The 70,174-nt window shown below is 51.1% G+C and overlaps 1 protein-coding gene and 1 pseudogene across 5 annotated transcripts; both read left to right on the forward strand.

The window, feature by feature from the left end:
- Positions 1 to 4,966: 4,966 nt before the first annotated feature.
- RPS6KA1 (ribosomal protein S6 kinase A1) lies at positions 4,967 to 49,027 on the forward strand (the record flags this gene model as incomplete). 4 transcript variants are annotated; one of them, XM_080691926.1, is made up of 22 exons in its annotated part: positions 4,967 to 5,029; positions 16,587 to 16,631; positions 24,940 to 25,056; positions 25,504 to 25,585; positions 27,745 to 27,825; positions 28,006 to 28,085; positions 29,324 to 29,430; positions 30,422 to 30,459; positions 30,773 to 30,915; positions 31,536 to 31,606; positions 31,896 to 31,984; positions 33,580 to 33,644; positions 33,844 to 33,946; positions 35,240 to 35,370; positions 37,133 to 37,258; positions 37,440 to 37,529; positions 37,808 to 37,966; positions 45,583 to 45,744; positions 45,874 to 45,950; positions 46,092 to 46,209; positions 48,387 to 48,524; positions 48,905 to 49,027. In XM_080691926.1, 22 exons carry the CDS (start codon positions 4,967 to 4,969, stop codon positions 49,025 to 49,027), a joined length of 2,208 nt encoding a protein of 735 aa, XP_080548052.1. The 4 variants fall into 4 exon arrangements, with proteins under 4 accessions (XP_080548052.1, XP_080548054.1, XP_080548053.1 ...); XM_080691928.1 differs by having other exon boundaries at positions 31,569 to 31,606; XM_080691927.1 differs by lacking the exons at positions 4,967 to 5,029; positions 16,587 to 16,631 and adding an exon at positions 22,395 to 22,454.
- On the forward strand, positions 44,606 to 45,004 carry LOC308261186 (ATP synthase F(0) complex subunit C1, mitochondrial-like; annotated as a pseudogene). Its single transcript has one exon. The product of its transcript is annotated as an ATP synthase F(0) complex subunit C1, mitochondrial-like (transcript).
- Positions 49,028 to 70,174: the final 21,147 nt, after the last annotated feature.

Below are 70,174 nucleotides of genomic sequence, written 5' to 3' on the forward strand. Positions count from 1 at the left end.
GAACCTGAAATCATCCTGTCTCAGCCTCCCAAGTACTGGGATTACAAGTATGTGCCACCAAGCCTGGTTCTCTCTCTCTTTGATGGTACAGGAGTCAGATCCCAGGCACAGTCTACCTCTGAGGTATACCACAGCCCTATTTTTTTTTTTTTTTTGAAACAGGTCTTACTAAGTTGCTGAGGGTCTCACTTAAATTGCTGTGGCTGGCCTTGAACCTATGATCTTCCTATCTTAGCCTCCCAAGTACTGGGATTACTAGCATGCGCCACCATACCCAGCTTGTTCAATCTCTCCTTTTTTTTCTGTGTATGTGATACTGGGAATTAAACCCATCCACATTCTACCTCCACGCTATACCCCCTAGCCCTATTTTACTTTTATTTGGAAACAGGGTCTCACTAGGTTGATGAGAGTCTTACTACTTGCTGAGACTGTCCTCAAACTTGTGATCTCCTGTCTCAGCCTCCCAAATACTGGAATACAGCCATGTAGCCATCATGCCTGGCTTGTGCAGTTTCTCTGAAGCCCTGAGTATGATTACTACAATTAGCAAATCAAAATATAGGAAACCTGGGTAATTTAGCAAGACCGTCTCAAAGTAAAATAAAAAGGGCTGGGAGCCGGGCGTGGTGGCTTATGCTTGTAATCCCAGCATTTGGAAGGCAGAGATCAGAGGATCACGGTTCGTGGACAGCCTCAGCTACTTAGCAAAGCCCTTTGCAACTCAGTGAGACCCTGCTTCAAAAATAAAAAGACTAAAAACTAGGACTGGGGGTGTAGCTCAGAGGTACAGTGCCCCTGGGTTCCGTCCCCCGTACTGCAAAATAAATAAATAAATAAATAAATGGCTGGGGGCGTAGTTCAGTAGTAGAGGGCTTACCTAGCTTGTGCAAGGCCCTGGTTTGAGCCCCAGAATAGCAACAGACAAACAGGATATCCAGTTAAATTGGGGTATGCAAGCTGGGTGCAGTGGCTACCTATAATCCCAGGACTTGAGAGGCTGAGACATGAGGATCACAGGTTTGAGGCCAGCCTCAGCAATTCAGTAAGGCTCTCGGCAACTTAAAGAGACACTATTTACAAATAAAAAAATAGGACTGAGGCAGAATGCCCCTGGGTTCAACCCTCAGCAACACACACACACACACACACACACACACACACACACACAAATTCTTTTCAGATGAACAGCAGATAATTATGCAGTCAAAGCATGTCTATGTATTACAACTCCCGCCTCCCCCACCCCAGCGGCAGGGTTGGGGCACTGCGAACACTCCCAGGCAATAGCTGCCATCTCAGGTCCAGGCTGCTTTGGGCTGAGACCTCAGAGCTGAGGGTGGGGTCAGTACCCTCTCAGCCCCATGAGCTGGAGGGATCCAGGGACCAAGAGACTTAACCTCTCTGGCCTCAGGGTCCTCATCTGTCATCTGTACACTGGGGACAAAGAACAGCTGCCTCATAAGATGGATATGAGGGCTGAATCAGGAGAGTGCCTGGTCTATGGGAAGGGCTAGGTTATGTTAGCTGTAATAACTTAATCACCCAGAAGGAACGCACACGCCATGCAAGCTAGACTTTGACTTATTCTTCGCTATATCCCCAGGATCTAGAAGGCCTGGCACATAGTATGTGCTCAGGAAGACAGCCTGATGTGTAATTTATCATCACAAATAATTTATTAAATAAAAATGAATTGAGTTCTCACTATACACTTGAAAGATTGAGATCATAATGACTATTCAAAGCCGGGCGGTGGTGCACACTCATAACTTGGGAGGCTGAGACAGGAGGATCTCAAAGGTCTTAGGAAAGCCTCAGCAAATAGTGAAACTCTCATTAAACCTGGAGAGACCGTGTTTCAAAATATTACCCGGCGTGGTGGGCGCTTGTAATCCCAGCGCTTGGGAGGCTGAGGCAGGAGGATCGCACCGGTTCAAAACCAGCCTCAGCTACTTAGTGAGACCATTTTTAAATAAAGTATAAAAGAGGTCGGGGAGTATAACCTGGAGATAGAAAAGCCCCTGGGAGTGTAGCTTGGCAGTAGAATGTCCCTGGGTTAAATCCCATCACACACACACACACACACACACACACACACACACACACACACACACGTCCTGTTTCACAGATGAGGAAACTGAGTTTACAGACATGAGTTTCCCATGTTAAAAAGGACAGAGCTGGGATTCAGATCCAGATTTTTCCAGAATTCCCAGGACTCAGCTGAGGTTGACAGGAGGTTGGGAGTAGGAGGGAGAGATAGAAAAAGGGAATGTGAGGAGCCGGGCGCCCGCTTGTAATTCCCGCGCTTGGGAGGCTGAGACAGGAGGATCACATGGGTTTGAAGCCAGCTTCAGTTACTTAGTGAAGCTCTCAGCAACTTAGTGAGACCCTGTTTCCAAATAAAATATAAAAAAAAAGGTCTGGGAGTATAGCCCAGAGGTAGAAAGCCTCTTGGTTCCAGCCCCAGTACCACCAAAAAAAAAAAAAAAAAAAAAAAAAGAAAAGAAAAAGAAAAAAGAATAAGGAAATGTGAGAATTTGGGAGAAATCATTTACTCTGTGTGTATGTGTGGTGCTGGGGACGGAATGCAGGGCCTCACGCATGCTCGGCAAGCACTCAACCACTAAGCTACAAGCCCAATACCACTCTGAATTTTTTTTTTTTTTTTTTTTTTTTTTTTTTTTTTTTTTTTTTTTTTTGTGGTACTGGGGTTTCTGGAAGCCCTTCTACCTCCAGGCTAGACTCCCAGACCTATTTTTACATTTTTATTTGGAAACAGGGTCTCCTAAGCCAGCACGCGTGGCTGCAAGCGTGCGCCACCATGCCCGGCAACTCTCTGAATTTTAAGTCCTAGTGCACTCTGCACCTGCTTTGTGACCTTGGGAAAGTCACTTCATTCTCTGAGCCTGTTTCACGGTTTATAAAGGCCATGGGGAAATTCAAGGGTTCACAAGTGGCTGGGGGTGGAGCTCAGTGGTGAGCTTGCCTTAGCATGCCCAAGGCCTGGCTTCCTTACCTAGCACCAAACAAAAAAAAAAAAAAAGGAAATCACATGTTGGTGGAGCCTGGCGCCCAGGAGGCATGTGTGTGCATGAGTGTTGGTGTGCAGGGGATGGAACTCTGGGCCTCAGGCATGCTCGCCAAGTGCTATTCCATTGAGCTATACTCCTAACCCCAAAGGGCTCTTGGTGTGTGGGTGAGGGGGTACTGAGGGTTAAACCCAAAGCCATTCTACCTCTGAGCTACATCCCCAGTCCTCTTTTGTTTTTTATTTTGAAACAGGGTCTAGCTAAGTTGCAGAGGGCCTCTCTAAGTTGTTGAGGCTGGCTATGAACCTGAGATCCTCTTGTCTCAGACTTCCAATTACTGAGATTACAGGCACACACCACCACGCTGGGCTTTTTTCTTTTCTTTTTTTTTTTTTTTTGGTGATACTGGGGATTGAAGTTGAGGGCACTCTACCCCCCAACTCCTTTTTAATATTTTGTTTTGAAACAAGGTCTTGCTAGATTACAGAGAGTCCTATTACACTGCTGAGGCTGTTCTTGAATCTGTGATCTACAGTCTCAGCCTCCCCACGCCTGGCTCAAAGCAGTCTTCTGGACAAGTAGTATGACTCTCATCAATCTAGTAAGACCATTTCTTTTATTTCTTTCTCTCTTTTTTTTTTTTTTTTTTTTTTGGTGGTACTGGGGATGGAACTCCAGGGCATTCTACCTCTGAGCTACACCCCCAGCCCGATTTTTTGTTCTTTATTTTGAAACAGGGTCTCACTGAGTTGCAAAAGGCCTCACTCAATAGCTGGGGCTATCGGCGAACCGTTATCCTCCTGTCTCAGCCTCCCGAATGCTGGGATTGCATACGTGCTCCACCACTCAATGGTGTTTCAAAAAAATTTATTTTTAAAAAGGCGAGGGATGTAGTCTGGAGGCAGAATGCCCCTAGGTTCAATCCCTAGTAGCATAATAAAATAAAAGCAAAGCAGTCTTTTGATAAACATTCCTTCCCATCCCCCCCCACCTTAAAGCAGCTCTGAAATAACTGGCCAGTCCTCCACTTGTGAAACCAGCTAGCCCATCCCCCACCCCTTGGCTCCCTCACCTGAGGGGTCTCGCCACACCTGGCCCCCAGACCTCGGTAGGCAGAGGATGACTCTCTCGGGGGGGAACCCCCCTCCCCGCCGTTTACTCTGAGCTCCACACAGCATTTGTGGAACCTGGAAGTCTGGACCCACCCTCCTCCCAGGGGCGCAAGCCCAAACCAGCCCAGAGCCGAGCCTGCTGCTGAAGACGCCACACCTGGCCGGAGAGGAGCGCCCTCAAGTGATAGGGCACACCACGTTGCAAAAAGAAAATGCGCGTGAAGAAATCGCCAGGGCACTGAGGGTCCTGACGGTGGTGACGGGTGAAGAGTGGGATCCAACCTGCAGCTTGGCATGGAGCTCACCTGGAGATGCCCGAGAAGGGATCCCTAGGGCTGGGTGGAGCCCGAGAACAGCTGGGCCCAGGCTCCTCGAGCCTCTGCCGGGATCAGCCCCAGGACACGCGGTGTGCGAGTAGGGAGTGGGCAGCAGGGGGGGGACAAGGGCTCTCCCCGCAGGAGGGAGGAGGACGTCAGCGAGGGGATTCCCAGCAGCGGCGCGAGCGCGGGGCCGGGGCGGGCGCGGGGACCGGAGGAGGGAGGGAGGGAGGCGCCGCAGCGCCCCGGGGCGGAGCGAGCGGCGGGCGCGGGCCGGCGGGCGGGGGTCCGCGCCGGGAATGCCGCGCCGCGGGGGCTGGGGCGGAGCTTGGCGGGCCCGCCCCCCGCGCAGGTAGCCAATGGGCGCGGCGGCGCCGGGTGACGGAGCGGCCCAAGTGCGAGTGCCGCGGCGGCGGCGGCCCAGCGGAGCGCGGGGCGCGGGGCGCGGGGCGCAGCCAGGGACCCCGGCGCCGGGAGGAGCGCGGCGGCCCGCGGCGGCGCGATGCCGCTCGCCCAGCTCAAGGAGCCCTGGCCGCTCATGGAGCTGGTGCCGCTGGACCCGGAGGTGAGCGAGCGGGGCGGGGACGGGCGCCCGCGGCCCGAGAGGCCGGATCCGCACAGGGGCGGGGCGGCCCGCGGCGCCGCGGCAGCCGGCCGGCCGCGAGGGCTCCGGCGCCCTCCGGTCTCCTGCCCCCTGTCCGGCTCCACCCCCGCGTGCTCCCGGTGTGCGAGCGCAGGGGGCAGTTCCTCCCGACGCTGAGCACCTTCTCGCCCTCGCCGGGAGAGGGGACCCACGAGGCGCTGAGATCTGCTCCCTTCATCCCGCACCCCTAGGACCGGTCCCGGCATCTTTCGGGAGCTGTCGGAGCTGCCTCCATTGGTGCAGATGGGCAGGGCTTGGGTCAGATGGCTTGGATTCCACGGGAGACAAGGATCATGGGACTCCCACTTCTCCCAGTGCCCTGTTCCAAGGGTCCCCTCCTCTCTCTCGACCCCTGGCAGTGGTGGAATGTGGGATGACACCGTCCTTTGGGACTGGAACTCCTGGTTTCCTTTGCCCTGAGGCCACAGCCAGAGGATATCAGTGTCCCCCACCCCAGGCCATGGAGAAGAGAGTGGGGAAAGCCCTAGACCTGGTGGAGATTACTCCTGGAGGGGAAGACCTTGCCTTTGCCTTCCCTGTGCCTCCTCCTATAGGAAGAGTTGGGCCCTTAGGGAGTGTGCCCTGTGCCCCTCAGGTCAAGGTCAAGCCCTGAACTAGCAGGTTGAAAACTTTCCCTTGATCTCATGCTAGGAAGGAGGCAAGTAATACTTCCCCTTTAGGGGAGCCCTCTCCAAGAGAGTACGCAGAGAGGGGTGGAGACTTCTGTTGACCAAGGAGCCAAGGTGATCTTTCTCCCCTAGGCCCCTGCCTTGCCGCCTCCTCTGTCCTCTCATTAGGGGAAGCCATCCTGTGCTGTGCCTCTCAGGACCACAGGTGGAGATCAGGGTGAGGACCCCAGCACCCAGAGTGTGCTGCCCCTTTAAAGGGATGGCCACCACTAGCTACTGGAGGGTGGGCGCGGCAGGATTAGGTAACCAACCTGAAGGCACAATTTGGAGTAAATTGCTCTGGGATCCTTGCCATGGGGTTTTTACAGGCCCTACAAGGCTGCTTGGAGGTTCTCTCGCTGACTCACCCTCCGAGATGAGGAACACTGCCCTCTGTGGCCCCTGTTACCCCCCACACACACACACACTAGGACTGGGGTGCAAGGGCTGGGGGTCCTCCACCTGATTCCTTTGCCCAGGTATGCCCCTGGGACCTAGGCCTCTGGAGAGCAGGTAGAGCTGAGCTGGGAGTGGCAGGGAGGGACTTCACCCAGGTGCGGCCCTCGCCCTCGGGTGCTGCTAGCAGGGAGGGTAGACCCAGGACTCCCGCTCCAGGACACCACTTCCTGCTTCCCTTTGGGAAATTTTGAGGCAAGGACTAGCTTCACCAGGGGGCCTGGGTATAAACTGCAAAGCAGTTTTGTACTTGAATTCTGTAAGAGGAGAAGACTGGAGAATTTGCCAGGGTGGGGAGAATGATTTCTCCAGGAGCTTCACCCCGGAAATGCTATGTGACCCGTGCTCAGTCCTCAGCCTGTCTGGGCCTCTGTTTCTCCAGTGTCAAGGGCTGAGTTTTAGCCTGGGCCTGAGAGGGTGCAGAGCCCTGGGTACTGCTGCCTGCCCCCCTCTCTGGTCTGTGGAGGTGCCAGGCAACTGGGTGTTATTGTTTGGGTAACAGGAGCCACAGGGCAGCCCGGGTGCAGGTTGGGCCCTTTTCACTGGAGAACAGAGCCTCGCTGTTCTTAGCCCAGGTGACATGTAAGCAATACAGCAGCCTGACCTGCAGATACAGGCGCCGTCGCTGGCAGCTCCTGGCCAGGAGGGAGGCAGGCAAGGGGCTGGCAGGGGCATTTGGCAGAGGCCTAGGATCTGGACTGCCCTGCCCTCCCCATGATGCTACCAAAAATGGGCTGCTGGGAGGCAGGGCCTGGCCCAGGGGTGCGGTCCAGGTGAAGTAAACCCACAGGAAGTGCAGGTGAGGATTCTGCCCGTGCCTTCCTGGCCCTGCTGAAAGCGATAGTCTTGTCCCCGAGCCTGGTCCTGCCACACACAGCTTTACTACCTGCCACCATCCTGCTTTTCCTCTGTCACTTTATTTTGATTCTCATGACTTCTCAGGTTAAGGACGATTATGCCCATTTTCAGTCGGGACAGCTCAACTCCGAGGGGAACTGGCATGGGCCGCAGTGGCAGAGTAGAATGGGGACCCAGATTTCCTGTTGTCTTCCGCCAAGTGGGGAGGCTCAAGGATGGGGGTGGGCGGGTTCAAACCGGCCCATGTGGAAGGTCTTCCAAGCGCAGCTCCGGATGTTGGCAAACTCTCCACAGCCCGCAGGGCCCCTGTCCAGCCTTTGCTGAGGGCCGGTGGTGCCCTGGCACCTGGCCCCCAGCCTCCAGCCGCACACAGGGCTGCCGGTGCTGGGCTCGGAACGCAGCTCCTGGGGCTGCCTCCTGCCCGCAGGCACCTGCTGTTGGTCTCCATCTGCTGCCCAGCCACTCTGACCCCGCCCTGGGGTCCTTCCAAGCCAGAGCTGTTTGGGTGGGAAAGAAGGGCACCTAATGAAACCCATCTCTGACCTCTGGAAAGGGGTGCGGTGGCCTGGGGGTGCTGGGGGGCTGTCCTCATGCGTACCACTCTCTGGGGAGGAGGGAGGAGAAAGGATCTCCGTCTTTGAAGAGGCCCACTCAGTACTTAAGTGACAAGTGCTATTCCAAGCAATAGATTGCAACTGTCAATAAGACAGATCAGCTCTCATGGTACAGAGGGGGAAACTGAGGACCTGAAACGTTATGTGACAGGCCCAGGGTCAGAGGATGTGGCTGGCAGAGCCAAGAGTAGCTTTCGTGGCCGTGCGGTTGTGTTCTTTCTCCAGGCCTGCACGCCTCCTCGAGAGACCTCGTACATCAGCTCTTAGAGGCAGGGATTCCAGAGACTCAGCTAAACAGGCCTCGGGGGTCCCCTGCATCACCTCGGGCTGTGCTTAAGAAACCGCCCCCTCCCTCATGTCCTCTCCCTTGTAGACAGCTAGGCTGGCTGACACAGGACTTTGGGTTATGGTTCCAAGGCTGCCACCTGCGAGCTGAGGGACCTCAGATAAGTCCCATAATTCTGAGCCTCAGCTGAAAAATGGGAGCCGGCCTTGGTGGTGCTGGGAGGCTGAGACAGGAGGATCACAGGTTCGAGACCATCCTCAGCTACTTAGGCCTTCAGCAATTTAGTGAGACCCTGTTCCAAAATAAAAGTTACAGTAGGGCTGGAGGTGTTGCTAAGAGGTAAGTGCCCCTGGGATTGGTCCTCACTACCAAAAGGGGGGAAAAAAGAAAGAAAAGAAAGAAAAACAGGAGTACCAGAGCCTGTTCTGGCCTCTGAGCTCGTGGCTGGGTTGACCTTTCACTTGACAATCTACCTGCTGGACTCTGGCTGGGTGCCGAGGAACAGGCGGACGAGCCACGGCCCTCCTGAGTTAGCCTGCCCTGTGCTTGGCGCGCTGACAGCCCGGAGAGTTTTCTTGGTAGTCAGCCACCCTGCAAATGCTTGGGGGTATGAAATATACCAGGGGCTGTCGGGGTCTCAGTTTATTCAGTGCAGCTCAAATATAGAGTACAACAATAATAATAGCTGATGTTTATAGACCAATTACATGCCAGGTATATATATTTATAGGCATTTTTTCATTTGATTTTAACACCCACCCAATGAAGTACATCACTTTTTGTTTTTACTGTGGTATTGGGGATTAAACCCAGGTATGTTCTACCTATGAGCTATACCCCCAGTTCTATTTCTATTTTTATCTTTGTAAAATTTTTATTTATTGAGCTGGGCATGGTGGTGCACAATTGTAATCCCAGTACTTGAGAGGCTGAGACAGGAGGATCGCAGGTTCAGGGACAGCCTCAGCTACTTAGTAAGGCCTGCTGCAACTTAGTGAGACACTTTTAAGTAAAGAAGAAAGCCAGGCATGGTGGCACATGCTTATAATCCCAGCGTTTGGGAGGCTGAAACAGGAGAATCACACAGGTTCAAAGCCAGCCTCAGCTACTTAGTGAGGCTCTTAGCAACTTAGTGAGACCCTGTTTCCAAATAAAGTATAAAATAGGTCTGGGAGTATAGCCCAGAGGTAGAAAAGCCTCTGGTTTCTACCACCAGTACCACAATAAACTAGGGCTGGGAGTGTAGCTTGGAGGTAGAAAACCCCTAGATTCAGTCCCTAGTATCATACACACACACACACACACACACACACACACACACACACGTAAATTTTTTTTTTTTTTTTTTTTTTGGTGGTACTGGGGGTGGAACCCAGGGGCTTTCTACCTCCGGGCTATACTCCCAGACCTATTTTATATTTTATTTGTAAACAAGGTCTCACTAAGTTCCTGAGAGCCTCACTAAGTATCTGAGGCTGGCTTCAAACCTATGCGATCCTCCTGTCTCAGCCTCCCAAGTGCAGAGATTAAAAGTGTGTGCTACCACGCCAAGCTACAAGTAAAATTTTTGTGTGTGTGTGGGTCTGGGGATGGAACCCAAGGGCATTCGACCTCAGAGCTACACCCCCTGCCCTATTTTTTATTCTTTATTTTGAAACTGGGTCTCACTGAGTTACAGAGGGCCTCATTAAGTAGTTGAGACTGTCTGCGAATCGCTGGGATTACAAGCTTGCACCACCACGCCCAGCTCAGTAAATTTTTATTTATTTATTTTTTGCAGTACTGGGAATTCTACTAGGAGCTTTCTACCCCTGAGCTATACCCCCAGCCCTAGTTTTTATTCTTTATTTTGAAACAAGGTCTCATTAATTTGTGGAGGGCCTCACTAAGTGGCTGAGGCTGTCTGTGAACCACAATGCTCCTGTCTCAGCCTCCCAAGTACTGAGATTACAAGCATATGCCACCAAGCCCAGCTTTGTTTGCTTGTTTGTTTATTGTTTATTTAGTTAGTTCTGGCGATGGGGATGGAACCCAGGGACATTCTACTTCTGAGAATACATTCCCAGCCTATTTTTATTCTTTATTTTGAAACAGGGTTTCACTTGGGATAAGCCTTACTAAGGAGCCACCATGTCTGGTTTGTGTGTGTGTGTGTGTGTGTGTGTGTGTGTGTGTGTGTGTGTGTGAGAGACTGGGGATGGAACCCTTGGGCTTTTTACCTCTAGGCTACATTCCCAGACCTATTTTATATTTTGTTTGGAAACAGGGTCTTACTAAATTGTTGGAAACCTCAGTAAGTAGCTGAGGCTGGCTCAGAACCTTCAATTCTCCTATCTCAGCCTTCCAAGTACTGGGATTACAAGTGTGCACCACCATGCCCGGCTTTATTTTTTGATTTTGAAACAGGGTCTCACTATGTTGCTGAGCCTGTCCTCAAACCTGTGTTCCTCCTACTTCAGCTTCCCAAGTACTGTTTATAGGTCGTGGTGCCACTACACCCAAAGTACATTACTTTTATTCTCATTTCACAGATAAGGAAACTGAAGTCCTAAGAAATTAAAATGACCTTCTCAGGGTCACATGGATGGTAGAACCAGAATTTGGACTTACAAGGTCATGTTCCAAAATCCCCCTTTTTTCCCCTAGTGCTCAGGATCAGACCTAGGAATTTACATATGCTAGGTAATTTTCTACCACTGATCCATATCTATGGCCCAGAACCCATCCACATTTGTGTGTGTGTGTGTGTGGGGGGGGGGGGATTGAACCCCAAGGCATTCTACCTTCAAGCTACATGCCCAGCCCGATTTAATTTCTTATTTGGAAACAAGGTCTTCTAGGTTGATAAGAGTCTCCCTACTTGCTGAAGCTGTTCTTGAAGCTGGGGTCCTCCTATCTCAGCCTCCCAAGAGCTGGGATTACAAGGGTGAGCCACCATGCCCAGCTCAGGACCCACTTTTTTTTTTTTTTTTTTTTGCAGTACTGAAAATTGAACCCAGGGGCATTCTACCTCTGAGCTACACCACCAGCCCTATTTTTTATTCTTTATTTTGAAACAGGGTCTCACCGAGTTGCAAAGGGCCTCACTGAATAGCTGAGGCTGTCTATGAACCCGGATTCTCCTGTCTCAGCTTCCCAAATGCTGGGATTACAAGCATGCACCACCACACCAGGCTATTCTGTATTTTAAAACAGGGTCTCACTAAGTTACAGAGGACCTCACTAAGTAGCTGAGGCTGGCCTTGAACCCATGATTCTCCTGTCTCAGCCTCCCAAGCGCTGGGATTACAGGTGTGGGCCACCAGGCCTGACTTAGAGCTCAAATTCTTAATCACTGTGCTAGGCAATTAGGAGATGATGACTTTGAATTTCTACTAAGAAGCATGAACTTTAATTTTATTTATTTTTGTGACACTAGAGATTGAACTCGGCATTCCACTTCTGAGCTATACCCCTAGCTCTTTTTTAAATTTTAAATTTTTTTTTTTTTTTTTTTTTGTGGTACTGGGGTTCTTGGAAGCCCTTCTACCTCCAGCTACACTCCCAGACCTATTTTTATATTTTTTTAAATTTGGAAACAGGGTCTCCTAAGCCAGCACGCGCGGCTGGCTTCGAACCTGCGCGATCCTCCTGTCTCAGCCTCCCAAGCCGGGGATTACAAGCGTATGCCACCACGCCCGGCAGTTCTTTTTTAATTTAAATTAAAAGTTGGGAGCCCATCATGGTGGCATACTTGGGAGGCTGAGACAGGAGGATTGCAAGTTCCTGGCCAGCCTCAGCTACTTAGTGAGGGCCTCTGCAACTTAGTGATACCCTGTTTCAAATTAAAGAATAAAAAATAGGGCTGAGGATATAGCTTGGAGGTAGACTGCCCCTGGGTTCAATTCCCAGTACAGAAAGAAAAAAGGATGGATGGATGGATGGATAAATAGATAGATAGGGCTGGGGGCGTAGCTCGGAGGTAGAATGCCCCTGGGTTCAATTCCCAGTTCTGCCAAAAAATTAAAAAAAATTAAAGCTGGGCATCATGGCACATGACTGTGATTCCAGTACTTGGGAGACTGAGACAGGAGGATTGCAGGTTCCAGGACAGCCTTAGGAAGTCCTGAGATTCTCCTCACCCTGATAAGATACAAATATAAGATATAAAATATATATATAAATAAGATATAAAATCAAGCTGGGAGTATAGCCCACAGGTATAAGGCCCCTGGGTTCTACCCCAAGTACTACACACACACACACACACACACACACACACACTTATTTTTGTGGTGCTAGGCTTTTTTTAAATTTTTGTGGTGCTGAGATTGAACCAAGGGGTATTCTAGTTCCAAGCTACACTCCCAGACCTATTATTTTTTATTTTTATTTTGAAATGGTCTTGCTAGTTTGATGAGAGTCTCACTACTTGCTGAGGCTGTCCTTAAACCTGCCATTTGCCTGTCTCAGCCTCCCAATTACTGAGATTGAGTCATGTTCCACCATGTCCAACTAATGGTGTTAGAGATTGAACCTAAGGCATTCTACGTTTGAGCTACCCCCTGCCTGTGTTTTTTTTTTACAATATCTCGCTAAGTTGCTGAGGCTGGTTTCATCTTTTTATTTTTATTTATTTATTTTTTTGGTGGTACTGGGGTTCCTGGAAGCCCTTCTACCTCCAGCTACACTCCCAGACCTATTTTTGCATTTTTTATTTGGAAACAGGGTCTCCTAAGCCAGCGCGCGCGGCTGGCTTCGAACCTGCGCGATCCTCCTGTCTCTGCCTCCCAAGCGCGGGGATTACAAGCGTGCGCCACCACGCCCGGCCACTGAGGCTGGTTTCAAACCTGCAATCCTCCTAGCTCAGCCTTCTAAGTACTGGTATTACAGGTGTGTGTGTGCCACCATGCTGAACTTTTTTTTTTTTTTTTTTGTACTGGGGATTGAACCCAGAGGTTTCTACCTCCAAGCTACACCCCCAGCCCAATTTTATGTCTTATTTGGAAACAGGGTCTTAATAGGTTGCTGAGAGTCTTGCTAAAGTGCCAAGGATGGCTTTGATCCTATGATCCTCCTGTCTCAGCCTCCCAAGTACTGGGATTATAAGCATGTGCTACTACACTTGGCTCCAACTATTTTTTGTTTGTTTGTTTGTTTGTTTGTTTGTTTGTTTGTTTGTTTTGGAAACAGGGTCTTACCAAAAGTTACTGAGAGTCTTACTAAGTTTCTGAGGCTGGCCTTGAACCTATTATCCTCCTGTGTCAGCTTCCCAAGTATTGGGATTATAGGCATGCACCACCACTTCTGGCTTGAGCATGAAATTGCATTCTCCAGGCACTGAGGACTTATCAGCCACACAAGGATTTGGGGCCTGGGCCGTAGAAGGTTCTCAATAAATATTGAGTAACCAAGCCAGGCGTGGTGGTGCACGCTTATAATCCCAGCACTTGGGAGGCTGAGACAGGAGGATTGCACAGGTTCGAAGCCAGCCTCAGCTACTTAGTGAGGCTCTCAGCAACTTAGTGAGACCCTGTTTCCAAATAAAATATAAAATTGGTCTAGGAGTGTAGCCTAGAGGTAGAAAAGCCCCTGGGTTCCACCCCCAGTACCACACACACACACACACACACACACACACACACACACACAGACACAGACACACACAAAAGTAAATATTGAGTAACCAATTGAGTTGAGTACATTGGTCACACTTGGTTTTGGGGAGGATGAGGGTTTGGAGTGCGGAAGCCTGGCAGGGGCTGGTGTGTAGGATTTTGAGATCATCTGTGGGATAATTCCATGTCAAGAATCTAGAATGATTGAACTGGAATCCAATCTACAAATGTAGCCCTGTCCCACCATATGTGAGGGAGGGCCTCTGTCTTCTACCCAGGCTGCTGAGAGATGAGTGTGTGTGTGTGTGTGTGTGTGTGTGTGTGTGTAGGGGCCTGCAGGATACTCAGTCCCTGGGTAGGATTAGGGGCATTACAGGGGCTCAGGGTCAGGAAGGATGTCCTGGGAGCTGCAGGAGAGCTGCTGTGGGGCAGGGAGGTTATGTAACAGGCAGTGTATGGTTGTGCCTGCTGCCGCCAGGCAAGGCCACAGCTGCCCTGCGGACCCAGCTCCTGGCTCCAAAGTCCTGGCCTGCCCCAGGCTGGATCTTCCTAGCCACTGGGAGCCTCCTGTCTGCCCCACATGCTTTCTGTCAGGAAGGGTAAGGGCAGTGTCTTTAGGCCCAGATTGGGTAGGTTACTGACCTCACATCACACAGGAAACAGATGGGCTGGGTTTGGTGCACCCCAGGAGGTGTGGTTCCCACTTAAGGCTGACACATGGAAAGAGCAGGACTGCACAGAGGTGGGCTCCACACCTGCCTCCTCCTGCCCACAGTCCCCTGGTTTGAGCTGGGCCACCTGGGCTGCAGACCTTGAAACCTCATGGCTTTTGGTCCACACTTTGTGTGTGTCTGTGGCACTGGGGATTGAACCCAGGGGTATTCAACCTCTGAGCTACATCCCCCAGCCCTGTTTTAATTTATTTTTTGTTTTGAAACAGGTTCTCTCTAGATTTCTGAGAGTCTTGCTAAGTTGCTGAGGCTGCTCTCAAACCTGCAGTCTTCCTGTCTAAGCTCCCAAACACTGGCATTGAAGGCACATATCGCCAAGCCTGGCTTAGACCACTTTCTTTTTTGGGGGTATGGTACTAGTAATTTAACTAGGACATACTACCTCTACACTCCCAGCTCTGTTGTTTTTATTTTTATTTTGAAATAGGGTCTTACTAGGTTGATGAGATTCTCATGACTTGCGGAGGTTGACCTCAAATCTGCAATCCTCCTATCTTAGCCTTCCTAATACTAGGATTATAAACCTGCACCACCATGCCAGCTTTGGACCACTGTGTGTGTGTGTGTGTGTGTGTGTGTGTGTGTGTGTGTGTGTGTGAGAGAGAGAGAGAGAGAGAGAGAGAGAGAGAGAGAGAGACTGAAGATTGAACCCAAGGGCATTATTCTATCTCTAAGCTATACTCCCCCAGTCCTATTTTATTTTATTTTATTTATTTATTTATTTATTTTTTTAGGGTCTGGGGATGGAACCCAGGGGCATTCAACCTCTGAACTACACCTCTCTGCCTTATTTTTTATTCTTTATTTTATTTATTTATTTATTTATTTGGTGGTACTGGGGTTCCTGGAAGCCCTTCTACCTCTGGGCTACACTCCCAGACCTATTTTATATTTTTATTTGGAAACAGGGTCTCCTAAGCCTGCGCGCGTGGCTGGCTTCGAACCTGCGCGATCCTCCTGTCTCTGCCTCCCAAGCGCGGGGGTTACAAGCGTGCGCCACCATGCCCGGCTATTCTTTATTTTAAAACAGGGTCTCAGAGTCGGACGTGGTGGCACACGCTTGTAATCCCCGCGCTTGGGAGGCTGAGACAGGAGGATGGCACAGGTTCGAAGCCAGCCTCAGTTACTTAGTGAAGCTCTAAGCAACTTAGTCAGACCCTGCTTCCAAATAAGATATAAAATAGGTCTGGGAGTATAGCCCAGAGGTAGAAAAGCCTCTGGGTTCCACCCCCACTACCACACACAAAAAATAAATAAAACAGGGTCTCACTACGTTGCAGAGGGCCTTACTAAGTAGCTGAGGCTGTCCGTGAACTGTAATCTTCTAGTCTCAGCCTCCTGAATGCTGGGATTACAAGTGTGCGCCACCATGTCCAGCTTTTGCTTTTATTTTTATTTTTATTTTTGAAGCAGGGTCTTGCTAGGTTGATGAGAGTATTTTCTGGGGCTGTCCTCAACCAACAATCATACTGCCTTAGGCTCCCAAGTACTGGGATTACAAGGGTGCCTGGTTTCGGACCACAGTTGAATCCTTGCTTTTCAGTTGTGCAACCCCCTGGCCCCTTGGGAGCCCAGTTTCCTCTTGTGCTAGTGGGGCCAGAACCTACCTCCCAGGGCTACTACAAGGATTAAATAGTGCCGTAAGTGTGAGGCACCAAGCCCGGCTGGCAGAGGCTCAGAAGAGCAGCTGTTAGCACCAGGCCCTTGTCTCTGCCTTCCCAGGACTCCCCATTTATTAGGAAATGGGCCTTGGTGTCAGTAGTCCCTGCAGCAAAGGCATGCAGGGTGGGACAGCCATCACAGTGCCTGGCAGGGGTGGGGTGGGCCCAGAGTGGGTGAGTCCCAGGGGCCACCATCTCTGTGCTGGACACTTGCCCAGATTGTCTCCTTCTACCCTTGAAGCAACTCTGGGAGGCCAAGGAACTCGCCCCATGTGACAGATCAGGAAACTGAGCCCCTTTGCACTTGGTGGCTTTGCACAGGGACATACAGACTGTCTTGGCAGAGCCAGCAGCAGGGGGGCATGCACGCCCCTTCTCGCTGGGTGGAGGTCATATCTGAGTCTTCTCTGAAGTTATGTTTGCTAGACAGGAGCAGGAGCGAGGGTCTGTTAACAGAGGACTTGGTTCCTGTACCCTCACTGTGAAAGTAGAGGTGGAGGGGGCCCACCCAGAACTCCAGGCCTCCCCCTCCAGGGGCTCCCAGTGTGCACCCTTGTCTACTCAGAGGAGTTTTGACAGTGCCTGCCAATCTCCCTTTTCTTTTCCAGAATGGACAGGCCTCAGGGGAAGATGCTGGGCTCCAGCTGTCCAAGGTGAGGACCAGGCCTGGGCCGGGGTGGTGGGTGGTACTGTGGGTGTGGTCTTGGAGGAGGAGGGCCTACCCTCACCCCTCCTAGGGGTGAGGACCCGTGGCCTCTCACCCTGGGCCCAACCTTCCTATTTCATGGACGAGGGGGCTGTGGTCCAGAGAAGGGTTAGGAGCAGGATCCAGGCTGGAACTCTGGCTACCTGTCACCGGAGCCAGGGTGTCTTAGGTTTATTTACTCATGGAGTTTGGGCACAGGTGCTATGCTGGTCTCCTCCGTGGGACGGGGCCTGTTGGTGCTGGAGCAAGCCCATGGCCTCTGCAGTCTAAGCAGGCCCAGTGCCTGGCAGGCAGCTCCTCTGGGGTCCAGGGCTCCCGCTACACTGGCAGAGGCCTCTTTCCTCACTCTGCAGGCTCTGCTTCCCCAGGGCAACTTCCTACAGCTGATGATTTTGTGTTGCCAAAACACCAGAGGCTAGGCGACTGGGTGGGTCCCTTGTCTTCTCTGGGTTCTCAGCTCTGGAGTGGGAAGGACCACACCCAACTCTGTGGTCTCTGAAGCCCCGGCTCTAGAGGAGCCAAGCTTAGGTAAACCTGGGTTCAAGCCCCACCCTCACCCCATCAATCACCTGGGATCCTTCTCTCCTCTTGAGTCTCAGCATTCTTGTCCCTAAGTTGGGAAATAATGCCACTGGAGTGATGGGAAGGACAGGTGAGGCGGTTACTGCCTGGGACACAGTGGCTTCAGCGCCCTGGGATGTGGCTCAGCTCCACTTCCTGCCAGGGCCCCACCTTGCAGGGCTGAGCAGCTGTCCTGCCCTAAGCTTGACCTTTGAGAGGGAGTTTGTGCCGCTCCTGCTGTTTACCTTGACTCAGCTTCCTAAGATAAGGTATTTGCCTGGGTGGGGCGGAGCAGGATGAGTGAAGTCTGCCTCCCCACTACTGCTGATTACAGTGACCACAGCCATCAGAGGACAGTAAGCTCTGCTGACCCTGCGGTTTATCTCATGTCTGGAGACCCTTTTCCAGCAAAATAGTGGCTCCTCATCCCCTCACAATAAGATGAACAGAGCCATAGTTCCCGGGGCAGAACCAGGCGTTCAGATCCTGGGGCTGATGTTCTGTGGGCTACAAAGGAGCTTGCAGCTCTTGGGGAGCCATTAGTGAGTTCAGCTCCTCAAGAGCGCAGGAGCTTGCCAGGCAGATACCCTCCCTGTGCTCCCCAGCCTCTGACTCCAACCCTGTAACAGAAGTCCCTGGGCGGGTCGAGGTCGTGCGGTAGTGAGATTCTTGAATGCCGAATTGAGGAAGAGAAAGAGCTTACCTGTGCCTGCCACCATACCGGGGGCACCGTACCAGGAGCTCGGCGCTGGCTCCTCTCACCACATCCACAGAGCGAGAGAGTGTTGCTGTCTACATCTTACAGATGGGAAAATGGAAGCCCCATATCACATGCATACATGGAGTCAAATTTCATTTGAACTTAGAGTCTGCATTTTTTCCAGGCCAGGGAAATCAGAGGTTAGAGCACTCTCTGTGACTCCAGGTGCCCCCAGCTCAGGGCAGCAGCTCATCCATCCATCTCTGGTGCCCCTACCACCAGTATCCTCTGTGCACACTTCTGGGCTTAATACAGCAGAGGGCGCTCAACCTGCAAGCTGGACTCATCACTGTGCAGAGGATGAACTGGCATGGGCCATTTATCCTTCCCATGTAGTACACCCTGTGGTAGGACTGGGGGACCCCAAAGTGAAGTCAACATCCCTCCAACTTCAGAGAGCTCCCAGCCATGGAGGGAGCATGGAAACAGCTGTGTGGGAGGGGGTAGGATGAGGAAAACTGTGGCTGTGGGCACATCAAACCTCCCTTCTGTGCCAGGTCCCATTCTGAGCAGAAGCACGTCCCCCCTTCCGAGTGCCCACGTTTGTCTTGGTGGCAAGATGTGATGAGGTGGCCCATCCCAGCCTCAGCTGATGGCATCGGAGCTCGAGGCTGAGCACAGACCAGACAGATGGTTGCTGTTACATGTGGCAGAAGGAGGGTTGGGGCACCCTAGAGCTAGCATTTGGCTGGGCTTTGATTGGCAGGATCCGAGCAATAGGAGAAAAAAAGTAAACCTTCCAGGTGGAGAAAGACAGAGGAGGGGGCTTGGAATCAGACATTTTGAGTTCAAAATCCTGCCCCCACCCCCGTGTCTCATTTGCCTTGTGACCTGGGGCGAGTAACTGGCTCTTCCCAAGGCTCAGATTCTTTTCTAATAAAAGCAGAATAGATGCCTGCCGGGCGTGGTGGCGCACGCTTGTAATCCCCGCGCTTGGGAGGCAGAGACAGGAGGATCGCGCAGGTTCGAAGCCAGCCGCGCGCACTGGCTTAAGAGACCCTGTTTCCAAATAAAAATGTAAAAATAGGTATGGGAGTGTAGCCCAGAGGTAGCAGGGCTTCCAGGAACCCCAGTACCACCAAAAAAAAAAAAAAGCAGAATAGAAACCAGGCGCGGTGGTGCACACCTGTAATCCCAGTACTTGGGAGACTGAGACAGGAGAGCCTCAGGTTTGAGACCAGCCTCTGCAACCTAGCTAGACCCTATTTCAAACCAATAAATAAAAAACAACTGGGGGTATAGCTCAGAGGTAGAATGCTTCTAGGTTCAGTCCCCAGTAATGACAACAATAAAGCAGAGAGGTGAGCCCACCCCCCAGGGGCACCTGGAAGAGAGAATGTGATGTGTGTAAAGCAACCAAAAAAGCTGGGTATGGTGGTGTACACTTATAATCCCAGTATTTGGGAGGCTGAGGCAGGAGAATCACAGGTTCGAGACTAGCCTCAGCTACTTAGGCCCTCTGCAACTTAGTGAGACCCTGTTTCAAAATAAAGAATTTAAAAAAAAAAAAAACAAAAAACAGGGCTGGGGGTGTAGCTTGGAGGTAGAACACCCTGAGTTCAATCCCCAGTTTTGCAAAGAAAAAAAAAGTATCCAAGAAGGTTTGCAATATAGTGTTGGCATCTAATGCTTGCTTGTTTTATTCATTTCAGGCAGAAAGGGGGATTTGGGCTTTAGCAGGGATAGTGTGGACAACTGTGCAGGGTAAGCTCTCCCTGGGTCTCGAGCGCCTGGGCCCACCTAGTGTCCTCAGGCACGTGGGAGACTCCACCCTCCGTTCTTTTGAGTGCACTGGGCACCTCGGGCCCCTCTGCTCCCGCTATCTCCGGATCCAGACCCCTTTGAAGCGCCTGCAGGTCTATTTTGAGAACTGAGCACCCCCCCTCTTCTCTTCCTGTTTATGAAACCCTGATCTCTCCCTGATCCCTCCTGCTCCCCTGGCCAGACCTCAGGCAGGATGTGACTGTGGACTTTGGGGAGCCTCAGGTGTTGGGAGGAACTTCCCTGGCCCTGACCAGATCGTCCAGCCACCCCCTCCAGCCCTGGGGCCCCTGCCTTTGCTCTGTCTCCTCGGCCTGTGCTCTGTCCGCTCTGCCTGTGCCCTGTCCCCTCTGCCTGTGCTCTGTCCCCTCTGCCTGTGCCCTGTCCCCCCTGCCTGTGCTCTGTCCCCCCTGCCTGTGCTCTGTCCTCTCGGCCTGTGCTCTGTCCCCTCTGCCTGTGCTCTATCCGCTCTGCCTATCCAGGGAGAGACTTACGGCGTCTCTGTCTCTGTGGCCCATTTTGCTTCCATAAACAACCTTCTAAGGGTGGAATGTATAGTGTGAGCCTTCCTTCATTTTACGGAGGAAAAAATTGAGGCTCAGACAGGGACAGATTTGCCTGGAGCATGAAACCTTCAAAGGAGGAAGATCCACACCCCTGGCCTCCAGCCCCTCGCTCACCCTGGTCTTCCAGGGCTGTGTCCGGCCCCACTCTCTGCCTGCTCAGGACTTGTTCATCCTCAGGACCCCGCTGGACCGGCCCCCTCCAGAAGGTCTTCCCAGGCAGTTGCACCTCCTAATGACAGCCCCAGGGTGTGTCAGTGACATCTGAGGGGAGGCAGGCTGGCTGGCCTTGCAGGGAGGGCAGTGAACCGGCAGACTTTGGCTTGGCTCTTAGCTCCCCCTTGCTCTGTGGCCTGGGCAAGCCACACTCTCTATCTCTGAAATGGGAGTGATCTTACCTCCCTCGGAGCCGAGTTGGGCTCCTTGTCCCAGTGCCCACACAAGCCTGGAGGAATCCAACCCGGCAGAGGCTGAGGAAAGAGTAGCCAGGGCACTAAATGCTCCTGTGACAGGAGGCTCCGTCCATCTGTTCATCCGTCTGTCCTTCTGTCTGTACTGGGAATTGAACTGAGGGACATTCTACCTCTGAGCTACATCCCCAGCCCTTTTTATTCTTTTATTTTGAAACAGGGTCTCACTAAGCTCCTGAGGGTCTAAATAGCCGAGGCTGGCCTTGTCTCAACCTCTCAAGTACTCGGGATCAGAGGTGTGCACCACCACGCCCAGCCTGGGGCTTGGTTCTTCTTATTATCATTGACCCCAGGTCAGGTGCCTGGGCCAGCTCCCATTCCATGCTTGGGAACTGCTGACTCTGCCTCACCTGCCCACAGGCATTCTGGGAGACAAATCCAGGGACATCTGTCCCACTAGAGGAACAGCTGCCAGCTGGGGAAGGAGCTGTTGGTGGCCCTTAGGGTCAGGGTTTGTCAGATGGATTTGCCATGGTGGGCAGAGGGAGGCCCACGAGGAAGACCCTAGGGGTGGGGGTCACGCTGTGGGCTCTAGGCTTCTCTTCAGCTGCTGTGTAAGAGGAAGTCAATAAAGAGGAAGTGTCTGGGGGAATGGGGCAGGAACCCAGGGATGTGGGCTGGTGGCTCTCCCTCCCTCCTTCCCCCAGAGGCCTCAGGTCTCGCAGGCCTTTCTGCTAAGGCACTTCTGAGGCTGCTTCCTTGCTTTTCCTCCTGGTCCTGGGACAACAGATGTCCTTTCCCTGCTTCTGAAGGAGCAGGGAGTTGGGGCAGGCTTTGGACTCCCGGGCTGCCCTGCATGCAGCAGCGGCGAGAGGCCAGGTCTGAAGGTGGCATCTTTCACCGCAGAGACCGTTATCAGAGGCCCTGCAAGGATAGGGAAGGGGAAGTCAGGGGCTTGCGGGGTGTGTATTTCTACACAGGGGATGACTGTGGAGGGCGCTTCCGATCAGTAGCATATCTGTCAGTTCCTGTGGGTGCACATCGAGGAGGAGTGAGGTCACAGGCGGAGGGCTGGGCCTGGCCCATCTCTGCCTCAGCAGCCGCTCTTCCTCATAGACCTGCAAGGCCCTCTCTAGGGCCTTCTGCCCTCATTCCCACCCCAGGGCCCAGGATGGGCAGGCTTCCTCGGAGCATCTGAGCGGGGGCAGGACCGGGCACAGTGGTGCCTGCTCTGCGGGCCGCCATTCCAGGTGGCCGTGGGGAGGGAGTAGCCGAGCTCTGGGCAGGGCGTCAGGCTGTGGCCTGGCCGACTTCTGTCCCACCCAGTCTCAGGGTCCTCCAGGTGGTTGTGTGCAGGTGCTAGGATGCCCACTACCTCATCACCTTGTGACTTTTCTGCATCCCTGTCTCCCCTACCTAGGGTTAGAGCAGAGGAGGAGGGATATACCCTTGTCCTTTTCCTGGGTCGTGGGCCTGGGGTCTGCAGTGTCCCCTCTTCAGCAGAGAATCCTGACCCATCTTCTGTCCCTCCTCCCTGTCGAGGGGGAAGTGAGAAGGAGGGGGCCAGGGACCCTGCCTTCTGGGTCAAGAAAGCTTTAAAAAAGCAGAAGTAAGAAGAGTCCCGGGGCCCTCTAGCCACTGGCGTGGGCCCCACCATGCAGACCCCGGCAGATTTCCTCAGGGTTGAGAGAAACATGGTCTCCTGTCCCAGAAAGGTGAGCAGAAGGGTGGCCTGCTGCCAGCAGTGTCTGTCACTGTGTCTCTGGGCAAGGAATCGATTTGGGGGTGGCCCTGTCCCCTGAGATTTCCGGGTGGCTGCCTCTGTCCCCAGGGATAGGGTTCCCAAGTGGAGGCGCAGATCTTGGGGTAGGGTGGGCAGGCGCTCAGGGGCTTGATTAGCCTGAAGGTGTGTGTGTGTGTGTGTGTGTGTGTGTGTGTGTGTGTGTGTGTGTGTTAAACCCACTCCTATCAGGGAGAGTCCCCTGAAGATGGCGTTGGGTCTCTGAGGGTCAAGATCTGGAGTGGGGAAGAGGTGCAGGCTGTCTTACCTGCTGATCCAGGCCTGTTAGGAAATAGAGACTTGGGCTCAAGCCGGCTCTGCCTCTGCTTTGTTTTGAGCCTGGGTATTTTTTCTCCTCTGGGACTCAGTTGCCTATTTCTTGAAAGGGTTTACAGCTTTGGGGGTATCTGGATCTGAGTCAAAGTCATCAAACTGTACTCTGGAGACGGCCCTCTTGGCACTACCTTAGTTGTGGGCACCTCTCATGCCCTGCTATGGGAAAAAAAAAAAACCCAGGGAAATGGAAGACCTCAGAGGTAGCTCTGCCAGACACTGGCCTACCCTGCTGAGTGCTGGGACCTTGCAGGTGGCACCCCTCCTCTCCCCACCCCCTCACAATCCAGCAACAACCCATGGCTCTGCCCCTAACCCTTTGTGACCCCTGCTTCGCTGCCTGTGTGTGTCTGCCCTGGGTACCTGTCAGTCTGCCTTGATGGGCCTCCTGACTCCGGGTGGCCCTCTCTGCCCACCTGTCTCTCTTGCTGGGTTCCTGTCTGCACTTGCCAAGGTCTTGTCTTCACCAGTTGGGTACATGCCACATATTGGAAGCCTGTTGGGTTTTGTCCCCTTCTATCTCAGCCTGTGGATGGGTAGTCCCATCTGTCTCTGCCTGATGGCTTCCTGTGCTCTTCTGTTTCTACCTGTTGGGTTCTTGTCCCCTTCTGTCTCTGCCTGTTTGTTCTGCGTCCCCATCTGCCGGTGCCTGTCGGGTACAAGTCTGTCCACCTCTGTCTGTTACATATGGGTTCTTCCTGTCTTCCTAATGGAGGTGTGTTTCTTGCCTCTGCCTGACCCCCTCCATCTCTGCCTCTTGGGCATGTGTTCCCTCTGTCTCTGTCTGTTGGGTATGTGTCCTTGCATACCCCTGCCTGCAGGGTGTGTGTGGCCCCCGGCTCCTGCTTGCTGGGCACCGTCTTTATCTGTCTCCACCTCTTGGTGCTGCCTGTTGGCCATCTCTCCCTAGCTGCCTCCGCGTGTCTTTGCCTACTGAGTACCTATCTGCTCAGCAGTTGGGTAGGCATAGGGCTTTCCCTTTGTAGCCTACAGGGAAGGTGGGGGAGGGCAGAGGGCAGCTCTCAGGCACTGAGGAGAGGGGAAGAAAGAAGGGAACATGGTGAGGGTGGAGGCCTAGGGCTGGGAAACCACAGGCCCTGAGTGATTGGCTGCCCTGGGCTGGGCCCAGCCCCTGCGCGCTCAGCCTGCACATCCGCCTTGAGCCTGGCCACCTCCCGGCAGCCCCGGACGCTGCCTCCCCCTGCCATGGTGCCGTGGCCCTGCTGGGCGGATGGAGCAGGATCCCAAGCTGCCCCGTCTGCGGCTCTGGGCCCTGCTCCCCTGGCTGCCCAGAAAGCAGCGGCCCAGGATCGGCCAGACCTCTCTGCCTGCCCTTGTCCCTGGCTCTGGCCCCCAGCAGGACTCGGTGAGTGTGCCCGGATATCTGGTCCCGGCCTGGCTGTGGCCCTGGAACAGGTGCCTGGGCAGCCAGTTTGGCCTCAGCCGGCTTTGCTCCACCCCGCCCCCTGCCTAGACCCACCTCCTAGGGAAGTGAGGAGACCTTCTGCTGCAGGACCAGGCTACAGACTGGAGGGAGAGCAGAGGGTCCTAAAACAGAAAGGATGGGGGGCCTTCTGGAGGCTTGTCTGGGGGATGCTTGGGCAGGTAGGGCATGGGTTCTCTGGCCTTAACTCCCAGCTGCCCCAGATTGGTACTTACTGGGCTAAGGGGGTATCCCTGATGGCTCTTGGGTCTCTGCATCTTTGCCCTCTCTATATAGGCAGAGGGATCCTCTCACCTCATCCTGTCCAGAAACAAAGACCCAGCTCTACCTCCCCTGTGAGAACAAACTCTACTTCCTATTGTGGCAAAACCAAAACAGCAGGGGGAGGGGAGCCAACAGGGCAGGCCTGGGGCAGGTCCCTCTCCCAGAGCCAAGGTCGGCTCAGTCTGGCCAGCCTGGGCATCCTCGGGGCCTGAGCTGTACCCGTGGGCTGTCCTGCCCGCAGTCCACTGTCAACAGAGTGTTGTAGTGTTGTTGGGCCCACTGAGTTCTGGGGGGGCCTGCGTGGCTGGGGATGTGTTCCTGCAGCCTCGGGCGGGGTTCCCACGCCACCCTGTCCATCTCTTCTTCTGTCCTCTGTCAGGATGAGGGTGCACTTAAGGAGATCTCCATCACGCACCACGTGAAGGCCGGCTCTGAGAAGGCGGATCCATCCCATTTTGAGCTCCTCAAGGTTCTGGGCCAGGGATCCTTTGGCAAGGTGAGTCGTGTCTGCCCTGGGGACGGCAGCACTGGTCGTGTCAGAGGTGGGGGTCAGAGGTTACGGTGGAGCTGAAAGGACGGGAAGGCAAAGGTGAGATCACTTCACTACCCAGGGAGCAAAAGGCCAACTTGGGGCCAGGCGTGGTGGTGCACGCTTGTAATCCCAGTACTTGGGAGGCTGAGACAGGAGGATCTGGGTTCTCAGCCAGCCTCAGCTACTTAGTGAGTCCATCTGCAAATTAGTGAGACTCTGTTTCAAAATAAAGAATATCTGGCTGGGGCTGTACCTCAGAGGTAGAATGTCCCTGGGTTCAATTCCCAGCACCACACACACAAAAAAGGCCAACTTAGTTCAAGGAATCAAGAGGGCAGGGGGGCCCCGGGGATGGGAGCCAGAGGCTCAACCTCCACCCAGCTTCTTTCTGGCTCCTGCCCCCGTCCTCAGGTCTTCCTGGTGCGCAAGGTGACCCGGCCTGACAGTGGGCATCTCTATGCCATGAAGGTACTGAAGAAGGCGACGCTGAAAGGTGAGTGGGCTGCCTCTGGTGTGAAGCCCTGGTCTCCTGGACTTGGGTGGCTTGAGGGAGGCGGCTGCATCTTCAGGAGGAGTGAAGGTGGAGAGACAGGCCCACCTTCCCCGGCCCCTCCCTCCCAAGCCAGGTAGTGACCACTGGCTGAGGGCGGATGTCTGGAAGGAGGTCGGGTGAACACGGCGTGCTGGCGGTGGAGTAGGGGCCTTTTGTTGATAAGGGTCTCGCCAGCCTGATTTGTCTCACTACTTGCTAACCCGGTTTCAAAATTTAAAAATAAGCCAGGTAAGCCAGATGTGGTGGCATATGCCTGTAATCCCAGTGCTTGGGAGGCTAAGACAGAGGATCGCAGATTCAAAACCAGCTTTGGCAATTTAGTGAAGCTTTCAGCAACCTAATGAGTCTCTGTTTTCAAATAAAAATAAAATCGGGTTAGAGGTATAGCTCAGAGGTAGGATTCCCCTGGGACTCAATCCCCAGTACCAAAAAAAATAAAAATAAGCCAGGCGTGGTGGTGCACGCTTGTAATCTCAGTGCTTGGGAGGCTGAGGCAGGAGTATCACACAGGTTTGAAGCCAGCCTCAGCTACTTAGTGAGGCTCTCAGCAGTTTAGAATGCCCCTGGGTTCCATCCCCAGTACCACAAAAATAAATAAATAAATAAATAAATAATTTAAAAATAAAGGAAAAACAAAAGAATATAGCTGGGATGTAATTCATTGGTAGAGTGCCCCTGGGTTCAATCTCCAGTACCACAAAAACCAAAACAATAACAAAAAATAAAAAGAAAGAAAAACATAAAAGAATGCCTTACCAAACCTATGAATCAGAATTTTCGGCCAGGCATGGTGGCACATACTTGTAACATCGGCACTTAGGAGGCTAAGACAAGAGGATCCCAGGTTCAAGAGGTAGGTTCAACAAATAGTGAGACGCTCATGAATCTAGTGAGACTCTGCTTCAAAATAAAAAATAAGCTAAGTGTGGTAACACATGCTTGTAATCCTAATACTTGGGAGGCTGAGACAGGAGGATCCAGGTCTTTGGCCAGCCTCAGCTATTTAGTAAGGCCCTCACTAACTCAGTGAGACCCTGTTTCAAAATAAAGAATAAAAAAATAAGGCTGGAATATAGCTTGGAGTTAGAATGCCCCTGGGTTCCATCTCTAGTACTGCAAAAAAAGAAAGAAAAAGAAAAAGAAAAAGAAAAAGAAAGAAAGAAAGAAAGAAAGAAAGAAAGAAAGAAAGAAAGAAAGAAAAAATATGGCTGGGGGTATAGCTCGGAGGTAGAACACCCCTAGGTTCAACCTCCAGTCCTGCACACACAAAAAGAATTTTCAGCTCAGGTAATCTGCTTCTCTAGCTAGCCTCCCAGGTAACAGTTCTCACCATCCCTCAGACTAGAGATTTGGGAATTTGCAGGTCAGATGGAGAGGGGGTTAGTCAAGGTGTACTGGAGAAAGTGCAGATGCTATCTGGAGACCTTAGAAGATGGAGCAGAGGTTGCTCAGTGGTCTTCAATGAAGCATGTTGACAGGCAGGCCAGTAGAGCTGGTGGAAGCCAACGCCTAGACCTGAGCATTGCCGTGAGGGTTGAGGGCTGCGGGCAGGCTGAGAAGCCAGGGCAGCCAGAGAAAGAAGAATTAAGATTGAGTGTCCGGCCAGATGTGGTGATGCACAAGTATAATTCCAGTACTTAGGAGGCTGAGACGGGAGGATTGCAGTTGGGAGGACAGCTTCAGCAATGTAGTGAGACCCCGTTTCAAAATAAAAAATAAGGACCGGAGGAGCCTGGCAGTGTGGTACACACTCGTCATACAGATTACATCAGAACGAGTACAGTACTTGAGAGGCTGAGACAGGAGGATCGCAGGTTCAAGCCAGCCTCAGCTGTGAGGCTGAGGCACTCTGCAACTTAGTGAGACCCTGTTTCCAAATAAGAAATAAAATCGGACTAGGGGTATAGCTTGGAGGTACAATGCCCCTGAGTTCAATCTCCAGTACCAAAAAGAAAAGATTGAGCATCCACAGAGCCCTGAGTGAGGGCACTTCAGGAGCACAGGCTGGTGAACAGTCAGGAAAGGAGCCCCTGGTTGAGGCTGGGCGGTGGTGTGTTTGGCATTTGGACTCTTGGTGACTTCCTTTCTTCTCTGACCAGTGCGGGACCGTGTTCGGACCAAGATGGAGAGAGACATCCTGGCTGATGTAAACCACCCATTTGTGGTGAAGCTGCATTATGGTGAGTCCACAGCCCCTGCCACAGTTCCTGCCTCTTCTCCCCAGCATTCGCTGTAGCCTGGGGTCTGCTGCCTGCCTCTGTACCTTGTCCCATCTCCCACTTGGCAGGCTGAGGGGGCCAGGGCCGAGGAGCAGGTCCCCAGGCCCCGCCGACTCCACCCTGCCTCTCCCCTCTCCCCAGCCTTCCAGACTGAGGGCAAGCTCTATCTCATTCTGGACTTCCTGCGTGGTGGGGACCTCTTCACACGACTCTCAAAAGAGGTAAGCTGATGTCCCACTGCCAGAGGGCCCAGGAGGGAGCCGGGGGCACCACAGGGTCTACATCCAGGGCATTGCAAAGAAAACATCAGCGTAGCCCTAGGCCTGTCAGCAGCCCCTGACCCAGGAAATGTCACCCACCCTGGGACAGAGTCCACATTTGGCAAGACCTCTGAGAGTTCCTCCCAGGACAGTCTGAGGATGAGAAAGTCCTGAATCCGGGTGCTAATGGTACCTCTCTCCTCTTCACCTCCATGCTGGCCAAGGCCATCAGCACAGGGAGAAGCCCAGGCCCATCCAGAAAGTTGGGCTTTATCATTCTTGTTCCATGTGTTATCCAAAAGGATTTTGGACTGATGTAACCTGAGCCCCACACAAAAATGAGACCATTAATACAATGCAAGCTTTAAAGAGACCCAAACTTTTAATTTTTAGAATGCTATTTTAATATTTGAATAGGTAATATATTTACATGATTCAAAAGAAAAATGCCCGGCATGGTGGCGCATGCTTGTAATCCCCGCACTTGGGAGGCGGAGACAGGAGGATCGCACAGGTTCGAAGCCAGCCTTGCTGGCTTAAGAGACCCTGTTTCCAAATAAAATATAAAATAGGTCTGGGAGTGTAGTCCGGAGGTAGAAGGGTTCCATCTCCAGTACCACCAAAGCAAAAGCAAAAACTAAAACTAAAACTAAAAAAACAAAAGAAAAATATTCGAGAAGCCTTCTTTCCACCCAGTCACCTCTACCCCCCATAGGTAAACGTTTTTATTGGTTTCTTGTTTAACCTTCCCATGTTCCTTTGCAAATGATTCTAATACTTGTTCCAAAGCCCTTCCTCCCACTTCCTTCTGTAAAAAGTACCATTCTGTGTATACATTTCTGTGCCTTCCCTTTCCAAGACAGTGAGATTGTTCCGTATCAGGACATGGAGAGGCTCCGTGTGCTAGCTTAGGCCCTGTAGCCCTCCTAGACGCGGGGAGGAAAGGCAGTTTATCCCAGTCTCCTGCTCCTGACCCTTGGGCTGCTTCTAACCTTTTGCTATTTACAGTCTGCACCACTATGGGTGATGTGTATATTAGTCATTTCAGACTTCAAACCCCTTTAGAGAGAAAAAAAGGTGTGTGGCATTGGGGTATGTCCCCTAGGTAAACTTTTGGACCAAGAAGCTGCCGGCTTCCCAGGGCTCCAGCTCCTGGGGAAGAGGCGGTTCTAGCTAAAGCCCCTGCCCACCCGTTGCAGGTTATGTTCACGGAGGAGGACGTGAAGTTTTACCTGGCCGAGCTGGCTCTGGGACTGGACCACCTGCACAGCCTGGGCATCATTTACAGAGACCTCAAGCCTGAGAAGTGAGTGGAGCCCTGACCTGCCCGGGAGTCTCTCCTAGAACAATGGGAGTGGGTGTGGCTTTCCCCAGGAACTTTCCCCTCTCTTGGGTTCTCTGTAGAGTACAGGGATGCCCTTAGGGGGTTGCCTAGTCACCAGGGCTGCCATTACTGAGGACCAAGCATCTTCCAGGCAAATCCATTGCCTACACTAACCCAGTGTGACATCAGAGATGCTACCATTAAAGAACTTTTTTTTTTTTTTTTTTTTTTTTTTTTTTTTGCGGGTCTGGGGATGGAACCCAGGGGCATTCGACCTCGGAGCTAAACCCCCTACCCTATTTTTTATTCTTTATTTTTGAAACCGGGTCTCACTGAGTTGCAGAGGGCCTCACTAAGTAGTAGCTGAGGCTGTCCACGAACCGATCCTCAGGTCTCAGCCTCCGAAATGCTAGGATTACAAGCGTGAGCCACCATGCCCGGCTTAAAGAACATTTCTTGATATGGTCATCTTTAGAATTTTCCTTACTATCTAAATATAGTACCCTCCAATGATAAGTTGGGAGCCAGGGGCAAGTGGTGAGACGGGATGGGACCTGACATCAGAGTTAGGCGCACTTCAAGCTAGGCACGATGGCGCACATCGGTGGTGCCAGTTACTCGGAAGGCTGATGCAGGATTTCTTGGGTCCAGGAATTCCAGGACATTCTGGGCAACATCGTGAGACCCTGTCTCAAAATAAAGAATAAAAAAATAGGGCAGGGAGTGTAGCTCGGAGGTCGAATGCCCCTGGGTTCCATCATCCCCAGAACTGCAAAAAGTAAAAAAAAAATTAAAAAAAAAAAATAAAAATAAAAAAGGCAGCACACCCGTCAGGCACTGCTGTGACCTGGATCTGCCACCCATTCATTAGATGGATTTGGGGCACCTCCCCTGGGCAGGCCAAAGTCCCATCACCGTGTGGTGCTGCTGGACCCCACACAGTGCCTGCTCTGATTCCGCCTCTCTGTTACAGCATCCTTCTGGATGAAGAGGGCCACATCAAGCTCACAGGTGAGTGGGGAGCCCTTGTCTCTCCGGCCCTAGGGGAGGCTAGGAGGAGCTCCTCATAGGTCTCAGCTGAGTGCTATGGCTTTCTTCCTGATATGGAGTGCCAGTTACTTGGGAAGGTCGGGCCTCAGGCTCCAGACTTGCAGCTACCCAGTTTGGAATCCCAGCTGTTTTCCGTGTAACCTCTCTGGGCCTTAGCTTCCTCCCAAGTGTCACGGGTGATGCCCACAGGCCTGTGGACAGGAGAGTTGAGTGTACAGAGCATGGCAGCGAGGAAGCAGGGGTCCTGAAGAGATGGCCCCTGTCCTCGCTGCAGACTTTGGCCTGAGCAAGGAGGCCGTTGACCACGAGAAGAAGGCCTATTCCTTCTGCGGGACAGTGGAGTACATGGCCCCAGAGGTCGTCAACCGCCAGGGCCACACCCACAGCGCAGATTGGTGGTCCTATGGGGTGTTGATGGTGAGTGCCTAGGCAAGCATAAAGGACCCAGCCTGAAGCCCCGGCCTCAGTTTCCCATCCGTATGGTGAGGGGGGTGGTCGTCTCTAAGGGTCTGCACCATCCTCTCACAGCCAAGCTTACCTCATCCTACACGCTACATCCTACAAGCTTACCTCATCCTACACGCTGCTCCAGTTTCTCCTGCCCGGGGCCCCCTAACCGGGCTCTGGGCTTTTCCCAGCCTTGGGCCCCTCGTGTCACCCCTAGTGGTCTGGGATGGTGGAATGGAGAGGGGTAGACCTTCTCCTTCCTCCAGGTGGAGTGGACATGGAGGTCCCATCAGCCAGCAGGAATGCCGGGACTGAGTGGGGCGCAGCAGTGAGCCTGTAATCCCAGCTTCTTAGCTGGCCGAGGCAAGAGGATCACAGTGATGTAACAAGACCCCATCTAGAAATAAAAAGGGCTAGAGATGTAAATCAGAGGTGGATCACTTGCCTAGCAGGCATAAAGTCTTAGATTTGGTCCCCAGCACCACACAAAAAAAAGAAAAAAATCCTGGGACAGGAGCAGGGTGGCCTAGGCAGGAAGAGCAGGGGTGTGGGAGACAGGGATAGAGTGTGAATCGACTCTTATCTTACAGTTTGAGATGCTGACGGGCTCCCTGCCCTTCCAGGGGAAGGACCGGAAGGAGACCATGACCCTGATTTTGAAGTAAGCAGCAGCCCTGTCCTGGTACTGCAGGTACCAATTTGGGGCTAGACTGTTACCCTGCCCTGCCTCCATTGCCCCCATTAGTGAGACAGCTCTGTGGGATAAATGTGCTTTTACTGGCCCCCTCTGCACCCACAGGGCCTGTGGGAGGGACCCTGAGGTCTTTGGGAGGTGAGTTAGGGGTTGGCTTATCTGGGCTCAGCTGGGAGTGAGGTCTGGACGCCGGCAGGGCGGGATGGGGGTCTGCGGTGCGGCTCAGCCCTGATAAGGCCCCCGGGGGCTGTTTCAGGGCAAAGCTAGGCATGCCCCAGTTTCTGAGCACAGAAGCCCAGAGCCTCCTGCGGGCCCTGTTCAAGCGCAATCCTGCCAACCGGCTCGGTAAGCAGCCCCAGCCAGGGGAGGGATGTGGCGGTGGGGAACAGGGTACAGCTGCAGCCTAGGCCATGGGGCCACATCTGGGGCTGAAAGGGGCCGTTGTCCTTTGCGTGCGCAGACAATGCCGCAGGCCGCCCCGCTTACTGGCTCCATGTTTGGTGTTGGTGGGGGTGACCTGTGTGTGGGGGAGGCAGGAACTGAGTCATCTCCACTCCCTCCAAGGACAAGGACAGAGGCCCCCACGCAGCTTCTCCGACAAGGCTGCTGGCCCGTGAGTTCAGGAGGGAGAAGGCACAGGTCCTAGCCCCGGCCGCGTTAGTCCCCACTGCCTGGCACACAGCAGCGAGTCCCATTTATGAGCTACATGACCTGGGTAGGGGACTTTCTTTCTCTCAATGGAGACAATCCCAGGCCAGCTCATGGGGGAGGCTCAGGCAACATGTCTGATTTGTAGTAAGTGTTAAGTACATATCAGCTCGGCCGGCGTGGTGGTGCACGCTTGTAACCCCAGTGCTTGGGAGGCTGAGACAGGAGGATTGCACAATTTCAAAGCCAGCATCAGCTACTTAGTGAGGCTCTCAGCAACTTAGTGAGACCCTGTTTCCAGATAAAGTATAAAAAAAGGTCTGGGAGTAGAGCTGGGAGAAAAGCCCCTGGGTTTCACCCCCAATGCCACAAAAAAAAAAAAGTACCTGTCAGCTTGCATGTTCCTGGGTTCACCTGGACTGTGACCAGCGGTTTTTTTTTTTTTTAATTGATGATGGAAAGCGGTGGCGGTGGTGCACGCTTGTAATCCCCGCGCTTCGGAGGCTGAGACAGGAGGATCGCGCGGGTTCGAAGCCAGCCTCAGCTGGTTTAAGAGACCCTGTTTCCAAATAAAATATAAAATAGGTCTGGGAGTATAGCCTGGAGGTAGAAGGCCCCTGGGTTCCATCCCCAGTACCACCAAAAAAAATAAAAAAAATAAATTGATGATGGACCCAGGGACATTCTACCTCTGAGCCACACCCCCAGCCCGTTTTGAATTTTTTTGTTTTGAAACAGGGTCTTGCTAGGTTGCTGAGAGCCTCACTAAGCTCCTGAGGCTGGTCTTGACCATCTTGTACCTCCAAGAGGGCCCACGCTCCTCCCGCAGGGGGCTGTTGGCAGGCTTGATTCTCTTGTGCCTCTGAGTACCATGACTGGCTTTGTGAGGTCCAGTCCAGGCCCCTGGGGCTGAATGGAGAGACAGCCAAGCTCGCGATAGGATCAGAGGAGCAGATAGGACCTGCCTGGGGAGGGGGCAAGGCCCCTCTGTAGGTCTCAGAAAAAGTTCACCCTCTGTCCTGACTGGCCTTGGACAAGCTGCCTAATCTCTCTGGGGCTTCTTCCTCCCATCAGTGCATTGGAGCCTGATCATCAGAGGCTCCAGAAAGTGGGAGGTACTGACTGGGCTACAGCCCTTGGGGTAATGGCTGGGTGAATCGGGGCAGGGCGAGCCTGTCTCTTCCCTCTGTTCCAGCAGCTGGTCCCAGAGCAGTGTGCAGCCTCTTAGCAGGCAGGGCGGGTGTCTGGGGTCACGCCATCCAGGGGCACACCCCTCATATGGGCTCTTGCAGGCTCCGGCCCCGATGGGGCCGAGGAGATCAAGCGGCATGTCTTCTACTCCACCATCGACTGGAATGTGAGTGCCCATCCACGCTGGGGCTCCGGCCCTGCTGGCCACAGGAAGGGTGGGGGTGCCCAGATGCGGGAGGGTGAGGGGCTGCCCTCAGACAGTCAGGCCTGTCTGCTGGGCAGCGTGGCCCATGCTTCTCCTGCGGGGGGGCTGCTGGCGGGCTGTGGGGCACCGTGGTGACCAGCGCACCCTCCCCACCTCACAGAAGCTGTACCGTCGTGAGATCAAACCCCCCTTCAAGCCAGCCGTGGCTCAGCCTGACGACACCTTCTACTTTGACACCGAGTTCACATCCCGCACTCCCAAGGGTGCGTCCCTCATCTGGTTTGTCTGCCTGCGGCTGGTGCAGGAGGGAAGCGGGGAGCCAGGGGCCATGGCAGGCCGGGGTGTGTGGGTAGAGGGGCGACAATTGTCTGGCTCTGTGGGACTCTTCCGAGTCTCACACTGCCTGGCTCCCACTCCGGAGCTCTGTGGCTTCTTTGTGTATGGGTGAGGGAGTGAGGTGTGGGGGTGGTTAAGGCACAATAGAGAAGTCAGGACCCCTGCCCCAGGCATTGTCAGCCCACTGGGACACTAAACACACCAGGCCCACATTCATGTCAGGGGTAAGGAATCCGGCCTGGCAAAGCCATGGCAGAGATGCCAGGCAGGGGAGGGGGGACAGCGCCCACAGGTCAGGAGCAGGCGTGGGAATCAGCTTCGGCTGCTCTGACTGCTGGGCCTCAGTGTACTCATCAGGAACATGGGCACAGCCACCCACCCACTCTGGTTGCTGCAGGAGCCCAGTGCAGGGGCATCTGGGAAGGAGCTTGGTATAAACCCTAACTTTTTAGCCAGATATTGGCAGGGATGTTGGCTATGAGCTGCCTCTTAGAGCGGCAGGTCTTAGCAAAGGGGAGTAGCTTGCACCCTGCTGACAGGGAGCTTAGCACTGCTCTGACCAGTCTGGCTTATCTCTTCATTTACCTGACAAGTACAAACGGGTCCCCTCTGCGTGCCAGTCTAGTGGGAATGATGCAGAACACGGCAGACCTAGGCCCAGCTTTCACACAGCTCAGCCTGTTGGAAGAGAGGGTCGTTAGGACGAGGGGCTGGAGGAGCAGCGGCGGGCCAGGCTTCTTGGAAGAGAGCATGAGAGCTGAGCGGAGGACGGACAAGTGGATTATCTGGGCAGAGGGTTTGGCGTGTACGATGGCTCCCGGGGAGTCCCATGTGCCAAGCTGAGGAATGGAGGAGAGGAGGCTGAGACCCCAGGGACCTCAGCTGCCACCGAGGAGCTGGGCTTTCTCCAGAGGGCAGGGAGGAGTGTGGGAAGGGTGCAGGCAGCATGGCAGGTGTGTCGTTGGAACCACTGCTGTGGTGACCGTGTGAAGGCGCTCCTAAGGTGCAGCCGAGGCAAGGAAGCCGGGAGCGGCATCCAGCTCAGGCCGTGTGAGGAAGGCTCATGTTCTCTGTGTGACAGGACCCGGCTGGTCTGACCACCTGAAAAGGTGGGCCCGGCACAGGTTCCCACCGGGCCAAGACACCAATGGCCTCCCTGGGCTGGGCTGCCTCAGGGTCCAGGTGGCTCCTCAGGCTCACGGTGCTTCCTACCTCTGCAGATTCCCCAGGCATCCCCCCCAGTGCCGGCGCCCATCAGCTGTTCCGCGGCTTCAGCTTCGTGGCCACCGGCCTGATGGAGGATGACAGCAAGCCTCGGGCCACACAGGCCCCCCTGCACTCGGTGGTACAGGTGAGGGCGTGGGCTGCTGCTCGGTTGTCCTTTCCCACCCAGAAGACCCAAGGCAGAATAGCCACGGATACAGTGGTGGAGACTGGGGCTTGGTCAAACCCTGATGGCACCCTGGGTCCATAGGACTTGCAGCTCCTCGACTGTCACTTTCCGAATTTGTAAAATGGGGCTGACAGTGCCTGCCTTACATGGTGGCCCTGATAACTCTGCGAAGACACAGAGATAACTAGGCAAGTGCCAGGGGTGGAGTGTGGGAGCGGCTGTTGCATCCCTAATGGGACTGGCTGGCAGGGGCTTTGTGTCCTCAGACTTGTCTCATTTGTACACTGCACTGCTCCATGGAAAGTTGCTGTGTGGTGCGCAGGCTTATAAACCCGCACTCGGGGGCTGAGACAGGAGAAGCGCAGTTCACGGACAGCCTCAGCTACTTAGTGAGGCCCTTTGCAACTCAGTGAGACCCTGTTTCAAAATAAAGAATCAAAAATAGGCTAGAGGTATAGCTTAGAGGTAGAATGCACCTGGGTTCCATCCCTAGTACCGCAAAAGAAAGAAAAGGAAGGAAGGAAGGAAGGAAGGAAGGAAGGAAGGAAGGAAGGAGAAAATTGAGAGTCAGAAATGTAGACTCCAGGCCAGACACAGTGATATGTGCCTGAAATCCCAGCTATTCAGGAGACTGAGGCAGAGGATCACAGGTTCAAGGCCAGCCTGTGCAACTTAGTATGACCCTGTCTCAAAATAAAACAGAAGCTAGGTGTGGTAGTGCACACCTGTAATCCTAGTACTTGGGAGGCTGAGACAGGAGGATCGCAAATTCAAGGACAGTCTTAGCAAGTTGAAAGTTGAGACTCTTATCAACCTAGTGAGACTGTTTCAAAATAAAAATAAAATAGGGCGAGGGTGTAGCTGAGTAGAGATTCAATCCCCAGTAAAACACACACACACACACACACACACACACACACACACACACACACACACACACACACACCTCCCACCTCCACCCCCAGTCTGGATAGGAGGACTCTAGGTACAAACCAAGGCTGTCCCCAGGACCTGTGCCGTCTGGTGGAAGTCTTTGGATTTACATCTGGCTCATGGCACACGCAAAGTACCATCCAAGCACTTGCTGTTTTTCTCTCAGAAACTTTGACCCCCTGCGAGATGGTCCCTGGCCCCCATTGGCGGCAGAGCCTGCGCCCAGCTCAGGCCTCCACACCCTCCCGGGTTTCTCAGAGCCACACCTCTCCAAGTGTGTGTTGTTGACTTTCTTGCCTCCCCCTCCACTACCCCATGTCTACAGACTGCACCCTGGGCCACTGAGAGCCTGCAGGTGTGCTCATCATAAAAACCACAACACTAGCTGGGCGTGGTGGCGCACGCTTGTAATCCCCGCGCGCTTGGGAGGCTGAGACAAGAGGATCGCACAGGTTCAAAGCCAGCCTCAGCTACTTAGTGAGGCTCTCAGCAACTTAGTGAGACTCTGTTTCTAAATAAAATATAAAATAAGTCTGGGAGTATGGCCCAGAGATAGAAAGCCCCTGGGTTTCACCCCCCCGTACCACAAACAAAAAACAAACAAAAAAAAAACCTAGAACACTGAGGCTCAGAGAGAGGCAGAGTCTTGCCTGTGGTCACACAGCTGGCACTAGCCCAGGCCTCCTGGCTCCCTCCCTATACCATCTCCACCAAGCAAAGGCCCTGTGGTGATGACGACTCCAGCACTCTGTAGCCGAGCTCAGCTCCACCCCTCCGTCCCCTGCAGCAACTCCACGGGAAGAACCTGGTGTTCAGTGATGGCTACGTGGTCAAGGAGACAATCGGTGTGGGCTCCTACTCTGTGTGCAAGCGCTGTGTCCACAAGGCCACCAACACGGAGTACGCTGTCAAGGTGGGCCTCCGGGCGGGGTGTGGCCGGCTAGCTGCAGTCCTTGGGGCAGAGGAGGGGTCTGATGCCCTGTGCATGGGTGAGAGGTGAGACCGCCAGGCCTTGCAGTGCGGCTCTGTGGCTGCAGGGAGAGAGGGAGGCCTGGGGTTTCCCCGAGGCTGCTATGCACACCCACTTACTTCAGGTCATCGACAAGAGCAAGCGGGATCCCTCAGAAGAGATCGAGATTCTTCTGCGGTACGGACAGCACCCCAACATCATCACCCTGAAAGATGTGAGTGGGGGTCCTTGAGGCGGGGGCGGGGGCTGGGCACTCGGGGAGGCCGCACCTTTGACCTTGATCCTCCTCAGTGCTCATGGGGAGTGGCGGGGGCCTGGCTTTCTGCCTGTGGAGGACCGGGGCCAGCACCCCCAGGAGCCGAGAGGGTGAAGCCGGGGCCACCAGAGCAGAACCTGTGCCCGGGGCTCCTGTCATGCGCCCCCATCCGAGCTGGCGACTGTGGGCCCGGCCTGGCGCTGGGGAGACAGGCCTGATGCTGAGGTCTCCGTCAGGTGTACGACGACGGCAAGCACGTGTACCTGGTGACAGAGCTGATGCGGGGCGGGGAGCTGCTGGACAAGATCCTGCGGCAGAAGTTCTTCTCGGAGCGGGAGGCCAGCTGCGTCCTGCACACCATCGGCAAGACCGTGGAGTACCTGCACTCGCAGGGCGTGAGTCGGGTGGGCGGGCACTAGCGACAGGTGTGCAGGTGGGTGATGATGGCCACACAGCAGGGTCGGCCTTTCTTGTTGCACATGGCAGGCAAGCTAGGTGGCTCTAGGCTAAGGCGCAGAGCGGCAAGGCACCCAGGTTCCTGGTGGTGGCTAGTGTGCATTGTTTTCTGGGTAAATTGATCTTTTGGGGTGCTTTTTTATTTTCAGTACTAGGGATTGAACCCAATGGCATTAGGGATTGAACCCAATGGCATTCTACTTCCAAGCTATACCTCCATCCCTGTTTTTATTCTTTATTTTGCAACAGGGTCTCACTAAGTAGCTGAGGCTGGCCACAAGCCTGCGATCCTCCTGTCTCAGCCTCCTAAATACAAGGATTACAAGTGTATGCCTCTACACCCGGCCTTGGGGAGCTTCTAATCTGAAAATGTGGAGAACGTAGGCTCTAGAGCTGGGTGTGGTGGCAAAAGACTGTTACCCCACTACTTGAGAGACTGAGACAGGAGGAGCACAGGTTGGAGGCCAGCATGCGGTAATTTAGTGAGACGCTGTTTCAAAGTAAAAAATAGGCCAGGCGTGATAGTGCACATGTGTAATCCCAGTCCTTGGGGAGGCTGAGGCAGGAGGATCACAGGTTCATAGCCAGCCTCAGCAGAACAAGGTCCCTTGGCATCTTAGTGAGATCTTTTTCAAAATAAAAAATAAACTTGTAATCTCCACTTAAAATCCCAGTACTTGTGAGGCTGAAACAGGAGGATCACGGAGGTTCAGAGTGAGCCTCAGCAATTTAGTGATGCTCTCAGCAACTTAGACCCTGTTTCCAAATTAAAAATAAAATATGGCTGGGGGTGCAGCTTGGAGGCAGAATGCCCCAGGGTTCAGTCCCCAATACCACAAAAATAAAAAAATAAAATAGATCTAGAGTGTAGATCAGAGGTAGAACTCCCCTGGATGTAATCACTAATACTACACACAAAATAATAATAATAATAATAATAATAATAATAATGAAATTAAAAATAGGGTTGGGGGTATAGCTTGGAGGTAGAATGCCCCTGGGGTAAATACGCAGTACTACATCAAAAAATAAAAGAATGAAGCCGGGTGTGGTGGTGCACACGTGTAATCCCAGTGCTTGGGAGGCCAAGACAGGAGGATCGCACAGGTTCGAAGCCAGCCTCAGCTACTTAGTGAGGCTCTCAGCAACTTAGTGAGACCCTTTTGCCAAATAAAGTATAAAATAGGTCTGGGAGTATAGCCCAGGTGCTAATAATAATAATAATAATAATAATAATAATAATAATAATATAATGTAAAGAACATAGGCTTACAGCCCAGCATGGTGACATGCACCTGAAATACTAGTACCTGAGAGGCTGAGACAGGAGGATTGTAGGTTCGAGGCCGGCCTCAGAAATTTAACAACTCTATTTCAAAAATTAAAAAATAAATATATAAATAAAGGGCTGGAGTTGCAGCTTGGAGGTATAATGCCCTTGGGTTCAATCCTCAGTACTAAACAAATGGTTGTATTTGAATTTATATTTTTTGCGGTACTGGGGATGGAACTCAGGGGCATTCTACCTCTGAACTACCCCTCCAGCTCTATTTTTTAGTCTTTTATTTTTTGAAACAAGTTCTCACTAAGTTGCGAAGGGCCCTGCTAAGTAGCTGAGGCTGTTGCACCTCCATCCTCTGGTTTCCACCTCCCAAATACTGGAATTACAAGTGTGCACCACCACACCCAGCCTTTTTTCTTTATTTTGAAACAAGGTCTCACTAAGTTGTAGAGGGTCTCACTAAGTAGCTGGGGCTGGTGACAAACCACGATCCTCCAGTCTCAGCCTCCCAAGTATTGGGATTACAAGCGTGCGCCACTACGGCCGGCTTTTTTTTTTTTTTTTTTTTTTTTTTTTTTAATGTGGAACTGGGGATTGCGCCCAGGGACATTCTACCTCTGAGCTACACCCCCCAGACTTTTTGTTTTGAAACAGATCTCACTAAGTTGTGGAGGGTCTCCCTAAGTTGTTGAGGCTGGCCTTAAGCCTGTGATCCTCCTGTCTCTGCCTCCCAAGTACTGGGTTTACAGGCATGCACCACCATGCCAGGCTTGGCTTCTGGTCTTACCTGCGCACATGGTTGGGAAAGCACCTCTCCTCTCTGGACCCCTTCATCTTTGGCAGACCTGTGATAGCTGCCCCCACAGGGTGATTGTGAGGTGTAACAAGGTGCTACTTCACTGGGAAGGCAGCATGTCCAGGGCGGGCCAGGCAGAAACAGCACAGGAATGGTACCAGGGAGATGGCACCTAACCAAACGTGCAAAACTGCGAAGAATAACCAGCCCCCGACTGCTCATCGCCCAAATTCAAGCACTGTCCACACTGGCACCATCACTCACACTGTAGTCTCAGCACTCGGGAGGCTGAGGCAGGAGGATCACATGAGCCCAGGACTTGAAGAACAACCTAGGTAGCTGAGCGTGGTGGCACACATCTGTAATACCAGTACTGGGGAGGCTGATACCAGAGAATTGCAAGTTCGAGGCCAGCCTCAGCAACTTAGCAAGACCTTCAATAACCTAGCAAAATCCTGTTTCAAAATAACAAATAAGAAGCCGGTCGTGATGGCGCACGCTTGTAATCCCTGCACTTGGGAGGCTGAGACAGGAGGATCGCACGGGTTCGAAGCCAGCCTCAGCTACTTAGTGAGGCTTTCAGCAACTTAGTGAGACCCTGTTTCCAAATAAAATAGAAAATGGGTCTGGGAATATAGCCCGGAAGTAGAAAGCCTCTGGGTTCCACCCCCAGTACCACCAAAAAATAAAAATAAAAAAATAACAAATAACAAATAAAATAGGGCTGGGGGGTGTAGCTCAGAGGTAGAATGCCCCTGGGTTTAATTCCCAGTGCCACACATACAAAAAAAGAGAAGAAAAAAAAAAGATCAACCTGGGCAACAGAGCGTGATTCCTATCTCAAAAACCAGAAATGTCAGTTGGGTGGCTCTTGTCTATAACTCCCAGTACTTGGGAGGTTGAGATCTAAAGATCACAGGTTTGAGGCAGCCTCCGCTACTTAGTGAGGCCATTTGCAACTCAGTGAGACCCTGTTTCAAAATAAAACAGGCTAGAAGCCGGGCGTAGTGATGCACGCTTGTAATCCCAGCATTCGGGAGGCTGAGACAGCAGGATCGCAGGTTTGCGGACAGCTCCAGCTACTTAGGCCCTCCGCAACTCAGTGAGACCCTGTTTCAAAACAAAGAACTAAAAAATGGGGCTGGGGGTGTAACTCAGAGGTAGAGTGCTCCTGGGCTCAATCCCCAGTGCCTCAAAATAAAATAACTCGTAGGCTATAGGTGTCACTCAGCTAGAATGCCCCTGGGTTCAGCCTCCAGTACAAAAAACAAAAGGTGGGGCTGAGAAAAGGTTGAGAGGGCCGATGTCAGGGACCCAAGAATCATGTAGAATATGCGGCCATCATGGGCCATGGACTTCAAGGAATCCCAGCTGTCTTTGTCTGGGCCAGCTCATGCCCGGGAGGACTGGGGAAGACGCTAGGAAGGGGCTCATTGTGACGATGTTTGGCTGTCGGCACCTGATTCCATGTATTCATTACTGGGGAAATCATAATGTGATTGCACATCCGTAAATGCGGTTGCCCCTCCACCAGGCTCCACATGCTTATAGCGCCTGAGTTGGGTTCAAGTATTTAATTTTTATTGATTGATTGGTATGAGGGCTTGAATTTGGGATTATCTTTTTGTTGTTGTTGCTTTTACGGCACTGGGGATGGAACCTAGGGGCATTCTACCTCCCAGCTACACCGCCACCCCTTTTTATTTTTACTTTGAAATAGCGTCTCTCTAGGCTGATGAGTCTCACTATTTGCTGAGGCTGTCCTAAAACTTGCGACTCTCCCGTCTCAGCCTCCCAAGTACTGGGATCGTAGGCGTGCACCATCGCACCCGGCCGAACCCAAGAGGATTCTACCTCTGAGCTCTGCCCTGGTCCTCATTCATTCTTTCAGTTCTTCTTTTGGTACTGGGGATTAGTCTTAGGGGCATCCTACCTCTGAGCTATACCCCAGATCTTTTTATTTCTTATTTGGCTGAGGCTGGCTAGGAACCTGCGATTCTCCTGGCTCAGTCTCCTAAGTACTGGGAATACAAGTGTGCATCACCATACCCGGCTTTAAAGCTTGTTTTCAACAAAAGCTTCTAGCCTCCCTTTTGTATGTAAGCACCAGCTCCTCTTTTGCACACGTGCACGCACGCGCGCACACACACACACACAAACACACACACACACACTTTTTTCTTTTGCGGGTCTGGGGATGGAACCCAAGGGCATTTGACCTCTGAACTACAACCCCTGTTTTTTATTCTTTATTTTGAAACGGTCTCACTGAGTTGCAGAGGGCCTCACTAAGTAGCTGAGGCTGTCCGCAAACCACGATCCTCCGGTCTCAGCCTCCCGAATGCTGGGATTACAAGCGTGCGCCACCACGCCCAGCTTTCTTTTGCACGTATATTTGCGTTGATGTTCTAAGTTTGGCTTTTTTTGTGTGTGTGTGGTACTGGGTAATGAACCCAGGGGCATTCTACCTTTGAGACGCACCCCCCAGCCCAATTTTTAAAAATTATTTTGAAAAACAGGGTCTTGCTAGATTGATGAGAGTCTTACTACTTGCTGAGGCCAGCCTCATACCTTTGATCCTCCTGCCTCAGCCTCCCAAGTTCAGGGATTACAGGTGTGCATCACCACACCCAGCTTGGCATTCTGCTACAAAACAATCAGCACAGAACAAAACAGAAAACAAAAGGCCGAGGCTGTTCCTCCGCCACGCACATCCCGCGCGGGTGCAGTTGCTTCCTCCTGCGTCGCGCATGTGAGCGCTCGGCCGTGTAGCCCGGCAGTGGTCCCCGGTGAGGACATCCCCCTCCCCAGGATCCTCATCTGATGGTTTCATCCTTCAGGTTCTCTGTCTGAATTGATGGTCTCATTAGAGTGCAGAAATGGCTCTGATTAGGAGGAATTGTTTTACAAAAAGAAACTTTACCTCATGACCAAAGCTTTAATTTGGTTAGCACATGTGTTTTTAATGGTCTTGTTTGAAGTGGCTTGGGTTTCTGAAATGGCCAGTGTAAACAGACTAATATTTAAACATGTCAGATCAGAGGGTAAATGTGTTTTCTTTTCTTGTTTTGCTTTCAAGTGAGTACTAGTTAAAGTTACCCCCAGGAGAGTTTAGTCCACCAAGCTGAGCCCGACAGTTACCAGTGGGGCACCTGGCGCTCAGAGCAGGGGAGAACTTTTTTTTTTCTTTGGTATCGGGGATGGAACCCAGGGGCATTCTACCTCCAAACTTCACCCCTAGCCCTATATTTTATTCTTTATTTTGAAACAAGTTCTCACTGAGTTGCAAAAGGCCTCACTTAGTTATCTGAGGCTATCCGCGGTCCTCCTGTCTCAGCCTCCCAAATGCTGGGATTACAAACGTGCGCCACCAGGCCTGACTTATAAATATATTTGAAATATGCCTCCAGCCCTTTTTGTTGTTGTTGTTTTGAAACAGGGTCTTGTCAGGTTGCTGAGTCTTGATGTGCACCTGAGGCTGGCTGCAAACTACAGTCTTCCTGGCTCAGCCTCCTAAGCACTGGGATTTTAAGTGCGCACCATCATATCTGGCTCATAGATGATTTAACCAGTAGTTACCCTCATGTGCTATATAAAGCCAGAATTACCGGACATGGTGGCACATGCCTGTAAGCCCAGTACTTAGGAGGCCAACAGGAGGATCACTGGTTGGAGGCTAGCCTCAGCCATTAAGGGAGACTGTTTCAAAATAAAAAGCTGGGTGTGGTAGCTCACATTTGTAATACCAGTACTTGGGAGGATGAAATAGGAGAATTGCAGATTGTCAGCCAACCTCAGCTACTTAGTGACTGAGACCCTGTTTCAAAATAAAGGGTAAAAAATAGGGCTGGGAAGCCAGGGGTGGTGGCACACGCTTTTAATCCCAGTGCTTTGGAGGGTGAGACAGGAGGATTGTGGTTCACAGACAGCCTCAGCTACTTAATGAGGTCCTCCACACATTAGTGAGACTTTGTTTCAAAATAAAGACTAGAAAATAGGGCTGAGGGTATAGCTCGAAGGTAGAATGCACCTGGGTCCCATTCCCAGTGCTAAGAAAAACAAAAGAGAGAAAATTGGGCTTGGGGGGGGGTGTATAGCACAAGAGGTAGAATGCCCCCGGCTCAATCCCCAATACCACAAAATAAATAAACAAATGAACTATATAAAATAAAATAAAAAGGGAACCGGGTGTGGTGATGTACACTTGTAATCCCAGTACTTAGGAGGTTGAGATAGGAGGATCACAGGTTCACAGACAGCCTCAGCTACCTCGTAAGGTCCTCTGCAACTTAGTGAGTTCCTGTTTCAAATTAAAGAATAAAAAATAAGCCGGGCTTGGTGGCGCACGCTTGTAATCCCAGCATTTGGGAGGCTGAGACCGGAGGATCGTGGTTCGCAGACAGCCTCAGCTACTTAGTGAGGCCCTCCGTGACTTAGCGAGACCCTTTTTCAAAAAATAAAGAATAAGAGACCAAGGGCTAAAGCTGAGAGACTGAAAGAATGCAGACCACTGCACTTCTCATTTCTCCGGCTCTGATCCACTGTTGTACCGGGGTCTACTCAGGCCCGTGTCTGCCTCCTTTCTGAGTAAACTAGAGGAGCCATCTAAACAGCCTTCCTGCAGCAGCTCCCACTGCAGGTGGCCAGGCGGGAGTTCCAGGCCAGTGCTGTCTCCCGGGACATTGACACAGCAGCCAAGCTTATCGGTGCTGGGGCCGCCACAGTCGGTGTGGCTGGATCGGGAGCTGGTTTCGGAACGGTGTTGGGCACCTTGATCATTGGCTATGCCAGGAACCCGTCCCTCAAGCAGCAGCTCTTCTCCTATGGGGCTTTGCCCTGTCTGAGGCCATGGGGCTCTTCTGTTTGATGGTCGCCTGCCTCATCCTCTTCGCCATGTGAGGCTCCGTGGGGTCTCCCACCTGTCCCTGCTGCTTCGACTCCATGCTGTCCCTGGTGCTGGAGTGTGCTAAGCTTTACCATTAAATACAACATTTCTCTAAACCCCCCAAAAAATATTTAAAAAAAAAGAATAAAAATCGGGCAGGGGATGTAGCTTGGAGGTCGATTGCCCCTGGGTTCCATCCCCAGACCCGCAAAAAAAAAAGAGAGAGAGAGAGAAAGAAAGAATAAAAAATAGAGTTGGGGGTGGAGCTCAGAAGTAGAATGCTCCTGGATTTAATCCTTTGTACTGCAAAAAATGAAATAAAATAATAAAAATAAAAAGGGCTGAGGGTATAGCCCCCAAGTGCCCCTGGGTTCAGTCCTCAAGACCAAAAAAAAAGAAAAAAAAAATTGCAGGTGCCTGTAAGCATCTGTGTAGCGATCCCAGGAAGGCCGTGACCCTGCTGTGGGCCCCATTTCTCCCCTTCCCCCTGCTCTCAGGTGCGAGGTCTTTCCCTGTCCTTGCAACTTTCTCACCCCCGGCGTGACCCGGCCCACTGGCGGCCTCCAGGACTGACCAGCCCTCTCTGCCCCAGGTTGTGCACAGGGACCTCAAGCCCAGCAACATCCTGTACGTGGACGAGTCTGGGAACCCCGAGTGCCTGCGCATCTGTGACTTCGGCTTCGCCAAACAGCTGCGGGCCGAGAACGGGCTCCTCATGACGCCCTGCTACACCGCCAACTTCGTGGCACCTGAGGTGAGCAGGCCGTGGGGAGAAGCCGGCCACCTGCGCCCTGGGGCCCCAGTGTCCGTGACGCGGAGCCCAGGGCTGGGGAGCACCTGGTCGCTGCCCCTGCCTCTCAGACTGCCCTGTACCACCTGCCAGGTGCTGAAGCGCCAGGGCTATGACGAGGGCTGCGACGTCTGGAGCCTGGGCGTGCTGCTGTACACCATGCTGGCGGGGTGAGTGCCTGGGAGGAGCCCGGCCCTCTCTTCAGGAGCTCCCCTTGGAGCAGAGTCAGGGGAGGAGACGGCCTCCCACCCACCCCGGTCCCCAGGACGGAGGCCAGACGCCGTATCCAGGCTGTGTGGGCTTTTCTCCAGATACACTCCATTTGCAAACGGGCCCAGCGACACGCCGGAGGAGATCCTGACGCGGATCGGCAGCGGGAGGTTCACCCTCAGTGGGGGTAACTGGAATACAGTGTCAGAGACAGCCAAGGTGAGCTGCGTGCTTGTGTGTGTGTGTTTTTTGCTACGGGTGGAACCCAGGGGCTTTCTATCTCCAAGCTACACCCAACCCTATTTTATTTTTTATTTACAAAGTCTCACTGAATTGCTAAGGGCCTCGCTCCATCGGTGAAGCTGGCTTCAGACCGGCAATGTGAGCCTCCAAAGCACTGGGGTCACAGGCGTGCACCACCACGCCTGGCTCTGTCCCTGCGCTTTATTTCAGTCCGTGCACTTGTCACCTGCAGTCTTGGCTCTCCCAAGTGGGATGTTCCCCAAATCCCCATTGCTCTGCTCTGCGTAGACGATCCCTAGGCAGATCAGCCCCCTGTTTATCGGGGTTTCTTGGTGGTCGCCATTCACTGGCCCCCGTACATAGTGGGCTCTGATGGGGACAGAGGGTTGGGAAACTGAGCTGGGAGATGCCCGCCCGCGCACAGGGCACAGGCCATGGGGTGCGGAGCAGAGCCGCTGTCCGTGCTGCGCAGAGGGCCCTCGGGGAAGGGAGCACTTGAGTTTTTAACATTGGCAACAGTTTCTGGGCAGTGGGAACCTCCGTGCCAAACAAGGATTGAGCCCTTCATGTCCAGAACTTCATGTCCAGCCTGGGGGGCAGGTGCTGTTAGCTCTTCTTAGGGGAAAGCAAGGCCCATCGAGTTGAAGTGACTCCCCCAGCCCGGGCACTCGGCCACGAGTGGAGGAGTCTTGTTTGACGTGAATCTGCCTGACCTCAACCCTTGGGCTCTTCTCACTCTCCCATGTGGCTTTCCAAAGGAGGAGAGAGTCAGGCATGGTGGCGCACACCTGCGATCCCAGTACTTGGGAAGCTGAGACCGGAGGATCTCAAGCTTGAGGGCAGCCTCAGCAATTTATTTATTTATTTATTTTTATTTATTTATTTTTTTTGTGGTACTGGGAGTGGAACCCAGAGGCTTTCTACCTCTGGGCTATACTCCCAGACCTGTTTTATATTTTATTTGGAAACAGGGTCTCACTAAGTTGCTGAGAGCCTCACTAAGTAGCTGAGGCTGGCTTTGAACCTGTGTGATCCTCCTGTCTCAGCCTCCCAAGTGCAGGGATTACAAGCGTGCGCCACCATGCCAGGCTCAGCCTCAGCAATTTAGCAAGACCCTTGGCAACTTAGTGAGATCCTGTTTCAATATAAAAAATAAAGTGGAAGCCGGGCCTGGTGGCACATGCTTGTAATCCCGGCATTTGGGAGGTGGAGACCCAGAGGATAGTGGTTTGCAGACAGACTCAGATACTAGGGAGGCTCTTTGCAACTCAGTGAGACTCTGTTTCAAAAATAAAAAGACTAGCCAGGCGTGGTGGCACACCCTTGTAATCCAGTACTTGGGAGCCTGAGACAGGAGGATCACACAGGTTCAAAGCCAGCCTCAGCTACTTAGTGAGGCTCTCAGCAGCTTTAGTGAGACCCTGTTTCCAAATAAAATACAAAATAGGTCTGGGAGTATAGCCCAAAGGTAGAAAGCCTCTGGGTTCTATCCCCAGCACCACACCCACACACACACAAAAGACTAAAAAATAGGGCTGGGGGTGTAACTCGGAGGTACAGTGCCCCTGGGTTCCATCACCAGCATGACAAAAATAAATAAATAAATAAATATACTAAAAAATAGGGCTGGGGGTATAGCTCAGAGGTAGAATGCCCCTGGGTTCTAGCCCCAGTACTGCAAAAATAAAGTGGAACTGAGGGTATAGCTCAGAGACAGAATGCCCCTACTTTCAGATTTAAAAGGTCTGGGGAAAGCCAGGCATGGTGGCGCATGCTTGTAATCCCAGTGCTTGGAGGCTGAGACAGGAGGGTTGCTCAGATTCGAAGCCAGCCTCAGCTGGCATAAGAGACCCTGTTTCCAAATAAAATATAAAATAGGTCTGGGAGGGTAGCCCGGAGGTAGAAGGAAGGCCCCTGGGTTTCATTCCCAGTACCACAGAGAGGGGGGGGGGGAGACAGGGACGGGTGTCCTGGAAGTCCCTGGAGAGCGGAGGCCCCCAGAGGGAAAGCTCTGCTGGGAGGAGCGAGGTTGCAAGGGCCAGCTCCAGATTCTTGCAGGAGATGGCGGGACGTGGTTGCCTTCCATTCCCCATCAGTAGGATGTAACTGCTCCCCTCTGCCCCTCTCACTGCCCCTTCGCCACTCTCTCCCAGGACCTGGTGTCCAAGATGCTGCATGTGGACCCCCACCAGCGCCTCACAGCCAAGCAGGTCCTGCAGCACCCATGGATCACCCAGAAAGACAAGCTCCCCCAGAGCCAGCTGTCCCACCAGGACCTGCAGCTTGTGAAGGTACCCGCCCCGCCACAGGCTGCCGGGCATCGCAGGGCAGGCAGGGGTCAGGGCAGGCTGGCATGCACAGGGACTCGGGGTGGGACAGAGGAGATCCCATGTCTATGCTGGGGACCAAGAGGTAGGACAGAGGACAGAAGACACAGCCCTTCCCGCAGGAAGCCCAGCTTGGCATGTGGCAGTGTCGGGCTCTCCCGGCTCCCGGGGGAGGGGTGGGGCGCAGCTGCTCACCTCTGAGGCCTCCAGTCTGAGAAGGAAGGCTTGACCCATGATTGTGCAGGGCCACCAAGGCTGGGAACAGTGGGCCGCTGGAAGGGGCTGGCCTGGCACACGCCCCTCACCCCTCACTGCCTACCCCTGACTTCTCCCTGCTCTCCCAGGGCGCCATGGCAGCCACGTACTCCGCACTCAACAGCTCCAAGCCCACCCCGCAGCTCAAGCCCATCGAGTCATCTATCCTGGCACAGCGGCGGGTGAGGAAGCTGCCGTCCACCACCCTGTGAGGGTCTGGGCTCCAGGAGCAGTGTCCTCCCCAGGGGGAGCAGGCCCACGTCATGGCCAGAGCCAGCTGGAGCCTCGGGGGTCCTGGAAGGCGCTGGCCGGGCACCCGCGGCAAGGGTGTGAGAAGTGCCTTCTCCTGCCCCGACGGACTCCTCAGCCCAGGCTCCGCCGATTGAGATCAACTCACTGTACAAACTCTTGTTTTTAAAGGAAAAAAGGCATCAAGCACCATGGATTTTTGCAAGGTCCATTTGCCTTTCTGAGAGCAGAAGTAGCCATGCCGCCCCAGAGGGGGCTCTGAGCCGTGCCGAGGCTCGCTGTGGCGGACGCTCCTTCGAGCAGCTTTAGGCCCTGTTGCAGGGACCCCACGATTAACCACCTGGAGCCGCCTGCACACACCTCCCCGGCAGCCCAGCATCGCCTCTCAGGGCCACTGGCCGCTCAGCAGAACTCACGCTGCCCCAGCCAGCTCCCTTTCCGTTCTGTTCCGCTGGGGATGCAGAGCTACCTTCTGCTAGAGCAGAGGACCCACCTGCTGGCCCCCCGCAGCCCACCGTGGCCCGCAGTCAGGTTGGGCAACCCCAGGGAGAGGATGCAGGGAGCACTTTTTGGCGGACTCATGTGGGGCCTGGGCCTGGACAGAGCTCATAGGAGGCCGGGCCGGCCACAGGGCAGGGGCTTTTTTCCTCAGCTGGTAACTCAGGGTTCATCTGTCCATGGCCTTTCTAATAAACTTACAGCTAAGTAAAGCACGCTGCCCTCCACTTTCATCCTTGAATTTGCCCTTTCTTTGCTACAGGGTGTGGCACATGGTGGCAGTAGCAAGAAATGGGTGAGAGCCGAGCGTGGTGGCGCGCACTTGTAATCTCAGTACTTGGGAGGCTGACACAGGAGGACTGCAGATTCGTGGCCAGCCTCAGCTAATTAGCAAGACCCTCTGCAATTTAATAAGACTCTTTCAAAATAAGAAAATAGGGCTGAGGGTGTAGCTCAGAGGCAGAAAGCCCTTGAGGTCAATCCTCAGCACCACCAAATAAAAAAAAAGAAGGAGCTGGGTGTGGTGGTGCACGCTTGTAATCCCAGCATTTGGGAGGCTGAGACTGGAGGATCGCAGTTTGCAGACAGCCTCAGCTACTTAGTGAGGCCCTCTGCAACTCAGTGAGACCCGGTTTCAAAATAAAGAATAAAAAATAAGGCAGGGGGTATAGCTCGGAGGTCGAATGCCCCTGAGTTTGATCCCCAGACCCGCAAAAAAAAAAAGGCAGAGAGAGAGGAAGGGGTCAGGGCCAGTTAGCCCAGCTGCTGGAAGTGCAGTCACTATGGCGTGACCCCACATTCCAGCCAGGGGTTCCATATGGTGCTGATTGCAGTAACAGCACCATTAACCACCACTGTCAAGTGCTAGGCACTGTGCCTGGGCCTTTTGTTTCTATCTCATTTCATCTTAAGGACCCTGTGAGGCAGATGTTGTTATGTTGTTATCTTCATTTTTTTAGACGGGAAACAGGCTGAGAGAGGGATGAACATCTTGTCACGCAATACATGTTTTCTGAGGCCCTGGTCTGACCCTGCCTCAAATGTTGGTGAACTTGGTGGAGAAAAGGTGACAAGTCGCACCTCCTGGTAAGGGACACACTAGAACCAAGGTCAGCTCTGACAAGACATATGCAGGGAGTTAAATCGGGGTGAGAGGTTGGGTGGGGGGGGGGCCGCTCGGGGAAGGTGACCCAATGCCGAGATTGAACAGAGAGCAGGAGGCAGAGCCAGGACGAAGGCTCCGAGGTCTAGCCAGGCTGGGCATGCCCCGGGACTAGAGGGGAGGCTGATGTAGCTGTGACCTCAGAGCCAGAGGTTTGAACAAGATGGTGCTGGGAAGGAGGGCAGGGACCTGCCAGGCTGGGCTTTATAGGCCAGGCTTGAGTTTCTAATCTAACTGAGAACGAAAGATCCTAAAAGAATTATGAGCCAGACATGGTGGTGCACGCTTGTAATCCCAGCATTTGGGAGGCTGAGACAGGAGGATCGCAGGTTCCCAGACAGCCTCAGCAATTTAGGCCCTCCACATTTTAGTGAGACCCTGTTTCAAGATAAAGAATGAAAAATAGGACTGGGGGTGTAGCTTGGAGGTACATTGCCCCTGGGTTCAATCTGCAAAAAAAAAAAAAAAAAAAAAAAAAAAGAATTATGAGCCAGATGTGGTGGCACACACTTGTAATCCCAGTACTTGGGAAGCTGAGACAGGAGGATCACAGGTTCCCAGCTAGCCTCCACAACTTATTGAGGCCCTCTGCAATTAGTAAGACCCTATTTAAAAATAAAAATAAGAGCTGGGTGTGGTTGCACATGCTTGTAATCCCAACATTCAGGAGGCTGAGACTTGAGGATTGTGGATCACAGCCTCAGCTATTTTGAGGCCCTCTGCAACTTATGAGACCCTGTTTCAAGATAAAGAATATAAAAAATAGAGCCTGGCGTGGTGGCGCACTCTTGTAATCCCAGCATTCGGGAGGCTGAGACTAGAGGATCGTGGTTCGCGGACAGTCTCAGCTACTTAGTGAGGTCCTCTGCAACTCAGTGAGACCCAGTTTCAAAATAAAGAATAAAAAATAGGGCAGGGGGTATAGCTCTGAAGTTGAATGCCCCTGGGTTCCATCCCCAGACCCACACGCACAAAAAAAATAAATAAATAAATAAAAAATAGGGCTGGGTGTAGCCCGGAGATAGAATCCTGGGTTTCATCCCCAGTACCACAAATAAATAAATAAATTAGGGCTGGGGGTGTGTATCCTGGAGGTAGAATGGCCATCCCCAGTACCTAAAAAAAAATAAAAAATAACTAGGGCTATGGGGGGTAGATAAGAGGTAGAATGTCCCTGATTTCCATCCCCAGTACCCAAAAAAGAAAAGAAACAGGGAGTGTAGTTCACTGGTAGAGTATGAAGTCCTGGGTTCAAGGCCTAGCAAAAACAGCAAAGGCAGGACAGAACCATCATTTGATGCAGTGTTTATGTGTGTGTGTTGGGAGACTGAGCCCAGGGACATTCTACCTCCTAGCTATATTTCCAGCGCTACCTGTTTGTTTGTTTGTTTGTTTGTTTATTTTTGTGGTACTGGGGATGGAACCCAGTGGCATTCTACCTCCGAGTGACAACCCCAGCCCTATTTTTTATTCTTTTTTTTTTTTTTTTTTTGGTGGGTCCGGGGATGGAACCCAGGGGCATTCGACCTCCAAGCTATACCCCCTGCCCTATTTTTTTTTTTTTTTATTTTAAAACAGGGTCTCACTAAGTTACAGAGGTCCTCACTAAGTAGCTGAGGTTGTCCACGAACCGTGATCCTCTGGTCTCAGCCTCCCAAATGCTGGGATTTCAAGCATGCCACCACACTTGGCTATTTTTATTTTCATTATTATTATTTTTTTTTTAAACGGGTCTGGGGGTGGAACCCAGGGGCATTTGACCTTCTAGCTACACCTCCTGCCCTATTTTTTTTTTTTTTTTTTTTTGGTAGTACTGGGGTTCCTGGAAGCCCTTCTTCCTCCGGGCTACACTCCAGACCTATTTTATATTTTTGAAACAGGGTCTCTTACGCCAGCGCGGCTGGCTTCAAACCTGTGCGATCCTCCTGTCTCCGCCTCCCAAGCGCGGGGATTACAAGCGTGCGCCACCACGCCCGGCTCCTGCCCTATTTTTTATTCTTTATTTTGAAACCGGGTCTCACTGAGTTGCAGAGGGCCTCACTAGGTAGCTGAGGCTGTCTGTGAACCGCGATCCTCCGGTCTCAGCCTCCCGAATGCTGGGATTACAAGCGTGAGCCACCACACCTGACTTTATTTTTAATTTTTAAACAGGGTCTTGCTAGGTTGCTGAACGTCTCACCAAGTGGCTGAGGCTGGTCTTGAACTTGTGATCTTCCTGTCTCAGCCTCTCAAGTACTGAGATTATGCTTGGTGTGATGCAGGCATTATGGCATATGCCTATATAACTTATACCTATTACTATTTAATAACTACCTGTTTTTCCCTCCACCAAAGACCTATCTTATCTGTTTGAATTATTCAACAATATTGGAATACCTACCATGTGACAGGACAAGGATTTACCACCGAGCAAGACAGACACAGCCCTTGCCCTTGTGGAAATAATATCTACCTCATAGGATTTATGGGGTTTGGCATACAATGTTCAGTAAATGGGCTTATTATAGCCAGCTGTGGTGGCCCATGTCTGTAACCTCAGCTACTTGAGGCTAAGGAGTCAAATTTAAAGACAGCCTAGGCAATTGAGCAAGCAAGACCTTGTCTCAAAGCTGGGCGTGGTGGCACACACTTGTAATCCCCGCGCTTGAGAGGCGGAGACAGGAGGATGGCGCAAGTTCGTAGCCAGCCTCGCTGGCTTAGGAGACCCTGTTTCCAAATAAAATTATTTAAAAAAATGGTCTGGGAGTGTAGCCCAGAGGTAGAAGGGGTTCCAAGAACCCCAGTACCACCAAAAAGAAAGACCTTGTTTCAAAGCAAGTTTCTTTCTCTCTCTCTCTCTCTTTTTTTTTTTTTTTGGTGGTACTTGGTCTGATCCCATTTTTCAACTACCAAACAGTAGAAAGCAAGCTGGAAAACTTGGGAAGTTTCTTCTAGCAGTCTGGAGGTAGTGTTCCCCAGGACCTGGGCTGCACACATGGAGTGAACAGCAGCCGGCAAAAGTCTCAGGGGGCTCCGGGCCCTCAGGGGAGAGCTGCTTTGGGTCAAAGACTCAGATTTGCAATTGTTGCCACAGAAATCAGAATCCCTGAGCGTGTCTTGCACGCTTCCCACTTAGGTTTTTATAGTGATCTCAGAGAAACTGCTTTTTATCGCATCTTCATAGGAAAGGCTGGTTTCTTACATCTGTTAAGCATCCAAACATTTAGTCGTTTGGTCAACACGTGGATTTAATTCATTCAACCCTGTAATTTAAGGCCACCAAAGAACCTACGAATCCAGGATTTGTTTAGTGGCTGTCACAGGCATGACTGAGTTCCTGTTTACATTGGGCAGAGGACAGACATCACCCCTAACACTCAAAGCAACCTCAGGAGGTAGGTATTATAATTTCCACTACACAACAAAGAGGCTGAGGCTGAGGGAGGAAACCTGCCCACAGTCCCCACGCAGGGCGGTGGCGGAGCCGGGTCCGACCCTGTGCCTCTGGCTCCAGAGCTCGTGCATGCACAGGCTGAATTTTACTCACAGTGACTCAGAGAATCACACATTCAGAAGATTCTTAAAGGTCCAACCTCTGCCCACTCCATACGCGGTTATCCAGTTTCTGTTTGTATACCTCCACGTCCCAGGGCAGTCCCCCCCTGGCCGGAAAGTCCCTCAGCTTTGAGTGAGGTCTCCCGAGTAGCTTTCATTTTGGGGTGGGGTGGGGTGGGGGTGGTTCCCACTAACTCCTGGGGACTCGGGTGAAATGACTCAACAGTAGCAGAAGGGAAACCTCGGTGAGCACCTCAGAGGAGGCAGTTGCAGGTGGCAGGCCATGGGGTGGGATTGAAGCCCTGTGCAGTGGTGCACCCCTGTAATGCCAGTACTCGGGAGGATGAGAGGAGGATAGAAGATTTGAGGCCATGGCCGGGCGTGGTGGCACACACTTGTAATCCCCGCGCTTGGGAGGCAGAGGCAGGAGGATCGCACAGGTTTGAAGCCAGCTGCGCACGCTGGCTTAGGAGACCCTTTTTCCAAAAAGAAAATGTAAAAATAGGTCTGGGAGTGTAGCCCGGAGGTAGAAGGGCTTCCAGGAACCCCAGTACCACCAAAAAAAAAAAAAAAAAAGATTTGAGGCCAGTCTCAGTAACTCAAAATAAAAAATAAAAAGGTCTATGTGTATAGCTTGAAAGTAGAATGCCCCTGGGTTCAATCCCCAATACAAAAAAAAAAAAAAAAAAGAAGAAAAGGGGTGGTACTGAGGCAGTGCCGAGGAGAAAGACAGCCCCTGAGAGGTGAGTGGGCAGGCCTGGTGACCACCGGCCCAGGGCCGCAGCCATCTGAAGGCTGCGGTGGGTGGACGCGGTGGGCGGTGTGAGTGGAGGGGAGCCATGTTACACACAAACGGCCGGGGGATGATGAAGTGTGGACCGGGCTGTGGCTGGCTGTCCTGGTCTTGCTGTTTGACTTTTTTCTTGAAGTACGAACAGTCCTCATTTATAATCCGGCTTTGGCTACCTGCCTGTGGACCACGGGCAAGCACTTAACCTCTCTGCCTTCGATTCCCCATCTTTAAAATGGGAGTTAATGGTGAGCGGCGCCTACTTTTTGGTGCAGTTAAAACAAGAACATGCCGGAGAGGGACTAGCTCAGGGCCTTAAAACACCCAGGCTCAGCCGGGCATGGTGGCGCACGCTTGTAATCCCCGCGCTTGGGAGGCGGAGACAGGAGGATCGCGCAGGTTCGAAGCCAGCCGTGTGCACTGGCTTAGGAGACCCTGTTTCCAAATAAAAATGTAAAAATAGGTCTGGGAGTGTAACCCGGAGGTAGAAGGGCTTCCAGGAATCTCAGTACCACCAAAAACAAAAACAAAAAACAAAAAAACCCACACAGGCTAAGGCCCTTCTTCCTCCCAGACACAGACTCCGACCTCCTAGTCCTGTTTCTTTCTCTCTCTCTCCCCCTCCCTCCCTCCCCCCCTCTCTTTCTCTCTCTCTCTCCCCTGAGGCTGTCCTTGACCCTGCAATCCTCCTGTCTCAGCCTCCCAAGTATTGGGATTAAGGCATGTGCCACCACTTCTGGCTTTTTTTTTTTTTTTTTTTGAAACAGGGTCTTGCCAAATTGCTGAGGCTGGCCTCCAACCTGCCATCCTCCTGTCTCAGCCTTCCAAGTACTGGGATTATAGGCTTGTGTCACCAAGCCTTCTGCTTCTCCCAGTTCGACAAGGAACCACATCCGAAGCTGGAGAGAGGCAGGCTCATCTGGGCAGACCACCCTAAGAAGAGAGGGAGCTCTTTCATAAAGACCCTTTCTCAGTGGGCGTGGTAGTGCACACCTGTAATCCCAGCACTTAGGATAGAGGCTGAGACAAGAGGATCACAGGTTCCTCGGCAGCCTCAGCAACTTAGTGAGACCATTTCAAAATAAAAAATAAAAAGGGCTGAGGGTGTAGCTTGGAGGTAGAATGCCCTTGGGTTCCATCCCCAGTGCCCACCCCCCACTAAAAAAGACCTTTTCTCCTTTCAGCTCCTGTCATAGAACTTCTGAGTTATAACTCATATTTATGACTCAATTTGAGACTTCCTTTTTATAAATAATTTTCTCTGTTTCTCTTTTGTCCTTTGGCTCCACGCCTACCCTCAGTCTGTGGGCTGAATTGAGAAATGAAGGGGCGGATGACACATGTTTGACCTGGGTATGAGCCTGAACCTGGGACAGGCCTGGTGTCACCCTTCATGCTCAGAATCCTCCTCCTCCTCCTCCCATTTCTTCTTCCTACAGGGAATTGAGCCCAAGATGTTCTATCTCCAAACTATACCTTTTACCCTTGTTGTTTTTATTTGTTTTGAAATAAGGTCTCATTAGGTTGCTAAGAGCTATGTTGTTGAGGCTGGCCTTGAACTTGTGATCCTCCATTCTCAGCCTCCCAAGTGCTGGGATTACAGGCGAGCACAGCCACGCCTGGCCTTGCTGAGTCTTCTTTGGGCCTAGTCACTCCTGCCTTCACTGTGGAGCTTCACAGTTCTCAGGCCTTTTGCACAGGCTTCATGGGGCACCGGAAGGGCTGAATCTCAGATCTCAGCCCCAGCCATCAGCAGCTGTATCGCTGTGTGCTCTTGGGCAGCTCACTAGGCCTCTCTAAACCTCATTTCCGTCATCTGCAAACCATCCTCAGAGGGTTGCGTAAGGACTTAAGATGGAATTCATGAACCCGTGCAGTGGTGTAAGCCTGCAGTCTCAGTACTTGGGAGGCTAAGAAAGGATCGCAGGTTCAAGGACAGCCTCAGCAATCTAGTGAGACCTTATTTCAAAAAATAAAATAGCCGGGCGTGGTGGCGCACGCTTGTAATTCCCGCGCTTGGGAGGCTGAGAAAGGAGGATCGTGCAGGTTCGAAGCCAGCCTCAGCTGGCTTAAGAGACCCTGTTTCCAATTAAAATATAAAATAGGTCTGGGAGTGTAGCCCAGAGGTAGAAGGCCCCTAGGTTCCATCCCCAGTAACACAAAATATAGTAAATGATTGTTGAGATGAACATCTTTGTACAAATGGCTTTTCTGTAATTTTGGATTCATTAAGACAGGTTTCTGGGATGAAATAAGTCAAAGAAAAGAACATTTTGAGCCGGGCGTGGTGGCGCACGCTTGTAATCCCTGCACTTGGGAGGCTGAGACAGGAGGATTGCACAGGCTCGAAGCCAGCCTCAGCTGCTTAGTGAGGCTCTCAGCAGCTTAGTGAGACCCTGTCTCCAAATAAAAATATAAAATAGGTCTGGGAGTATAGCCCTGAGGTAGAAGGCTCCACCCTCAGTACCACCAAAAAGAAATTTTTTTAGGAGGGCTCAATTGCTTATTTATTTATTTGTTTGTTTGTTTATTCATTTATTTATTTTTTTGCGGGTCTGGGGATGGAACCCAGAGGCATTCGACCTCCGAGCTACACCCCCTGCCCTAGTTTTTAGTCTTTATTTTGAAACTGGGTCTCACTGAGTTGCAGAGGGCCTCACTGAGTAGCTGAGGCTGTCCGCGAACCGTGATCCTCCAGGTTTCAGCCTCCCGAATGCTGGGACTACAAGCGTGCGCCACCACGCCCGGCTATTTATTTATTTATTTATTTGCGGTACTAGGGATGGAACCCAGGGGCATTCTACCGTAGAGCTACACCCTCAGCCCTATTTTTTTTTTTTTTTTGAAACAGGAACTCACTGAGTTGCAAAAGGCCTCACTAAGTAGCTGAGGCTGTCCACAAATTGTGATCTTTCTGTCTCAGCCTCCCAAATGCTGGGATTACAAGTGTGTGCCACCATGCCTGGCTGCAAATTTCTTTTTCTCTTTTCTTTCTTTCTTTCTTTCTTTCTTTTTTTTGCGGATCTGGGGATGGAACCCAGGGGCATTTGACCTCCAAGTTACACCCTTTGCCCTAGTTTTTATTCTTTTTTAAATTTTTTATTCTTTATTTTAAAACGGGGTCTAAGTTCCGGAGGACCTCACTAAGTAGCTGAGGCTGTCCGCAAACTGCGATTCTTCTGTCTCAGCCTCCCAAATGCTGGGATTACAAGCGTGCGCCACATGCCCCACAGGTACAATGCTTTTTTAAGAAATTGGCAGCCAGCGTGGTGGCGCACGCTTGTAATCCCAGGATTCAGGAAGCTGAGACTGGAGGATCTCGGTTCTCAGACAGCCTCAGCTACTTAGTGAGGCCCTCTGCAACTCAGTGAGACCCTGTCTCAAAATAAAGAAAAATAGGGCAGGGGGTATAGCTTGGAGGTCAAATGGCCCTGGGTTTCATCCCCAGACCTGCAAAAAAAAGCATTATACCTGCCCTTTACTGGGCCCTTCCATTACAACTCTTCAATTAATCACATTTGTTTTGCCTCTCTGAGAGAGAGACAGAGACAGAGACAGAGAGGAGAGAGAGAGAGGGGCAGCCAGGAGTAGTGGCACACGTTTGTAATCCCAGCCTTCAGGAGGCTGAGGCGGAAAGATCGCGGTTTGCGGACAGCCTCAGCTACTTAGTGAGGCCTTAAGCAACTCAATGAGACCCTGTTTCAAAATAAAGAATAAAAGGCCGGGCGTGGTGGCACACGCTTGTAATCCCCGCGCTTGGGAGGCAGAGACAGGAGGATCGCAGAGGTTCGAAGCCAGCTGCGCACGCTGGCTTAGGAGACCCTGTTTCCAAATAAAGATGTAAAAATAGGTCTGGGAGTGTAGCCCGGAGGTAGAAGGGCTTCCAGGAACCCCAGTACCACAAGAAAAAAATAAAGAAAGAAAGAATAAAGAAATAGGGCTAGGGATGTCGCTTGGAGGTAGAATACCCCCTGGGTACCATCCCTAGTACCGCAAAGAGGGCGGGGAGAGAAAGAAAGAAAGATCCTTAGGAAAGGTTTAGACTAGTTTAGCTCAGCAGTAGAGCACTTGCCTAGATGCAGGAAGCCCTACATTCCCTGGACCAGGGGGAGGGGAAGGGAGAGGGGGAGGGGAAGGGGGAGGGAGGGGAGGGGGGGAGGGAGAGAAAGGGGAGAGGGAGGGGAGGGGAGGGAAAGGGGAGGGGAGGTTTTTAACTATCCCAAAACCCTTCAGCTGATGTGGATCTGGGAGCTAAGCTTTCCCGCATCTTACCATCCCGTCCCATTTCTCTGCTGCTGTTCCTCTTTTGAACAGCAGATGGCAGGCTAATCCCACCACAGGTGGTCATGACTTAATTTAATTGCAATGAAAAGAAAATTGCTTCTTTTCCCACATGTATTTCTTCCCAGAGATAAACAGCACGCAGGGCGTCTGCCTCTTTATTGGAAGTAAGATAAGTAAGAAGGTAGCTTTTCAGCAAGGAATATCAGGGAAGCCAACATAAATTCTGAGCCTTAGATTACAATACACTCAGTGAAAAACAAGCTTCTGAGAAAGAAGCAAATGGAGGTTGAAAGTCAATTGTTAAAATTCCACATATTCTAGATGTCCCCAGTTAATAATCATAAAAAGTTTATGGCCAGAAAGTCACAGAGGCCCTTCTGTTGTCATTGTTAGAGTTTAGAGCCGGCGGGAACACCCTTCTCACCCAGCGGGTTTGAGAGGCTGGCCCACCCCTCCCACAGCCCTCCCCTCTGGTGCTCATTTCCCATCGCTCACAAAATTGCCAGGGTAATTGACTCTTAGATGAGATGAGTTTGACTCTACCCTGATTCTGAAACAGAAGTTCTTTTGGTGAGGGTCTTTGTTTGAAAATGCACAATAAAAAATGGCTTTAGAATGACTTCAGAGGACTCTTTTCTGGTGCCAATAACAGATTCCAAAGCAGCTATTATCCAAGGTGGGTGATAGGATCCCTCGAGACTGTTGAAGTGTCGGTTTTCAAAGTGCTTAGGAACCTGAAATGTCTTGTATGGTATATTTGCAGGTGCATAATTGGCCGGGTGCTCCAGGGGTTATAAAGGCTGCCTTCCTGTAGTCGGAACAGACAGATTTAGCCTCTTGCTGAAATTGAAGGCTGCAATGTCGATAACAAATCTGATTCTAACTCTCCCATGTCACTTCAGCCCAAAGGTACCTTTGTCTCCTAGGAGAAAGAGGTTGGGGGTAAGTGAATGGCCCTTAACCAGAGCCATGTAGAAAACATTGCTAGGAAGACTTTTGTCCCGAGAGCGAGGTTTAGGGCTGCTGCATGCGAAGCAAATGTGCTTTGATCACAGCCAAGCTGCCTGAATGTAAGGCTGGCCAAGGTGACTGCCGCAAACGCTGGAAAAGCCACTTCCAGGGGGGAACTTTGAGGACACAATGGCTTTATTTTTGTTAGACATAATTCTCCGACCTTGCTTACTTTACTGCACAAACCAAAATAAGTCTGGATAAACTTAAAAGGCTGCCTTGATGTTAGTAGGAACATGGATATTGTCTCTCCTGAGCGTGTTTGAATGGTAGTACATAATCCTAGCTACATCCAGGTAAGAATACACCCCCGCCCGGAGAAAGCTTTCCTGGAACAGAATATCACCTAGAGTATTCACTGTGGGTCTGGGTGGTTCCAGCCTGGCTTACTAAAACTTCTAAAGAAATAGGCGGCCCGCTCTTCCACTCCTCTCTCTGTAGTTAATATTTATGTGTACTTAGCGGTGTTCGAGCCCCTTTTATTCCTCAAGGCCCCGGGATTCTGATGATACCTGGGCAGCCAGAGCTTTCATTGCATGAAATACAGGGTGGTATTTAGTGGAAAAGGGCCCATGCTTCCTCCTAAGTGGAAACCAGTGAGCTCCTTTGAAGATGAAATGTGTTTTTAAAACATTTGGGATCTGGGCGTAGTGGGGCAAGCTTATGATCATAGTACTTAGGAGGCAGAGACAGAAGGATCAGCCTAGGCAACTTAGTGAGACCCTGTTTCAAAACAAAAAAAATTAGGGCTGGGGGTGTAGCTCGGAGGTAGAATGCCCCTGGGTTCAATCCCCAGCAAAACACACACACACACACACACACACACACACACATAAAAAAAAATAATAATAAAATAAAATAAAAACATTAGGATCTTCAGTTATGGAGGAGGCTTGAGTGAACCTTGCCCTCAGAACAAGCCTGAGGGTTTCAAATTAAGATGTGGTTCCACAGGACGGACTTAATGGGCTCGCCTTCCCAGGACTGGCTGCTGGGTTTGAACATTCCCTTGTCTGTGTTCTAGGCAGGAGACACAGTGTTAGGGAGCAATTCCCATGGATATGGAGACTGAGCTGAGGAGTCAGCTCTGAGCCAGAGGGGGCTGAAAGGAAAAATGTCCTCAATATGCTCAGGAAATTCTGGAATTTTTTTTTTTTTTTTTTTTTTTTTTTTTTTTTTTGGTGTGGTACTGGGGTTCCTGGAAGCCCTTCTACCTGTAGGCTACACTCCCAGACCTATTTTTACATTTTGATTTGGAAACAGGGTCTCCTAAGCCAGCGCACACAGCTGGCTTCGAACCTGCGCGATCCTCCTGTCTCTGCCTCCCAAGTGCAGGGATTACAAGCGTACGCCACCACACCCGGCTGTGTTCTTTATTTTGAAACCAGGGTCTCACTGAGTTGCAGAGGGCCTCACTAAGTAGCTGAGGCTGTCCGCGAACTGCGATCCTCCTGTCTCAGCCTTCCGAAGGCTGGGATTACAAGCGTGCGCCACCACACCCGGCTTGGATTTTTCAAAGATGTGCCTTCTCCTCAGGGATGTCCCCTCTTTGGCATTTGAAGATCTAAAATCATTCTTTCCTTCACCTTCCTAACTCAGGTGTTTAAAATCCTGTGTTAAACCAAGCATTGTAACACATGCTTGTAATCCCAGGTCTTGGGAGGGTGAGACAAGAGGATCACAGGTTCACGTAGTGAGGTTTTTTGGTTTTTTGTTTGTTTTTCGGTACTGGGGATGGAACCCAGGGGCATTCTACCTCCAAGCAACACCCCCAGCCCTATTTTTTATTCTTTATTTTGAAATAAAGTCTGAGTTGCAAAGGGCCTCACTAAATAGCTGAAGCTGGCTTCAAAGTAGCTGAAGCTGGCTTCAAACCTGTGCAATCCTCCTGTCTCAGCCTCCCAAATGCTAGGATTATAAACATGCACCACCACGCTTGGCTGGAGTAGTGAGATTTTCACCAACTTAATGAGACACTGTTTTGTGTGTGTGTGTGTGTGTGAGAGAGAGTCTGGGAATGGAACCCAGGGACATTCTACCTCAGAGCTACACCCCCTGCCCTAATTTTTGCTCTTTAATTTTTTTTTTTTTTTTTTTTTTTTTGGTAGTAAACAGGGTCTCTTAAGCCAGTACGGCTGGCTTCGAACCTGCGCGATCTTCCTGTATCTGCCTCCCAAGCGCGTGGATTACAAGCATGTGCCCCAGGTTTATTCTTTAATTTGAAACAGGGTCTCACTAAGTAGCTGAGGCTATCTGCAAACCATGATCCTCCGTCTCAGCCTCCCAAATGCTGGGATTACAAGCGTGAGCCACCATGCCCAGCTTAAGACACTGTTTTAAAATAAAAATTTAACCCGGGCATGGTGGCGCACCGTTGTAATCCCAGCATTTGAGAGGCTGAGACCAGAGGATTGCGGTTTGCAGACAGCCTCAGCTACTTAGGGAGGCCCTCTGCAATTAGTGAGACCTGTTTCAAAATAAAGAATAAAAAAAATTGAGCAGGGGGTGTAGCTTGGAGGTCAAATGACTCTGGGTTCCATCCCCAGACCTGCAAAAAGATGATAAAAAAATAATATAGCTGGGCGTGGTGGCGCACGCTTGTAATCCCTGCACTTGGAAGGAAGGCGGAGACAGGAGGATCCTGCAGGTTGGAAACCAGCTGAGGCTGGCTTAAGAGGCCCTGTTTCCAAATATAAAAAGTATAAAATAGGTCTGGGAGTGTAGCCTGGAGGTAGAAGGCCCCTGGGTTCCATCCTCAGTACCACTAATAATAATAATAATAATAATTAATAATAATAATAATAATAATATAAAATAAAATTTTAAAAATAGGGTTGGAGGTATAGCTTGGAGGTAGAATGTCTGTAGGTTCACCTCCCAATACAAAAAAAAAAAAAAAAAAGCGGGGCATGGTGGCTCATGCCTGTCATCCCAGTACTTGGGAGGCTGAGACTGGAGGATCGCAGGTTCTAGGATAGCCTCAGCAAGTAGTGAGATTCTCATCAACCAAGTGAGACCATGTTTCCAAATAAGAAATAAAATTGGGCTGGGGATTGTAGTTTGAAAGTAGAATGTCTCTGGGTTCAATCCCCAGTATAAGTAAATAAATAAATAAATAAATAAGTAATTGGGAGGCTAAGATAGGAGGATTGTGGGTTCTAGGACAACCTCAGCTACTTAGTAAGGCCCTCTGCAACTTAGGGAGATCTTGTTTCAAAATAAAGAATTAATCCAGGCATGGTGACATACGCTTGTAATCCCAGCATTTGGGAGCCTAAAACAGGGGAATCGCAGTTCGCAGACAGGCTCAGCTACTTAGTAAGGCCTTTTGCAACTCAGTGAGACCCTGTTTCAAAATAAAGAATAAAAAATAGGGCTGTGGGTATAGCTAGGAGGTAGAATGCCCCTGGGTTCCATCCCCAGTACCACAGAAAACAACAACAACAACAAACAGGACTGGGGGTATAGCTTGGAGAATGTTCCTGGGTTCCATCCCTAGTACCACAATAAATAAATAAATGAAATAGGGTTTGAGGCATAGCTCAGAGGTAGAATGACCCTGTGTTCAATCCCCAGTACCATTCACACAAAAAAGTTATCTTACTGCTGGGCGTGGTGGTACACACTTATAATCTCAGCATTTGGGAGGCTGTGGCTGGAGGATCACAGTTCGTGGACAGCCTCAGCTACTTAGTGAGGTCCTCCACAACTCATTGAGACCTTGTTTTAAAATAAATAATAAAGCCGGGCGTGGTGGCGCACGCTTGTAATCCCCGCGCTTGGGAGGCTGAGACAGGAGGATCGCGCAGGTTCGAAGCCAGCAGCACTGGCATAAGAGACCCTGTTTCCAAATAAAAATATAAAAATAGGTCTGGGAGTCTAGCCCGGAGTTAGAAGGGCTTCCAGGAACCCCAGTACCACCAAAAAAAAAATAAAAAATAAAAAAAATAAAAATAATAATAATAATAAAAATAGAGCTGAAGTTTTAGCTTGGAGGTAGATTGCACCTGGGTTTTGTTCCCAGTGCTGCAATAAAAAAATAAAATTAAAAAAAAAAGGTCGTTTTACTGAACCATGCGTGGCGGGACACATCAGTGTAATCTCAGTACTTGGGAGGCTGAGATGAGAGGATTACAGATTTAAAGCCAGCCTTCGCAATTTAGCAAGACTCTGTTTCAAACAAAAAAATAAAATAGGGCTGGATGGTATAACTCAGAGGTTGAACACCCCTGGGTTCAACCTCCAGTAATGAAACGGGGATTTCTTTTGAGCCCCCCAAGATTAAACGGGGGTTTTCTGAGAAGAAACCTGGTGTTTCATCAAAGATGAAATGGTGAGCGAAGAATGACACCAGCAGACCTCAGGAAGGGGAGTAAATGGTTTATTGGAAGCAGCAGGGAGTAAGGAAAGATGGCTGAACACCCCAAAGGGGCTGTTGGAACTCTGGGGTCCAGCCGCTGCCTTCAGGACATTACTTGGGAGTAGCCCAAGCCGCATGCCTTCAATTGCAGGTGGCTTTCTTCCAGAGTCCACGCGATCTGCCAGAAAAGAGGAGCAGGTCACCCCTAGGGGCCCCAGTCAGCCTTGATGTCCAGCAGAGGCCTTCAGGTTACTACCCGAGAACAGCCTGAGCAGCAGCCCGAGCCACGTGCCCTCAATTGCACTCTGCCTTCTCTCAAGGCTAACACGACCTGTGAGAGAGAGAAAAGCTCCCCAAAAGGGGAGGGGAGGGGGTCCCCGAGAGGGAAAAACCCCATTTGGTGGCCAGTTAGGGCCTTTGCCAGATGTCTGCGTGTCCTCTTTGGGTTAGGGTGAGTTTGGGATCCTGGGAAGCAGCTCTCAGAATTTGCATAGGGTATTTGCAAGTCCTTTGAAGAGTCTCCTTTCAGGAGTGCCAGACTTGCTCTAGTGATGGCTCCTGGGTTTGTTGTTTAGTAAACCGATGGCTTTGTGAAGCTTTGGTCCTTCTTATCTCTGAACCTTGGCCCCTCACCCCTCAGGAAATTAAGTTTTTTCTACTGAGGCCTTTTCCCTATCTGCCTATTTCTTTTCTATCTCCTCAGTAACACACACACACACACACACACACACACACACACACACACCTTACTTTTTCTCTTTCTTTACATTTTGCAGTTCTGTATTATATTTCGCTGCTGAGTAGAAACAAACACTTGTGTGTACTGAATCAGAAAAGCCCTTGACTCCTCTTTTGTGTATACTGTACTAGGCTTAATGCCATAGTGGTACCAACACTAATTTGTTCTACTTTTTTGTACTCACTTCTCAAGGTTATACTTGTCTTTAGAAACAGCTGATGCAAGACCAGGATCTAGACCTCAGATCAGCTAAGAATCTCTGCTCTTATCTAGCCAAAGAACTTGTTCAGGCAAAGCGAGTGGGGAGGACATTCCAGGAAAGGAAACAGGATCATCAAAGCCACGTCCCATGTGAGGGGAATAACTAAGGAACATTTCATAGCTGGGCTTGATGGCACATGCCTACTTGGGAGGCTGAGAAAGGAGGATCATAGGTTCAAGGACATCGTTAGCAACATAGTAAGATGCTAAGCAACCTAGGGAGATCCTGTTTCAAAACAAAAAATGAAAAAGAACTGGGGGTGTAGCTTGGAGACAGAATGCCTCTGGTTCAATCCCCAGTGCCACAAACAAAAAAGAAACGTTCATGGTTTTTGGTGGTTGAAGTAAGGGTAACAAAGACTAAAGTTGGTTAGCTAAGGCCTAATGAGTTTGAAATGTCCCTTCTTATATTTTCTTAAAGGATTTGTGTAAGATTGATCTTACTGATTCTTTTTAAATATTTTATAGAATTTGTCAGTGAAACTCTATTGGCATTAAGCCTTTTTTTTTTTTCTTTCCCTTTTTCTTGTAATACTGAGGATTCTACCTAGGTACACTATGCCACTGAACTACACGCCCACTCTTTTTTATATTTTTTTGTCTTGAGACAGGATCTCACTAGGATTGTCCAGGATGCCTCAAACTTGCTATCCTACAACCAGGAGTGGTGGCACACACTCATAATCCCAGTACTTGGGAGGCTAAAACAGGAGGATTACAGGTTTGTGGCCAACCTCGGCTACTTAGTGAGGCCCTCGATAACTTAGTGAGACCCTGTTTCAAAATAAAAAAATTTAAGAAAAAACAAAACTTTGCCATCCGACCTCTTACTTAAGTCTCACAAGTCTCTGGGATTATAGGCATGTACCATATTACTTGGCTAGAGCTTTCTTTCTTTCTTTCTTTCTTTCTTTCTTTCTTTCTTTCTTTTCTTTCTTTCTTTCTGGTTCTGGGAATTGAACCAAGGGGCATTCTACCTCTGAACTACACTTCCAGCCCTATTTTTTTATTTTTTATTTAATTAATTTATTTATTTTTGGTACTGGGGGTGGAACCCAGGGACATTCTACCTCTCAGTGACACCCCCAGCCCTATTTTTTTTATATTCTTTATTTTGAAACAGGGTCTCACTAAGTTATGGACGGCCTCACTAAGTAGCTGAGGCTGGCTTCAAACCTGTGAAGATCCTCCTATCTCAGCCTCCCAAATGCTGGAATTACAAGCGTGCACCACCACGCCTGGCTTTATTTTTTATTCTTTATTTTGAAGCAGGGTCTAAGTTGCAGAGGCTGAGTAGCTGAGGCTGGCTGCAAACCTGTGACCCTCTGACTCAGCCTCCCAAGTACTGGGATTGCAAGCCTGAGCCACTACACCCGGCTGCTAGAGCTTTCTTTAGGGAAGATTTTTTTTTTTTTTTTTTTGGTGGTGGTATTGGGGATGGAACCCAGGGGCCTTCTACCTCCGGGCTACACCCCCAGACCTATTTTTTTTTTTTTTTTTTTTTTTTTGCGGGTCTGGGGATGGAACCCAGGGGCATTTGACCTCCATGCTACACCCCCTGCCCTATTTTTTATTCTTTTTTCTTGAAACAGGGTCTCACTGAGTTGCAGAGCCTCACTAAGTAGCTGAGGCTGTCCGCGAACCGCGATCCTTCGGTCTCAGCCTCCCAAATGCTGGGATTACAAGCATGCGCCACCACGCCCGGCTCAAGACCTATTTTATATTTTTTATTTGGAAACAGGGTCTCTTAAGCCAGCAGAGGCTGGCTTCAAACCTGCGCGATCCTCCTGTCTCAGCCTCCCAAGCATGGGGATTATAAGTGTGTGCTACCACGCCCATAATGAATTCAATGTGTGTGTGTGTGTGTGTGTGTGTGTGTGTGTGTTACTAATTAATCAAATTTCTGTAATAAATATAAGGGTAATTCAGGTTTTTTTTTTTTGGTACTGGGTATTGAACCCAAGGGCATTCTTCCTCTAAGCTACACCTCCAGACAGTGATTTTATTTTATTTATTTATTTATTTATTTATTTATTTTTGCAGGTCTAGAGATGGAACCCAGGAGCATTTGACCCCTGAGCGACACCTCCTGCCATATTTTTTTTTTATTCTTTATTTTGAAAAAGGGTCTCACTAAGTTGCAGAGGGTCTCTGTAGCTGAGGCTGTCCACAAACCGTGATCCTCCAGTTTTAGCCTCCTGAATGCTGGGATTACAAGCATATGCCACCACGCCTGGCTACCTCCAGCCATTTTTACGTTTTTTGGGGTTTTTTTTTCAGGTCTTGGGATGGAACCCAGGGACATTTGACCTCCAAGCTACACCCCCTGATGAATTTTTTATTCTTTATATTTGAAATAGGGTTTCACTGAGTTGCAGAGGGCCTTACTAAGTAGCTGAAGCTGTCTGTGAACTGCGATCCTCCTGTCTCAGCCTCCCAAATGCTGGGATTACAAGCGTGTGCCACCACGCCCGGCTCCATTTTTACTTTTTATTTTGAAACAGGGTCTTGCTAAATTGCCAAGAGTCTTGCTAACTGGGCATGGTGGTGCACTTTTATAATCCCAGTACTTGGCCGGGCCTGGTGGCGCACATTTGTAATCCCTGCACTTGTGAGGCTGAGACAGGAGGATCACACAGGTTCGAAGCCAGCCTCAGCTACTTAGCGAGGCTCTCAGCAACTTAGTGAGACCCTGTTTCCAAATAAAATACAAAATAGGTCTGGGAGTATAACCCAGAGGTAAAAAGCTCCTGGGTTCCACCCCCAGTACCACCCCCCCAAAAAATTAATAATAATAATAAATAAAAAATAATAATAATCCCAGTACTTGGTAGGCTGAGACAGGAGGATAACAGGTTCGCAACCAGCCTGAGCTACTTAGCGAGGCCATCTGCAATTTAGTGACATCCTGTTTCAAAATAAAGAATATAAATAGGGCTCGGGGTGTGGTTCAGAGGTAAAATGCCTCTGGGATCAATCCCCAATACTGAAAAAAAAATTAGGGTCTTGATAAATTGCTGAGGCTGGCTCTGAATCCTTGACCCTCCTGTTTCAGTTGCCCAAGTGTAGGGACCATAGGCATATGCCACCATGCCCAGTTTGTCAGTTTTAAAGTTATACAATTTATTTATCTATTAATTTTTTGGTACTAGTGATTGAACATGAGGGCATTCTACCTCTGAGTTATACCCCAACCCTAATTTAGTGTTTTTAATTTTTTTTTTTTTTTTTTTTTTTTTGGTGGTACTGGGGTTCCTGGAAGCCCTTCTACACTCCCAGACCTATTTTTTATATTTTTATTTGGAAACAGGGTCTCCTAAGCCAGCGCATGCGGCTGGCTTCGAACCTGCGCGATCCTCCTGTCTCTGCCTCCCAGGCGCGGGGATTACAAGCGTGCGCCACCACGCCCGGCATAATTTTTATTTATTTATTTTGTGGTACTGGGAATGGAACTCAGGGGCATTCTACCTTTGAGCTACACCCCCAGCCCTATTTTTTAATTTTTTTTTGTGGGGGGGGTCTAGGGATGGAACCCAAGAGCATTCAACTTCCTCGCTACACCCCCTGCTCTATTTTGTATCTTTTGTTTTTTTAATATGCTGGGTTTTTTTTTCGGGTCTGGGGATGGAGCCCAGGGGCATTTGACCTCCGAGCTACATCCCCTAGCCCTATTTTTTATTCTTTATTTTGAAACCGGGTCTCACTGAGTTTCAGGGGGCCTCAGTAAGTAGCTGAGGCTGTCCACGAACCACAATCCTTCAGGTCTCAGCCTCCCGAATGCTGGGATCACAAGCATGCGCCACCACACCCGGCTTATTTTGTATTTTTTATTTTGAAACAGGGTCTCACTAAGTTGCACAGGGCCCCACAAGTAGCTGAGGCTGTCCATGAACCGTGATCCTCTGGTTTCAGCCTTCCAAATGCTGGGATTACAAGCGTGCGCCACCACACCTGGTGTATTCTTTATTTTGAAACAGGGTTTTACTAAGTTGTAAAGGACCTCACTAAGTAGCTAAGGCTGGCAACCTGCCTCAGCCTCCTGGATGGTGGGATTACAAGCATATGCCACCATATCTGGCTCCTATTTTTTATTTTGAAACAGGGTCTCGCTAAGTTGTAGAGTGCCTTACTAAATTACTGAGACTGGTGGCAAACCTGTGATCCTCTTGTCTCTGCCTCTCAAATCTATGATTACAAGCATGTGTCACCATGTCTAGCAAGGATACATACTTATTATCACCATGATTTTTGACTTCTGAGGTTTAGCTTGTTCATCCGACTGAAGTTACGTTTGTGTATCAGGCTTCTCCATTGTCCTCTCCCACTCCCACATCTTTCCCTACTATAACTTTGTGGTGCTGGGGATTGAACTCAGGGACATTCTACTTTCAAGCTACAACCCAGCCCTATTTTTACTTTATGTGTGCGTGTGTGTGTGTGTGTGTGTGTGTGTGTGTGTGTGTGTGTGTAT

This window comes from Muscardinus avellanarius (genome assembly GCF_963383645.1).
Source record: "Muscardinus avellanarius genome assembly, chromosome: 3".
Classification (NCBI taxonomy): domain Eukaryota; kingdom Metazoa; phylum Chordata; class Mammalia; order Rodentia; family Gliridae; genus Muscardinus; species Muscardinus avellanarius.